Source organism: Macrosteles quadrilineatus, unplaced genomic scaffold (assembly GCF_028750875.1).
Source record: "Macrosteles quadrilineatus isolate MER2022 unplaced genomic scaffold, UCM_ALF_1.0 Scaffold_2__2_contigs__length_208266976, whole genome shotgun sequence".
Lineage (NCBI taxonomy): Eukaryota > Metazoa > Arthropoda > Insecta > Hemiptera > Cicadellidae > Macrosteles > Macrosteles quadrilineatus.
In genome coordinates this window covers 91,013,142-91,085,230 of record NW_026542595.1, presented here as the reverse complement: position 1 = coordinate 91,085,230, position 72,089 = coordinate 91,013,142, and the positions used below count along the sequence as shown (strand labels likewise).

Below are 72,089 nucleotides of genomic sequence, written 5' to 3'. Positions count from 1 at the left end.
ACACTACTCCAAGACTACTAGACAAGACTAATACTCCCTCATTCAGTTTGTTAAATGCTTGTTATGGTTCTTTATTGTTTTCATTGTTCGTATTATTCTTGGCTTTTTTGGTCCCTCGGTCAATAAGGATTTGTTCTTGTCTTAGTGTATTTGTAATTACACTCCATAAAATTAATAACACGTATTATGCTGATTAAGAAGTTATTTTATTTGGAACAGGAGTATTTTTTCCTCTATAAAAGCCATATTTTATAATTTAATTGTTTCATAACCTAATTCTGTTTCTAAAACTTACCATTATCAAACCGTCTTTAGCCTTAATGACAAAATGGTTTCGTATGCATCTTTTATAGATTGTAAGAAATTTTTACCTATGGTAAAATAGCGGTGATAGGTAAATTTGAAAGTGGTCTGCTCCCATTAAAATTACTTACACAGTTTTAATGAACAGTTTTATCATAGAGAACCCACATGAATTTAGGAGGAAAGGACTGGAGTTGAAAAACCCCTCTTCAGAGGCTGGATCCTTAGAAAAGGATTTTTCCAAGCCTGGACCTTCAGATAAGATTGAATCGCGTACGTTTTCCTTAAGAAAGATATTTATCTCTACTGCATGGTTCCAAAACCCAGTATAACCAAAATACATGAAACCAATCCCAGAGGATGGGAGCCAGCAAACAGAACCACATCAAATAGAAGAATCTAGTATCGTAAAAAATAGAAGTGATTTTTCAAAGGGTTGAAAACAGTTCAGAAGTGTATAACAGGTATTTCCAATGCCCGGGTAGTTGTTAAATGACCTTTAGTCTTGTTTTGTTGTGATTTCCAGTCAAACACTTTTAAAATATGTAACACCTTAAAAAATTTGATACGAATACAAAGATTGAAAATGAATCCCCAAATAAGCTAAGAAACAAATTTATTTCGAAAATAGAAACTCTGTTGAGCTCCTTGAAACATTTTCTTCACAGCCGGAATTTCTTCCAAATGGTGTCTGTGGGGTAGAACTTTCCTTCTAACAACTGCAAGGTTAAGAGATACTCTTGGCAATGAGCAATCAGAAGAGCGAATCACCTCTCATACAAACATTTTCCCCTTTTTCTCTCATAAATTAAACCTCTTTTATACCAAACCTCTCTTCTGTTATCATAATTACACCACACAGAGGGAAAGACTTAAGTTATAAAATAAGCATCTAAGTGAGATAAAATCCTCTTCTTGGATTCTTCGAAAATTATTTGGCCAAGCCTGGACCTTCGAATTACGGTTTCCATTTGTTTCAAGTTTTATTAGAGGTGTTTGTATTTACTCTCTGTAAAATTAATAACACGTGCTTATTAAGAAGTTATTTGATTTAGAACAGGAGTACTTTTTTCTCCATAAACGCAATATTTGATAATTTTATTGTTTCATAACCCAATTCTGTTTTTCAAACTTACCATAATCAGGAAAGCATTACTAGTTTACCGTCCTTTGCCTGGACGGGATAATTGTCTAGTATGTACACTAAACATATTTTAGTACAAAACAGATTAAAAGTTTTTATTTAGCGTAACTGAATATGAAAAGTCCATTAAGGCCATTGAAGACAAGGAGCACGACGCCTGAGGGGATAGATGGAGCCAGCCACTTTACATATTTCTGAATAAGCGCTGAATCTGACACTTTGATATCAGCTTATTATACTCAAGTGCTTTTTTTCTTTTATAAGTAACTTAACTTTTTAAAGTGTGTTATGAACCCAAAATTTCTTTAATTGCTTTTCAAAAGTACAATCTAATTAAATTGTAAAAAATATAAATAGTATAGTGTCTTAACCTTTGAATTATATTACGCCCATGTAATGAAATAGTGGTTATTTGTCTATTTTAATTCTGTAATATTTTAGGTACAATTTGATATAAGTGTTACTGTCATTGCCTTAGGTGCCGTTCAGAAAAGCTTATAAGAAAAAAATAGTCCTTTCTGCCTAAAAAAAGTTACTACAAACCCAACGTTAAATACCACCCTAAACCGATTGAAGTAACAATTACTCATCGTAGAGTAAAAAATCTCTGAAATAACTACTAAAAGGAAAAAAGAACATTCTAGCTGTTAACTTACTCTACACGTTTATACGTTTATTCCTGTGAACACAATGTAGGTTTTTTAAGCCTAATATTTTTTTGTTTTGTAATCCTACGTGTGGGACTAAACATAAAAAAATAAATCTAAAAATATTCAAGTTACCTAACAGTTGATGCTTAACAAGTCACGGTAAAGGTAACAGCATAACCTGTAATATTTAAGTTTTTTTTTTTATAAAAGAGGGGTTCAGTTAGCTTGCCAATGTACTTAATGGAAGTATTCCGTGATAATATTATAGGTTAAAAATTTAACAGGAAGGCAATTCGTATTCTAAGGAAGGCAATTCATTGAGTCTGAAAATGTTGCATTGAAGAGTGGAGATCAAAGTCCGCAGAGTAGAGAAATTGAGAGAAAAGTGGCTCTCAGAGAAGAAGAAAAATAAAGAGCGATGGCTTAACCAAAAATTGTACCAAGAGCGTAAGGAACACGAGCTCTTAACGGGTCACATTCATTAGTCAGCACTTGAATGTGCTAAGGAAACATGCACATCCTGTGAAGACGTCAAAGGGACACGGTTTATGGAATGTTGGGCCTGCGAGAACGAACGGTTTCATCTTTTGGAGAGCTTCCATGGTGAATTCCACTGTGGGTAAATCTACAGTACTTCTTTGCTAAATATGGAAACAATGTTTTTGGACAACTAAGTGACCAGAGAGGACTCAACATCGACACTACGTGAGCCAGTCTGTCTAGCAGCTCGGAATACAAAGGAATTGCCAGGCTCAACTGTACGTTGCAGCTCAGGGTTCTCCCCCGACCATCGTAGGCCAGCAGATGTATGGAGCCCCGGCAGCCGCACTCTCTATGCATACACTCAAGGCTATTCTCAATATCTGGGCTATCCTACAGCTGCACCTTACAGCCAAATGCAGTACTATCCATAGGTCGCTGATTTAATTACGGCTCGAACGACCAAATGAAGGAATGGCCAGGCTCAACTGTACGTTGCAGCTCAGGGTTCTCCCCCGACATATGACCAGGCTTTGTCTCACCCGACCATCGTACGCCAACAGACGTACGGAGCCCCAGCAGCCGCACTCTCTATGTATACATCTCAAGGCTATTCTCAATATCTGGCTTATCCTACAGCTGCAACTTACAGTCATATGCAGTACTATCCATAGGTCGCTGGATTAGTTACGGCTTGAACGACCAAATGAAGGAATGGCCAGGCTCAACTGTACGTTGCAGCTCAGGGTTCTCCCCCGACATATGACCAGGCTTTGTCTCACCCGACCGTCGTAGGCCAACAGACGTTTGGAGCCCCTGCAGCCGCACTCTCTATGTATACATCTCAAGGCTATTCTCAATATCTGGGATATCCTACAGCTGCATCTAGCCCTGTGCAGTACTATCCATAGGTCGCTGGTTCAATTCCAGCTCGAAGGATCAAATGTTTAATGTTATGTACACAAATTATAAACAAACCAACTATGAAAAAGTCGAAGGACCCAAATAATACCTTGGAAAACTAAAATCTTAACTAAACATTAAGCAAATCGATCAATTAAAATTATTGTGAAAGGAGGACACAGAGGGGTTATGCAAATGGTTCAAACTATGTGGTGCCACCATCCTGTCTGAGGCAATTATTGTTTCAAACATATTATTTGTTAAAACATTGTTAATTCATTTATTTGTTTATTCTTTTAGTATCCCCTAGCAACCAATGTTCGAGTTATGTTTTAAAAATATAGGGGCGACACTCATTTTCCTTTCTTTGTTATAAAATTGATCTTTGAATGTTGAAAATTGAAATAGACCACTAATTTGTTAGTGTTACTACGACTCTTAAATACAGAATGTAATCTGTCCAATGTAAGCTAGAAAGCGAATCTGTGTTGTGTAGGATGGGTCGATCATGCGGGTGACGTCATACACATAAACCTCCCTCACTATCTCTCATAAAACTGACCCGATAGCGCCTCACACCGCTCCCGCCGTCAATGTAATTTGTAACACGAACACTTAATTTAATTACTGATTGTTAAATTATTTAATTGAGGGGTATGGATACTACTCCCCATTTATTTCAAACAATTAAGATTAATAGTATTTGCTCATTATTAATAGACTATACTAAACAATTAAAGCCGAAAAAAAGTTGGTTTTGGGGTTTCTAAGATAAACGATTAAAATTAGCTGTTGTCATACTGTTGGACAGCGAGACCAGAGACTTTGAGCTAGACAGTCAGAGAGATCCAGACTGCCGCTAGTGTAAACACAGATGATTCTCGTCCATCAGTGGCAAACAATATACATTCGGGACAAAGTTAACCTTCAACTGGGACTGTCTCTAGCTCAGAGTCACTGGTCTCGCGGTCCAATAGTATGACAAGAGCTAAATTAATTTATCTATTTAAAAATAACTAGCGCTACCTAAGGGTGAAGGAGCAGATATATGAAAAAGGTTTTCTTTATAAAGATGTAGATCGTCAAAGATGAGCGACTGCTGGTCCTTTCCGTTTTTATGATACGACAAACTGTCCACTATGTCCCGTAAGAAAAGACGTGTTTGGTCTTTTTCAGATGCACGCCATTTTTGACTTTTTTATGGGGTTAGATTAGAAAGTGCGTAGTTTGGAAATTTAAGAGTAATAACGTGTTATGTAATACATTACTGTTCAAGTTCAAGTCTCCTTTTTTTAAATGGTTCAGATCCCAATTTCATAGTCCGAAACTTTCAATGTTATTCCCGTAAGATTAACATGGGGGAGTTCTATATTTAGGGGAAATTTTGAAGGGGGGAGGTTGAGATGGCATTTGTCAATATCTTACTTTTTTAATTGATTTATGCCAATGCCCAACTTACTATAATCATAACCGCATTTATGCTATTTCTCCATAAGAGTTGACGTTTTGGGCCAACAAGCGTTACGAAACAATTTTTTTTTTAGATCCACAAAAAAAATTGTTTGAGGAGGTGCAAGTTTGTTAATGTTACTTTTAGGTATTTTACCTCAAAAGTACAAGTTTATGACTGAAAAGTGATTTTAAGAATAAAATATACGTGAAAATTGAAAGAAATTTTACCAATTTTAGAAGTATGTCATTCTTTGGGGTTCAAGGGATACGATTTTTGGAATACGCTGAACGGAGTATTGTAGACAAATTAAATTCCTAACCATGAAAATCCTTTAAAATCTTACGGTTTTTATTAGTTATAGTCGTTTAACAAACATGTTTTGTAATTTTCTAATGTCCAACATTTTGAAATGTTGGAGTAATTATAATTAGGAAATGTGACATTTTGAAACGTTACCGTTAATTAAAGACCGCGTACTTACAATTTTACCAACTATGAAGTCTGAAGTCTCTACCTTGTTTTTAAATGTTAGTTACCTCCATCCCAAGACAAAAACTTTCTATGTTATTTCCCATAAGACTAACATGAGGGAATTCTAAATTTTAGAGGCGGGGGGGTTGAAAATATAACAAGCAAAATTTTAAGATTTTCCTGAGATTTTAGGACCAAGACCTACAATCGTGTCAAATTTAAGATCAGTAGTTATTGTAGAAGTGGGTAAACATTTGTATCCTCAGTGAGTCAGTCAGTTACGAGTACAAATCGGGCTGTGTAGTTAATTAGATTGTATCTAAAAGCTATTTTATTCTAAAGCAAATTTTACTACAACGTGCTAGCAAAATAAACTCATTTAACCAGCTTTGTATACAGCGATAGACTACCTGGTCTACTGTGCTAGCTGTGAGACGGTATAGAGTCCTAAGTATACATCATAAGTTTATGCCTTATGATGCTTGCACCATTATAGCTCCCCTTAATATTACGGCGTTATCAAGACAGGGGTAGTTTATTAACTTCAACATCTGTGCAACCACAATATACTGCAAGGCTGGTGAAGTTTTAAACTGTTATCGTTCACATGCGTAAATAAATTACCATACACTTAGCGTTATGTTGTTAAGAATTCGGTGTAGATCAAACCATAATGACTATCGCTTGCGAACAACTCTTCAGCTTTTAAATTAAAATAGTGTTTGCAGCCCCTAAAAAAAATAACACCAGCTTTGTTTTATAATTTTGCATTATACTGAAGATGTACAATGAACAATACTTTGAATGAGTACATCCTCTAGTAATTCCTTACCCATGTACTAAGTAGTATGAATTGACTCAGTAATTAAGTAGACATATATAACAGCTGTAGCCGGACTATTACTGAAATAGAACGTTGTTTAGTGACACACTTAGAGGGTCATAGAGCTACATTTATCTTTTGATTGTTCATAGTATGATGGTTGATTGGGACCTTTTAAAAATCTATCATATTAAAAAATCTTACGCAAATAAAATAAAGAGTATTTTACAATAGCACACTCTGTCGGTGGAACAGCCAAGTAAATTAAAGTTTAAATTTAAATATAATTTCCAATATTTTCGGTTCTCCATTTCCACATAGAATATTTTTTTTACATAGTAACTTAACTTTTATGACGTATTTTGTCAACTTACACATTTGATTGGCTTCATTCACAATTGCGCTCTTCTACGCATGACGATTCTATACACAGTATACACCATGAGTATACAGTACACAAAGCATATGCTTGTGATACACTCCTATTCCTACATCTCACCTGAATGCACCGCAATATCCTGGGCTTTGCTTAGCCGCAGAACACCAATCGCCCTGAGACGTTTCTGAGGGTAAATTGTAGGACAAAGGTGGTTTTACAACTGAGATTAGGCCATCACCGTTTAATAAATACATTATTACATGATTCTTATGTTTAATTGTATGATTTTGCATTAATAGTAGTGTATCCCTGTGACTATGACACAAAAACGATTCCAGATTAACTGTCATTCATTAGTGTGGCACAAGTGAAAGTCAAAGACAATACATTGTTTTTGATATCATTACTAAAGGATTTGCTCAGTCCGGTTCACCCGACGTAGTTTCCTGCCCGGACCATCAAGAGAACACAGAACACACGTTCTTCTCCTGTCCACATTGTAATTGCTGCGCCTAAAAGCAAATCAACATCTTCCGGTGCTGTAGGTTGAAATATTCTAGGAAACCTTTTTGGAGGGTGAGAACTACTGGAACTGCTGATGGCACTTTGTCCGGATCATCTTTCAAGCTAAAAAAACTACTCGCATAGATTGTAGATAATATTAAAATGAACGACCAGAAAACTAAAGTATCATGTAAGGTGAGCACCGAGCAATCTCGGCTTAGTTCTGACGTAGTGAACTACCACAAGTGTTCCCGACGTTAAGTTGGACGAGTAGAGTTTTTTATGGTATTTTAAGCTTGTAATTTTCCTGCACTACAAACTGGTCAACAACGTGGGTAAATGTGTTTATGTATCTTCCCACCTCATAAAAGAAAATAAATATAAATAAAACAATAATAATAATAATCAGGGATTGCTGAAGTCCTAAGTTCCGGAGTAAATGTTGATTGGTCCCCGAAGTAAGTATTCGTTGATAAACAACTACAATGAAATGAGAAATATGTTTTTCCTTGGTACTTTTAATCATACTTTATCGAGACCACCAATTATTATGAAAACAATAATGTATGCTATCAAGTTGAGAGGACAGGATTCAATTTTTTGCTTATTATTCGAACAATAGTTAATTTTTAAAGTGTGTTTGGCATTAAGGGCAATGCATTTGGACCATAATAAAATATGCATGTTATTAACTTTAATATTACACAAAATCACGTATTATCATTCCGAAGAAAATGTCCACGCCTAGAAGCTAACGCACTCCTCCATAAAATGAAGGAATATAACTGGTTGGATAATATCCTGAGTCGTTCCTGTTGAGATTTTGTGCATAATGGTTTTCACTAATTGCCATGATTAAAACAGATATCACTACGGAGATGAAATAGCTTGGATCATTTGTGTAATCTTTGCTTATGTTCATCATTAATTCCCATCATTTTATGCCTTATACGCTATATAGTGTAAGATAAAAGATGACAATGTCTTACCACATAATGCACCATAACTGAATGGCAGAATAATAATTACTAAAATGACATACTCAAAGATTATGGAAATTCTGTCCATTACAGTTCGATATAATCAACGTTTCTTGTAAATATCTTATCATTTTTCGTGAGCTAATCTTGTTTTTTAGTGTTTTTTTACAAATGTATCCCATTCATAGCCACATTAGGTTGTCCATAATAATGATTATAAATTCTAAAACAACAATAAATTATTATAAATTATTTTAATTATTAAAAACTATTAATTATTAGGACAGAAATATTTTCATGGTTTAAAGGTGTAAGGTGGGATTAACTTGAATGAGTTCGCGAACCAGCATGATCGGACCATGGGAACAATGTTTAACGGGGGGTTTATGGGGTAAAAATGTTTAGTTTTTTTTTCATTTTTGACCCTCAAAACACAAAACTTCACAATTTCTCACTAGATCTTTTTTTAAAGGGATAAAAAAAGCAATAAATTTAGTATTTCAAAGTATTTTTGTACGGTTATTGGTAACGGAGAAAATTTCAAAAATTCTATTTTTTAAATTCCCATGTTATTCTTATAGAGAATATTGTAAAATGTTGTAGTTAGCTTGTTTATGGATATATTTTGATCGAACTGGACAAATGTATTTATTGTATGCTTAGATAATAATACTTTACAAAAAAACACGGTAAATTAGTTTCCTTGTAGCAGCAAACCTAGGCACTCGTTAAACCTAATGTTATTTTAATAGTGTTTTAATACCGTACAGTATATAGATTAATGAGAATTCATTAGTTTTGATTCAAAGTATATTATTTAATTCAGTTATAAAGCCAGAACCTTCAAAATATTTACAATTCGTCAATAAACCAACAGATGTTAATTATAACATCTGCTTAATATTACAACATCTCTCCTTTTTAGTTGCCCTCGTATCTTTTCACAGGTTTCACGATTCTTCCAAACCTTGTTCTAACTTCTTCATTAGATTGGAGACTTGGTTGTGAATAAGAAGGATTGTTATTGTTTACAAACAGCCTTGTATTGAAAGTTGGTGTACTGGTATTTCTAGAGACTTGTCTTGGTGCTTTCTGATTACTCTGATTAGTGTTGTTGGTTTGAGAGGTAGGGGTTTTGAGTAAGCTCCGTTCATTGTTTAAGTCTATAGGAGTTTTCGGAGACTGATCGTTATTTTTAGAGAAAGGAAGTGGAGTAATACTTGCTGATTGTTCAGGACTGGTTTGGCTTTTGTACGGAATCAAGTGGTATCTGTTTCGGCGTACTGTGTTTCTTTCAGTATTTACCCAATAAGATCTTGGCTCATTGGCTAGGTTTGTTATTGTACCCTGACGTTTTAGATCTTTGATCCACACTTTTTGTCCTCGTTGCAACTGGGGTAAATCCCTGGTACCGTGATGCTTATCATATTGATTTTTGTAGGATTCTCTGTATTTTTCCTCCCTCTTCTTGAAACTGGATAAGTCAGGTCTTTCAGAAAGCTTCTGTGGCAATACAGGTAAATTATCTCGTAACCTCCTGTTGAACAAAAGTTGTGCTGGGCTAAGCCCGTTGGCTGTAAGGGGTGTGTTCCTGTAGGATAGGAGTGCAAGGTATGGGTCTTCTTTGTTCTTTCGTAAGACACTTTTAGCTATTTTTACAGCAGCTTCTGCAGAGCCGTTACTTTGATGATGTCCGGGACTGCTTGTTGTTAGTTTGAAGTTGTACTTTTGTGCAAAAACTTTAAACTCAGAATTTTCTAAGCATGTCCGCTGGGAAGCAAACTGAGTTCCACAGTCTGATCTAAGTTCGACAGGTATTCCGTGGCGACAAAAAATTGATTTGCATTTCTCTATTATCTCACTTGTAGTTAATGTTTTTAATGTTGCTATTTCAAAGTATCGACTGTAACAGTCTGTCATTACTAGAAACCAAGTCCCATCAATTTTGAATAAATCGATGCATGCTTTCTCCCATGGACGAGAAGGAATTTCAGATGTCATTAGTGGTTCATGATGCTGGGATCTAAATTCTGTGCATTTAGGACACTCATTAACCGTTTGTTCTATGTCCGAAGATATACCTGGCCACCACATGCTGTGACTTGCTCTAAGTCGGCATTTACTGATTCCAAAATGTCCGGAATGAATTCTATTTAGCATATCAAGTCTTAGGTCACTAGGAATAATGAGTCTATCTCCTTTCAGCAAAACACCTTCACAGAAGGAAATTTCGTGGCGGACTGGGTAGTAAGGTTTTAATGCATTAGGCAATTTGGATTTGTCCGGCCATTCAGAGGAGCAAAACTGCTGAATTCTTCGGAGAATCGGGCATGATTTTTGTGCATCACATATTTTCTGGATTATAGCATCGGTTGTACCCAAATTTGTAATTACTGAACTAACAGCAAATTCAACTTCTTTTTCTAAGTCGTATGATTCTTTAGAAGGCAGAGGGCTTCTTGAAAGACAGTCGGCTGTCGCAAGATGTTTTCCTGGAGTGTATGTAACTCTATAGGAGTATCTCATAAGTCTTAGACGTAGTCTCTGAATACGGGGTGTTAGGTCATTCAAATCTTTGTTTGTTAGAATACTAACGAGAGGTTTGTGGTCTGTTTCAATGATTATGTCTTTGCCAATTATGTATTGTTTTAGTTTATCACAGCTCCAGGTTACAGCAAGGGCTTCTCTTTCTATATTGGAGTAGTTTTTTTCGCTCTCAGTAAGTGTTCTTGAGATGTATGAAATAGGTTTCCATTTGTTGTCTACTTGTTGCTGAAAGAGTACTCCACCAAGACCTGTTTGAGATGAGTCAGCAGACACCATGGTAGGGCGGCTAGAATCATAGAACGCCAGTTGGGGAGCGGAAGCAAGAAGTGACTTTATCTCTTCAAAGGCTATATTTTGTGTTTTGCCCCAAACAAATTCATTTCTTGTACTTAAAAGGTCTGTAATTGGTTTAAGTATTTGGCTTTTATTTGGAATATATTTTCCTACAAAATTTACCATTCCAATAAATCTTTGCACACCTGCTATGTTAGTAGGAGGAGGCAATTTTGTTATGGCTTCCACCTTTGATTCATCAATTTTGATACCATCCCTTGATAATTGGTGGCCTAAAAATGTGAGAGACTTTTGTGAAAACTGGCACTTGCCTTTATTTAGAGTAAAGCCTGCATTTTGAAGCTTTCCAAGTACTTCTTCAAGAGCATGATCGTGTTCTTCTTTGGTTTTTCCCCAAACAATGATATCATCCATATGAGCAACTGCATTCTTTTGTCCATTGAGGGTCTTGTTCACTAACTGTTGGAAAATCTCTGGTGCTGAACTTATACCAAAGGGCAATTTTAAAAACTTGAAACGACCGAATGGCGTTAAGAAAGTGGTCAAATCTTGTGATGTCTCATCTAAACTGACTTGCCACTCAATGAATGGTATCTTCCAAAACGTTTTCTCCATCTTGGCCATTCACTGGGTTTGAATGTAAAAGGTTCTGGTGGTTTCACATTTAGGGAAATTGCAGCTTCATGAGGTACATTAAGGGAAACATTAGGTTCATTCGACGACTGCGCCATGTTTTAATACCGTACAGTATATAGATTAATGAGAATTCATTAGTTTTGATTCAAAGTATATTATTTAATTCAGATACAGTTATAAAGCCAGAACCTTCAAAATATTTACAATTCGTCAATAAACCAACAGATGTTAATTATAACATCTGCTTAATATTACAACAAATAGATTTAATTGGAAATAAATTCAGACAAATAAAAAAAACGCTTAGTCGGAAGGTTTGCTGCAGTGGGGGTTTAATATTGTATTTAATAAAGTGTATATTTTAAACGTGTTAGTTTTGGTACTGTATTCCGGTAGTGTATGAAATATTTACGTAATATGGTTTTACTCTATAATAATGTGTAAGAGTAGTAATTGGCTGTATATTCTTAAATAGTTCCTTCCATGTGCAACAGGTTATTTTATCTATACAAACAAAATCCAAAACACAAATGTAATTTACTTTTAGAACACATTTTTAATATTTTAGTAATTTTTGCAATAATTTAAGAAAACCCCGTATTGAGATATAAAAAAACCTTTACGAGTGTTATTACTAAAAAAAATCTAGTAGAGAAATACTAATTGTAATACTGTATACATCGTTGTTAAATAACTGCTACAATCCTCCACAAAGAGGTCTAACACGATAATTCCCCAGTGTCAAGGATTAATACCGAACAATGGAGTTTATAACTGTAAAGTCTATATATGCAGGTCTATATTTTACCGAGTATAAGTGGATTCCCTTACAATTTATAGCAGCGGGTCGTTGCCGTCCCTTGGGCACCGTTACAAATCTAACCTTTCCCACACGGGATCTCCTTACACCATAGATCTATTATTTCACTTTTTAGATAAAAGAAAGTAAAAAAATAAATAAAAATACTAAGCTTTTAATATTTTGCTAAAACACACTTTATTGCCCTCCCTGTAGCAGCAAACGTAGGTACTTGTCAAACCTAGTGTTGTTTAAATAAATTTAATTGGCAATCCAATTAGGTATATGGAAATTCCTTTAGTCCGTAGGTTAGCTGCGGCGGGGATATTTCTCTCTTGTGCTATCACGAAACATAAACATTGAAGGAATAAAATTCTAAAAATTTAATTGAATGTGCGTAGACACTTTCTTAATTTCATTAATAATTGTCAAAAACTGCTGGTAATCAGGTTATAACTGAAGAAAGTATGAATCAAATTGGTAAAATAAAAAAAAAACACAAATAAAAAAATTCTACCATTTTTTTTTCTTCAAAAAATACAAGGAAGATGAATTTAGACATTATATTTTTTTCTATACTTTATAAATTTGTTTCAAATGTTCGGTGCATTAAAAGTAAAGTGAAGAAAGTATGAATCAAATTGGTAAAATAAAAAAAAACACAAATAAAAAAATTTTATAATTTTTTTCCAAAAATACTAGGAAGATGAATTTAGACATTATATTTTTTTCTATACTTTATATTTTTTTTCAAAATGTTCGGTGCATAAAAAGTAAAGATAATGTCAAACATTAAAATTCTTCGAGGTTCGATACTCGGTGTTTATACTATCCATCCACAGTGAACGATGAAACATTATTATGTAATAACTAGCTGTTACCCAAGGGCCTCACCCCGTTTGACTTCATAAGTTTTAATAAAACTTCAAACAAATAAGTTCAACTGACGTATTTTTAAAATAAGGTATATGGAAAGTTCCCTTTAGAAAGGAATTACGACCTTAAAGGGCAATTTATGAAATAATGCATAGCTTTGCGCAAGGTTTCTCGTCATGACAAACATTTTAAATATATGGTTTATGACGGTATGAATTTTAGTTTTCCCCAAAGTTCATGGGTACTTTGGGATTTATATATGGAAAATGAACAATCTTTATTATTAATACGCTACATGAGACTTTGTAAACAACAAGGCTTTCTTGTTTTAAGATATAACCTACAAATTATATACCAAACCTTTCGTCTAGGTGTGTAGATTTGCAAACTGACCATTTATATACATTTTTTTTAACATTTTTGAAAACCCCTTGGGCTCTGCCCCATTGGCTTTTAAAGTTCCCATGTTATCCTTAAGGGCCGCTTTCCCCAATTCGGTTAATCTCAATATTAACCCTGTTTACATTTTAATCGTGAGATTAAACCTATTTCACTTTCTCCGTCATATTTTTGACTGAGATAATCCAACTGAAATTTCAAAGTGGTTGGCTACACTGCCAACTAATTTTTTACAGTTCTCGTCATCTGTTAGTTCACTTGTGTTTTTTACATTCTTTGCTTCAAGTAAACATAACGTGCTTGATTAAAAATTGTTTAACTTTGAGATGGAAAAGAAAAAAGTAGAAGGGTGTGAAGGGAGGATAAAACACTTGAAGAGAGGTAAAAAGGAATCTGAAATTGATTTGCTTTTGAATTTAGTATCTGAAATAAAGACATCGTTGATTACACAAATCTGACCACACAACTTTAAAAGAAAAAGAAAACGAAGGCCATAGAAACTATATTCAACGCTGAAGTGGTATTGATTGTACTGCTCTGAGAATAAAATATGATAACATCAAGAAGAACGCCAAAAAAGATGGGCAGAAGAAAAAAAAATTGCGGGACGCGTGGTGGGGCCATTTATGCCACCGTCGGTGACTGAAATATACGTGAAAATTAAAGATATAATTGAGAATCTACCAGTTCTTGGAATGGCATCACAATACGACTTTTATTGTTCATGGCAATGACGCTTCTACGTCAAACATTGCCGATGTCTACACTCCCCTCACATTCAATGTTAACGAATATGACGGAAGACCGGTCGTTGGAATAGAATACATTGGTTATGGGGATAAAGTAGATTGCTCATTTCAAAACTTACCAAAACTTAATACTTAATTAGAGAATTATTGTAAAGTACAAGATTCACCAAGTTCGACGTCTCTTGCAGACGAATCGAAATCTTCAAAAGCTGCCAAGGAAGAATTTGGTCCAACCCTTTCTGCAAAGCTTCTTAAAGAAAATGAATCTCAAGCATTACTTGTCAATAAATCAAGAACCGTCATGAATAGGTCCAAAGTTGGTGCAAAAGTTGAAGAGATATCAAGGGCAAAAGAGGAGGTTCTAAAACTGCAAAAGAAACTCTATGAAGACACAATTTTATTCCAGAGGGAAGAACATGAACTGAAGATGGATTGTTTGCGAGAAAATGAGAATTGTTGAAAAAAAGATTAGAGAGAGAAAGTGTATAATGTTTAGATTTTAAATATTTGTTGAGTACCTAAAGTTCAAGTTAATTCTTCATTCTAAAGTTGATGTATATTATTTCACTTTTATTGTTTCAGATCAACGATAATTTTGTAAATTTGTAAAATATTTAGTTAATTCTTCATTCTAAAGTAGATTTATATTATTTCACTTTTATTGTTTCAACGATCAACGATAATTTTGTAAATTTGTAAAATATTTATAAATAAGTTACAAATATTGAGTTTTCCTTTATATTTTTAATACAAAATAAACAACTTAAGTCTAAAACCTAACAGAATACAACCACTCGTCAGTTATTTTAAATCAACCTTGTAAAGTAAAATGAAACTATAAAATACACTCTAAATAAAGGTGTTTAGTGTAAAACTTTAGAACAACTACCTATAGCATAAAAAGATACCCTATATTTTAAACGAGGTTTCTGAAATAACCATTAATCAGGGTGTCCCGTCTCCAAGATGTTCCTCTCCTACGGACAGGATTCACTTGTAAAGTTGGTTCGTCAAAGTCCTTCAATTGCGGCCAACTCTTCGGCAGATACTGGCGGGATATCTTCTCAATACAAATGTTGTGTAGCACGGCCGTTGCTACAATGACATGTTTGTATAGTACTAATATAATTAAACCACGCACAATTAAGAAACACACAAACTGTGAACCGATGTAATAAAAAACAACCACATAGGTTATGTTGATAGAAAACTATATTAATCCAGATTATAGGGTTAAACTGGACTTGAACAAGTGGTTAAGATAAACGTTAGATTAAACTTGCCATGGACAGTAGGGAAAGCGAAGCGGGTGTGAATCTTAAGTTTAAACTCTTTCCAAGGATTAAACTGACTTGGGGAAAGCGGCCCTTACTCATTATCATAGAGTAAATCCATATTACGTAAATACTAGCTGTTACCCACGGGCTTCTCCCCGTTTGACTTCATAAGTAATAAGAAAACTATTTATTAATTAAGTTAAGCTGGAATAAAAAAAGAATATAGTGATACAAACAAATAATCACACCTGATTTTAATAAGATAATACATTGAAAGAATAACAAACAAATAAGTACAGCTGAGGTATTTTTAACATTAGGTAGCAATTTCTCCTTTAGAAAGGAATTAGGCAATTTATGAAATAATGGGTAGTTTTTGCGCAAGGTTTCTCTTTGTGACGAACATTTTAAGTATATGGTATATGGTGTGACTTAGTTTTCTCAAAAGTTCAGTGGTACTTTGGGATTCATACAGGGTGTTTTTTTTTTTAAGTGTGCCACCGTTGGGATCTCAGTAACTAATGATTTTACAGCAAACTTTAAATGGGGAACATTCCCTTGTTTTTAAAGAGGTTCAAAAATAATAAAATAAAATCTTTGTAAATGGCCGCCATTTTCCAATATGGCGGTCAACTTCATTTTTTCTTATGGAAACCCCTGTATTTTATGGTGATTTCGGATTGTAAATGAAAATTTAAGACTTTTTTATTCCTGAGTAACTTTTGATATACTCAACCGTTTAGGAGCTACAGAGGCTCGATGGTTCAGAAGTACCATAGCATTATGAGAGGACTAAATGCTGCAAGGCCCACAAGAAAGGCTTACCTCCTGAGCAATAAAACAATTGAAACTGCCACCCATCGCCTGGACAGTGGGGACTACACTGTTGGTAATTTTCTAAAAACCACTCCGTACGCCCTCACTGACCTCCACAACGCTGTATTCAACGTGGCGTCTGACGATGAAGAGGAAGAAGAAAAGTTGCTAGTGGGAGTAATACAAAACCACGCCACTCTTGTGGAGGACATCGTCCCACAACCTCCAAGGCGAGTACGAGGCCGTCAAATGATCGTCGAAGAGGAAGAAGAGGATGTAGACAATCCGGCCGAAATGTAAAGGTTTAATTTAGGCAGGCTTAAGGCTTTCATAACAGCTCTTATTACTCTATCGACCATTTCCATTGCCAGCTGTTTACTAGCATTGTTGGAATAGCATTGATTTGGTTGTAACCTGTAAACTTGCAGTCTGAGAATATTTGTCGTTCACCGTGCCATTTATTTATCATTTCTTATGGTTTTTAACTTGACTAGTTTTATTAGTTTAATTTTTTTTATTACGCTTATTGTGATAGCTTTCTTACTATGGAATTTACAAACAATGAAAAACTTGACATGGTCAAAGTGTATTTACTGTGTAACAGAAACTGTAGTGCAGCAAATATCGCATATCAACAGAGGTATCCTGATAGGCGAGTACCGAATCGTAGGTATTTCAAAAAAACTTATTGTAAACTTGGCAGCCAATGGTTCTTTTGTGAAGCCACGTCAGAGAGTAAACACAGTTGTTACTGATGAATTTGAAATTGATGTTTTGGCATACTTTGAGGCTTTTCCTAATGCTTATATTAGAAGTTGCATCCATTTTGCAAACTACAACCTCCTCAGTTTTTAAAGTACTAAAAAAACAAGTACCACGCTTATAAGTATGCGACAGTTCAAGCTTTGCTGCCGGGTGATGAAAATAGGAGGCTACAGTTTAGTGGATGGTTAGCTCAGGAGGCTGTAAATACACCAAGGCATTTATCGAACATTATATGGACTGGTGAAACTAACTTTTCAAATAGGGGAATGTGGAATCGGAAGAACAACCATTACTGGGCTAAAGAAAATCCATTAGTAGTGAGAGAAGGACATGACCAAGTTCGATTCTCGATAAACTGTTGGTGTGCTGTGTTAAAATAATGCAGTAATAGCAGTACACTTTTATGAGGGAAATTTGACAAGGCATATGTATTTGCAGATTTTAGAGAACATTTTATTGGACTCAATTGAGAATGTACCTATCAATGTAAGAAACCAGTTGATGTACCAACAAGACGGTGCCCCACCACATAACAGTCGGGTGGCAGTGGAGTTTTTGAACGCTCACTTTCCTGGAAAGTGGCTTGGTACAAATGACCCATTACAATGGCCAGCGAGGTCCCCAGACCTAACACCTATGGATTTTTTTTCTATGGGATTTTTTAAAAGACAAATTGTACAAATCCTGATACAACAATGTTGCACATATGACAACCAGAGTCAGATAAATCCTTCATGGAGTACACCACAACACACTCAATAAGGCTGTGAATGATGTTTTGAAAAGGGCGACCGCTTGTATTTATACAGATGGTGGCCACTTTGAACACCTGTTGTAAATAGTTTATTGTATCAAAAGTGAAGTTGTTACCATTAAAATAAATCTTTCCTTTGTGTCCAATAGATAACTTTAATTATTTTCTTAATATAAACAGCAAGTAAAATAAGGATAAGCCACTAGCTCACTTGAAACTACATTAATACACCTTATATTAAACCTTTACCTCTCTGTAGCTCCTAAACGGTTAATAATAATAATAATAATAATAATAATAATAATAATAATAATAATAATAATAATAATAATAATAATAATAATAATAATAATAATAATAATAATAATTATAATAATAATAATAATAATAAATCTTTATTGTCATTTGGTAATATAAACATTACAATAGACAAGGTCAACATGTTTTGTAACTCAACGGTTGAGTATATCAACAGTTATTCATGAATAAAAAAGTCTTAAATTTTCATTTACTATCCGAAATCACCATAAAATACAGGGTGTTTCATAAGAAAAAATGAAGTTGACCACCATATTGGAAAATGGCGGCCATTTACAAAAATGTTATTTAATTATTTTTGAACCTCTTTAAAAACAAGGGAATGTTTCCCATTTAAAGTTTCCTGTAAAATCATTAGTTACTGAGATCCCAATGGTGGCACACTTAAAAAAAAACACCCTGTATATGGATTTCAGACACGACTGGAATACAGTACTAAAAAATAACACGTGTAAAATTTAAATTTTAATAAATGTAAAACAAAATTTTGTAGACATAATACTATAAAAGATGATCAGAATCGTTGAGTATACGGTTTAACCCTAAGTAAACGTGAATGCGTATATAAAGCTTCTCGGTAAAAGCCTCAAAATAAGGAAAACAGCGGCCAAGCTTTCCTCATTAACTGAGCGATCGTAAGTTAAGCTTGACTCTTGGAAATATACTGTAACTTATAATGATCTAGAACGTCTGCCATGTATATTTGTGACAGTTCCCGATGCAGTTAAAATATAGGTACATGTAACATATAAAATTATGCTACGTTATATAATGCAAAAAATCAATACAAGTTTTAAAAATAAATTGAAGTCAGAATGAAACTTTTAGCTTATGTTTGAGAAAAAAATATTATTACAAAGCCGCAAACAAAAGAGTATAGTGATTTTACCGTCCCCTTGTAAACTACTATTTGCACTTTAATTTATTTTGAAGTACGATTAGATTTGTCATTTTAAATTTTCATCAGCCTGAGAGAAACTTTTAATGAGGTTAAATTGTACGATGAATTTTCAAATGACCGCCATGTCGTACTGGGTTGAGATAGAGACCTCTAGTTTTCGCTGATATTCTTCTTTAAAAAGGCCTTTAAAATGAGGTGTCACTCGATAAGGCTTTACTTTTAAAATTTTGGAGCTACCCCCAAAATACCCCATTTTGGGGTCCCGGGAAAAATTGGGATACCGTCCAAAAAGTGCAGTTTTATTTTTTATGAAGGTATGTGGAGTTTAGTTTTCCTGGTGTCACCCATTAAAAAGTTAACTAGGGGTATCCACAGATTTGCCCAACCCTGTATATTCTACCTATATATACATGGTGGCTGAAAAGTAACTTGCACCCCCTCTTAACTTTTTAACCATTTGAGATATTTGAAAACGGTTTGCGGCAACCTTAGATTTTAAGGGCTAGGATAATAATGGTTAATTTTGAAAATTTTGGCCTTAGGGGTAGCGAGGGTAGGGGGTAGCTCAAAATGTTCAAATGACAAGTCTAGTCGAGTTTGGTATCATTTTACAGGTCTTGACAAAACATTAACATTGACATAAAGAAAACCAAAATCATCTCACTAATAATAAAAAGGCGCCATAAAACGTTTCAAATCCAAATAACCATGAGGTTGACAAAACAATTTACTTCCATCCTCTCTAACTTTTTAACCATTTGAGATATTTGAAATCGGTTTGCGGCAACTTGTTTGGATACGAAGGGTTACAATAATTATGGTCAGTTTTGAATTTTGCCCTTAGGGGTAATGGGGGTACGGGAAGCTAACAATTTTCAAATTGCAAGTATAGTCGAGTTTGGTATCATTTTGTAGGTTTTGACGAAACATAACAATTAACATAAATAAAATAGAAATCGGACCATTAATAACAAAATGGAAGTTCAAAATTACTTTAAATAATTTTTTATTTGTTATTATTTTGTTATTAGTGAGCCGATTTTGGTTTTCTTTATTTATGTCAATGTTTATGTTTCGTCAAGACCCGTAAAATGATACCAAACTCGACTATACTTGTCATTTGAAAATTTTGAGCTAGCCCTACCCCCGCTATCCCTAAGGGCAAAATTTTAAAAATTGACCATAATTATTGTAGCTTCTAAAATCTAAGAAGGTTGCCGCAAACCGATTTCAAATATCTCAAATGGTTGAAAAGTTAAGAGGGGGTGCAAGTTAATCTTCTGCCACCCTGTATCGATAGGCAAGCATGTTTCTTTAAAACCTTTTTTATCAGCTCGTGTGCATCATAGGGAAAATTACGCATACTGTATAAATTAACATAGGCTCAAAAATAAGCACAAAAAATTAATTCGAAATTTAAAAAAATTAACGTGGGTCTTATGGGTTGCCGTGCTGATTACGATATACCAACGAAACAAACATAAAATCAAAACAAATGGAAGAAATTCCAATTATCACATGTTTTATTTACAGTTTGGAGTGAAAATAGAGAAGCCTGTACCTTTGAAAAACATCTAGACATGCCATCCCTATGTTAAAGCTGTCACCGGTTTTAAATTAAATTTGTCGTAGTTACAAGTACAATGTTGTATAATAAAACACTCCCATCCGCAGCAATCCTGCGGACTTAGCAAATTAAATTTGTCTGATTGGATTTACACTAAAATGTCTCCTTAAAAATATCACATTTCTTCCCTAATTAAATAGAATTAGTTTAGCAAGTAATTAGGTTTGCTGCAACAGGGAGGGTATAAAAGTGCTTTTTGTTGTAAAATGTTAATACAAAACGAAAAAGGAAATCGGTCCCGGGTCCAGGTCTTACCATGAGTACTGCGGTAATAGCTTATTCCCTATATGGGAAATTCGCTAAAAATGACGACAGCTGGTCCATGTAGATGGGATGTCTGTTTATTTAGTGTGGCTTTGGATGTCTACTTCAGTAATCAGTATCCAATACAATAGTCAAGCGTGTACATTAGATATTGTTGGTCAAGATTTCGAATACTGGACAACCACTAGATTAATAAATATATATTACTACATGAATGTTCAATTTTAATTGCATTTTAATAGTTTTATGGTCATATACTTGCCTACCTACCATGATTATAATCATGGTAGGTAGGCAAAACTTTTATTCCCTTAATATAAATTTGTATTGCACCTTACTCTTCCACTCGGTCGTTCTCTATTTGTTTTTATTTAAATGTTGTTATGGAGATATTTAATATTCTAAATTCTTGTTAACATCCAGGGAATTGGGAAATTCCAGTTGGAGATTGAGTGATAGTCGGGTTTGAGGTTGGAGGCCACCAGCACATTCCAGATAAACCTACCTGGTTAATCGAAGTCATAGGTGGAGAAAAAAACGGAGGGTGGGGTCTGGTAAAGGGTAAATGTTGAACAATTGATTGAGATGTCTGAATTAGTGGTAGAGCAGGGAACTCAGGCGGTTCGGCGTTTCCGACTTCTAGAAGTATTGGCGTAATAGGATGACCGTAGTTGCGTACTAGTGACCGCAATAAACCAACGTCATAGATGCCGCAATACTGGATGAACAACTCGGCATCGCCCACATCATCTAAATTGTCCTCAACATGTGCTACGGTCCGAATTTTGTCAGTAAAAAAGAACCGTAGAAAGATCTTATATACGGAAACGACTACATTCGATATGGAATTGGAACCGTAGTTTAGTGCTATTATCTTATGACAACGGTTACGTGAATAGTATGCAATATGGATATAAAATATAATTAAATAATAAAATAAAAAGGTAATATGTTATAATATTAATTTCATGTAGGACCACAAATTTTGTATCTTACTTCCATTTTGAATTTGGGCTCAAAAGGAACTTGTACCTTCATATAGCAAAAGGCTCCCTACCAAAATAATTGAACTAAATATTGAGTAAATAACTGTAATTAGCAATGAACTAATATCGTAGAAAAAATGTTACAAATTAATTGAAAAAGTGTTTAAGTAAAATAATATTATTAGTAATATAAGTATTGACAGAAAAAATGTAAGAACAGGAAGGATGGTTGGTCATAGCTCGTATAAATAAAATTTTTACTAGCATATATAAGGCTATGAATTACATGTACAATTGATTAGTTCCATTAATTCCAGTTTTGGTGATGAATCGGCGCATAGACATCGTATCTGAAACACCCAAAACTTGATTAAGAGAAATGTGGAAAAAGCCAGAATTACAAAGTATGAATTATTTTCAAAATATACATTGATTATATAATTTTATATAAAAATCTTGATGGAAATTAAAAATTAAATAATATAGGGAAAAATCAATGTGTAAAATTAAATAGTTGAAAGTGCGTCTATTGAATAAAGAATTAATAGTTTTGAATGAATATTTAAAAGGAAATAAATATTATAAGTAATATAGATTTGGAGAAGCATAATGTTGAGATTTTAATGGGAAATTTTTTATCATAATGTAAAAATATTAAATAACAAAAAAGAATTAATAAGCATACCTATAATACCTTCTTGTGCTGCTGCCTCCTAGTTTTAGCACCACCTTTCCTTAAAAAAAAAAGAAACCAATGTATTTTTTTTACAATTTATACACAACCTCAAAAAATGTCCTTATAGTTCTTAAGAGTCTACTTCAGTGTTGTGTCTACCTGTACAACTTCAGCCAAAGATACAACACATCAATATCATTATACAGGGTTAGTAAAAAGTGTGGAGACCCCCTGTTATGTTTTTAACTGCCCATACTAGAAAAACTAAACTCGGCACACCTTTATGGCATGTTGTGAGGTACTTTTTGGGCATAACCGCCACTTGGAGTACATCCCCAAAATAGGGGATTTTGGGGGAAACTCAAAAATATCAAATAAAAAGACCCATTGTCAACACACACCTATGCCATTTTGAAGGTCCAGGTAAAAGAAAACCAACAACGCAAATTAAAGGTCTCTATCTCAATCCAGTAAAAAATGGCAGCCAATTGAAATTCTCAGAAGTTAAATTTAACTTACAGCTTTCCAAGTCCGGAGACCCCCTGTAAAATTTGTTACGGCTCACACTAGGAAAACTTAACTCTTACACACCTTTTTGGCATGTTATGAAGTTATTTTTAAGCCTAATAGCCACTTGGTTCCCAAATCCAAAATGGGGGATTTTGTGGGAAACTCAAGAATTATAGACGATAAGCCCCATCGAGTAACCCCGAGCAACACCCCGACCCCGAGTGACATCGAGTTAAACTAAATCAAGTTTTAGTGGTTTAGCAACCAGAGGGTCCCAGGATTAATGTGGGGTCTGGCTACGCTCACCAAAGCAGGCAAAGGATTTTTAGGTAGATTCTGAGGCTGGGACCCTCTGACCGTCTCCCTAAATACATAACGCTTGACAATCGATGAGTATGTACTACAAACAGAATAACTAATTACATACATAATGAATAAGTTATATAATTAAATTACTTATTCCCTTGTCTTTAGGGGAGCGGACTCGTCAAAATAGTAGAGCGTGGGACTTCTGTCTCTGAGGTCCCGGGTTCTAATCCCGCCAAAGGTATTGCAACCAAGTGATAATGCCGAACCCCCCTAGGTCTTAAGTAATTAAAAAAAAAAGATCCCAGGCTAGGTCCTGAAATCCTAGAGGGGAATGTTCCCTTGCCTGTTTTATGTACGCATTCATTTATATACTCGCGACACTATCCGAATTTGTTCGACGAACTTTAATCGAACACCCGAAGTTGATGTGTCTTTGTTCAGCGTAACTCGGAAGAACAATGAAAGTCAACCACACGTCATTTAATCCACACTGTTTCTAACTTAATTATTGGTTCTGGGAACAAAAGCATTCCTGAGATTCAGATCAGTATACGAGTTGTTTATATGAAGATAAGCGATTAATTAGCAGCTGCGCATTTCACAGTTTCATATCTTATCGGAGATCAACGGACGAGCTGTCATACTTGGAACAACATGAGGCCTTATTTGTCGCTAGTATTTCTGGGTAAGATGTGTTCATTTGTAAAATACTTTCATTCATAGTTAACAATAGTGGTATAGTATAGTTATGCGTGGTAAAATGTATTGGAATGCAATGTCATTTTATCTAGAAGTCTACATTTCATTTAGATTATTTGAACAGTTGTTGTTTTGATATTGACTGATGAAAAAAAAACTTAGATGCTGCAATAATATGTTACGATTTGTTGAACTTAAGTGTTTTTAGTGTATAAACAGTTCTGGGATACATTTATTAAATATACTGAACAAAAAAATTATCTAAACTGACAAACGTTCATTTCAAATTTAATTATGTAGTAACTATATTAGACTAGGATTGGATTAAAAGGACTGTATACCTGTTGTGTTAATAATTTAAAGTTGAAAACTGCGAGTTTTTATTATTATTGTGATACATAATCTAAAATGGCTTCTTCAAAGTACAAATAATTGGATCGTACCATGACCTTTGGTACTGCTGGTAATGGATATATGATTAAACATACACTAACATCACTACGTAGGAGGCAAAACTAATTGCGATTTGCTCTTATTATACTTAAAGGGGCGTTTAAGATGAAAGATCAAAGTAAAATATATAGGGTGTCCCTGAACTCTCTACCGGCTTTATCACATTAAACATTTCCAAAGCTCAAGACTCATCCCTAAGCTGGTATTTTGTTATCCAACGAAACATTTTTATTTTAATACGGATTTTCGTAGAGAATTACAATTTGGTACACACTGTAGTAGCGCAAAAACATATTTTGAGAAAAAATATAATTTTTATAACATTTGGTTTAGTCAAATTTAAAATGCCATTTAAAATGTTTTAACTTAAATAACATAAAAACTACATAAGTAAAGAAAGGGTAACAACGCAATTATTTATTTACAGCTTTTTATTTGGGATCGTTATAATTGTAATGGGATTGTCCAAATAAAACATAGCTACAATAATTTTGTTTACGTATCTATTTTTATATTATTTAAGTTTTAAAATTAAAATGACTGCTATTTTGAAACTTAACATATATTTTTAAATATGAATATTATAAAATTATATATTTAAATTTTTAATATTAAATAAAAAAAAAAATATTTTTCTCAAAATATGTCTTTATGTTATGAATCTATGTACCAAATTTCAATTGACTACAAAAAGTTTTTATTAAATAAAATTAGGTTTTTTTTTTTTAATAAGAAACACAATGGCCTATGGACGGGTTACTCATAGTTTTTAGAAATGTTTAACATAACATTTTATTTTGCCTTTGATCTTGTCATAATACCGTAAAAGGTCATCAGAGTTCGGGCACTCTTTGTGTTGTACATAGCTATTTATAAAATAAACGTATAATGCAATGTTTAGATAGCAAGAGAACGAAAGCCTTAGGGTCTGATGACAGAATGTTTACATTATACTACCCACTATTTTGTTCTATAATATTATTACTAAATATCATAGAGAGATATTTTCATAAAACATTTAAAAATATGAATTAAATTGTGTTCTTTATTTATGATAAAACTAATAACTCGCGTAAATTCCATATTTTATTTTTAGACGGCAAGTCACGCAGAAATTATTTTTTTATTACGCATTTTAAACAATTATTTATGGTTATAATTGAATATTGTTTTCATACAATATGTGTTGAGATATGAGGGGAAAAAGACATGCAAGTTTATTTTATAATTTTATTCTGGACATTAAGCGGAAATAGTGCATAGATGAGGGTGTACGACGGTGAAATTCGGGGAAGACGATATAATCCCAAGTCATATTTCAAGATTACATCACCCAGGCGAGGGTAAAGGAGCCACTCCTTCTCCACCACGATTTAATATGCAAATATCAGAACCACTCGTCCTTTATTAAATCCAGCCCCTAAACGACCCACAGCTTTCACTATATTGATAAATGATATGAACGGCGAGGAAGCGTTTTTATTGTGACTTGTTGAACAAATCACAGTAATAACTTAAGGCCTATTCTGTTTAGTTTACGTATAAGTCGTTGTAGAAGTACTTTTTCGTCATAAAACTCATATAATTTTGGTTGCATTGATATATTTACCTCAAAACTTGTTCTATTAAATGTAAAGACTCTGCTGAACCTTCTGCAAGAAATCTAATGTGCAGTATATTACAAAGAAATCGGTTTGAATTTGAGAAAGATTTAAACTCTTTTTAGAGATTAAGTTCACACAGCTTTCACACATCATCGAGGTTTTGGCAATTTAATCTAAACCAGATAGTCAGTGGAATAAATTATTTTCACCTTCAACTATGGGCCTTATAATTTCTGTTACATTAAAATATATGACAGTAAACCAACGGGTACGAAGGATAAGCTCCTAATTCAACTGTCAAAATATGATGAATTCAGACAATGCTCGCTGATCCGAGATTTACACTTAATTAGTTGATGTAAGGTGAGTGAACCGTGTTAGGATTAGCCTACAATCAAGTTCATCTGCAGACACAAAGAACCAAACATTACTGGTAAGCTTGGCATTTACCACAGGTAGGACTAATACAGCTATTAGCAGTTCATCATTATAATGGTCGACGGTTGAGCATTACTGATGCTATCGCCTCAGATAGTAGAGATTACTTTAATGTTCTTTCAGTAATCTTATTGCACGATGAAGTTTCGTTCTCCAAATACAAAGAAAAAAATCAGACATACGGTTCAAGTTCTCTAGAATTTATACAGGGTCAATTAATTATGTAATCAGTGAGATTCATACTTGTTTGTCGTTTGTGTTGAAACAGCTGTGGTGGCAGTGGCCCAATGCAAGAGGCCTCCTTGGTACAAGCCTTGCTGGATATACATGTGTGGTCTAGACCTGACTGATCCTGTATGTACCTGGGACCCTCACCACGGAGCAAGGATCTTCCGTAACGACTGCGAAAGAGCGAGACACAACTTCTGCTACAATAGAAGTGAGTGGATTTTACTGCCAATTACTAAATAATTTTAAATTGAAGCAATTTAAAATACTACCTTTGGAAATATTTAAACTTTATGTTTAGTACAGTTGTTATAAAACTGGGTATTCGAAAAAAGAATCATTATCACTAACAATAATTGTTTATGCCGAAGAAATGTTCGAGTTAATAGCGTATCCAACTCTTAGCAAGAACCTAATTTAAAATGTTGAACTAAACTATGTTTAAAATAGTTAGACATCTAATACGAGTAATTGGTAACATTAACGTGGCCAGTTATTTCATTTTATATATTTCTTTCAACATCATTGGAATGGTTTTACGTGTTTTTCTAAGGGAACGGTCCCAGTTCTAGTCATGACACCATCTAAAGCCAACCTTTTGTTAGATGGCATCATTAATTTATAGCCCAAATCATGTACACATATACCAAAACATACACAAATAAATAAAAAGTAATTAACATATTCAACTTTGATATGTTATATACCAGATTTGGTGGTTCATTACTTTCATTATCAAATCAGAGTTTAGTTTATAGAACAGTGTCCTGATTCTGAGGTTTTGATAGGACAATGAGTATTACAATATTATACTACCGGCCCAAAATTCTTTTGCAGACTACTCAGCAGTAGAGCCTCCTGCGGGCGATAGTTCCCTTCAGAAATTCTGCTTGAAGTTGTACTCAAAGAGTAAAAGATTTCATTACAAAGAAAAACACCGTCTAAGGAATATTAATAAAGGAGCAGTATTGTTTTTACGATAAGTCAGCTAGTTTCAATTTTAAAATACCGACTCTGTAAAAAAATAACCAATAAACTGATTAAAATTAATGAGTTATGTTTTCTATGAGCCCTTGGGTACAAGATCAAGTTGAGTTTCGAGTAACTTCGTATGAGTAGTCTCTCCTTTAAATTCTCGCGAGTCTCCAGTGTTAAACAAATCTTTGTTTACATCTACCTCGGTTAATCTGTGCTTAAAATTGTATGTACAATCAATAATTTAGGAATTACAATCCAGAATAATTGAGTGAGACTTTGAATTATGAATTTTAACAATATTAATCATATTTGTCAAAGTTTGCCTTACGATATTAAACCACATCTGACCAATACGTAGTAAGTTTGTGCATCAACTAATTGGGTTAAAATTGTTTGCTTACAAATTTATACATTAGCTGTTTTTACAGAAAAACTAAATAATGAAGAGGTTAATTATTATTATTTCATTAATTTTAATCTGAAAATATACTCACGTAAGTAAGCCAGAAGGTGCCAAACGCAATAATTTTCCGAGTCGTTAAAGTTCATATTCAGCATAATTTATACATTATCAATTGGTCATAAATAATTGTAAATTTTGGACAAACACCGTCTGATGGGAGGTATTGTAAATACTGTATTAATGCTGTTATAGGTGAGCTGTGACCGCTCGAATCATGTACAGCATGAAAAATGACTACTTTTGACACATTGTATCTGTATTCTACCATAGATAAAAAGACCTACGTCGGTAGATTTTCATCTATAATCGAATATTAAAGGTTTCAATGCTGTTCAATTTAAAATTGCAAGTTCATTGTGAAATTTCGAATTTAAAATTTATATTTATAAGTTTATAACTTCAATTTTAAATTATAATTTGTTTTAATTTGAGAAAGGATTTAACTCTTTTTAGAATTTTAAAATTGGTTCCAGTATGACTACATCATTGGAGCTTTGACAATTTAACCTGATTCTGGGATCAGATAAAGAGTCAAAGGAATAAATACTCTTCGCCTGCAGTTACGTAGGCAAGCTTAAAATAAGTCCAATTAAGCATATCTGAGTATTTATCCATCATTCTAACACATTTCTACGTAAATGTCTTTAAATATCGTATTGATTACAGATTATGGTGTCGTTGATACTGAAAACACAATTGACGAGGACATTAAACTGTGTAAAAAATTGAAAAATATCGTCTCCAACGCAGACGACGAGACCTCCGTCATACAGGATGAGAATGTAAGAGTTCACTTTCTAGAGGATCCTAACTTTAAGAGAAAATATCAAGAAAAGAAATACGAGAGACTAGAACAAGAAAGGCGAGCTAGATACGACAAGATGTTTGACCGGAGCTCTTCAGACATTAGCTCCTTGGAATATAGACGTCACTAGAAACTGTTGTACCTTCATTTACTGTTTTACCAACATCTTTTAACCTCAGTACTCAGTGTTTAAAAAGGATACACATAGAATTCATGTAAGAGCTCACAATTGTATGTACTACATCATGGAACAAACGATTATTTAGTTTGGTCACTGTTACACAAGCAATAATTTATATGATATGCAGATGATATACATTTATGATAAACCCTCTAGACATAAACATGACCCTGTGCTTTCAGGACACCAGGGTATTTAATTACAAGTTGTTATAAATTATTACTAGTAAAGGTAATTCAAGTAACTTTAATTTACCATCCTTTGGTATTATAAATTATAAACGATGGATATAAATACCAGAGTTTCAATCAGTGAGAGGAGTATTGTACTTAACACGACCAAAAATATTTTGTTAAGTAGAATAACTGGTCCATGTACTATAAATAAAACCTTAAAGTCCTGTTTTCATGAAAGCTTTTATTGATCTTCAACTTAAGATGAGAAAAAAAACCATTCAACTAATTAATAACCACTTTACTTAACATGTAGTATTTAGCGCAGTCTAATTATAGTAAACATCTTACATTGTTGAAAGTTTCACACTGCCCTTGAAGGCATTAAGCTAGTAATTTAACCGAACGTAAATATGAATATTTGACCTTCTTAATACTTTTCTTTCTTAATACTAGCTGATTTCTTGGTAGGCCTATATTTATTTAAAACTTAAAAAAAACATCATTACAAAACATAATATTTAACATTTAAAAACTGTTTTCCAATTTCTAAAATGGTCACAGCAATGTTAATATTTCTTGACTCAGATGGTGATAGGGTTGTTTTTGTGTGAAATTCTCTTGGTGTACAAAGTTTGGCCTGCTTCATCAGAAAATGAAATGATTCGGTAGAGCTATTTATATAAAACATATTCTTTCTTGGATTGTTACAGTTTTTTTTTTTTTCAACTAGCCGTTTCAGTTTAGTTCTTAAAATTGAAAAGGTTAACAGCATTGTTAACTTACTTGACGGCATTTTTTATTTATTTAACATCATGGGTAATGAACCAATGAGGTTCAAAGGATCAATAGTAATGAAGTAAAATTGTAATCCTTCGAACTTCAATTAATCTCGAACTTCAATTAATCAGCTGTTCAGGCCAATTTATTTGTTTATGAGTGGTGCAATTAGTGTTTGGTACAATGATTCGTTGCAACACTGTAATGATAGGTTATAAACGAAAACATAATCCCTCGTGGAAGTTATGAGCAGTCATTTTTAGTAATTAAAACACTGTCGTTCGTAAAGTAGTGTACGCAACTCGCGTAAATAATCTTACGGAAAATAATAAAAACAAAAAAAAGTTGTATAACACTTAAAATTGTTAGTGTTATAAGACGTTTCTTTTATTTACTTTCCGTAAATTTAGTAACACTTACAATGCTGATCAAGAAGTTATTAAATAATCTTATCGCCACTAGTAGAAGTTTTTCAAGCTATTGCCAAGCTCGTACCTTAAATTTCTACTAGTGTCGTTAACACTATCTTTACGCTATCGTTGCGTAAACTACAATTTATTTATATGTTACCATATTACATATGCTTGAAATAAACGGAAGAAAGCCTTATTATTTATATTACTTAGTTTGTAATGGTAAATCATCAAGTCACTTTTTGTATGACGAAACTTTATGTGTTACAGACTTTGGTCTTAAGTCTTTAGACGAGTTTATCTCTAATTACTCAGCAAAGCCTCTCGCCCAACAAAGTTGTGTCGGACCAACAACAGTTAGGAACTAGTTAGGGTCATCACTGCAGTTGCAGGTGTGTTGTGACGGCACATTAATGATTCATTGGACCATCAACTTCCGTCATTATCCAGGAGAATGCGATAATCCTTAAGTGATCTTACGATGGCTCTGTAAACATTATTATCTTACTTTTACCCTAAAAGGTCTGGTTTAATTTTTAATTCATAGATAATATTTTACAGATTTTAAAGAGTCTAGTCTTTATTTAAATTAACCTAGATGATTAAAAGCGCAGCCGTTTGACTTAGACTCACTATTGGGACAAAACTATCAACGGTTCTTATAGGACACATCCAACTTTTAACATAAAATTTTTCTCTATTCATTCAATTTGGAGTTTGTTTGGAGGTTGCGCAATATGTAAATATATGATTATGCTGGAAAATATTATGATGTAATAGTTTAATATTTCCACATACAAAAATCTGTTGACCATTTATGGTCTTTCTTTATATGCCATCTTGAAATTCGGGGACGGGAAACCGATCAGCAAAGTTTTCAACTTCTCGTTTAAGACTTCTCACCTCAGGAACGAACTCTTTGGCAAAGATAACTTTTTTAAACTCGAACATTTTAGTTCCAGATACTTTCAATACCCGCACTGCTAGCTTGATTCCCCGGTCTATGAAGTCCGCTACAACCTCCATATCTGTTTCGTTCATGCCCCGCGTAGTTAGTGCTGGCGTGCCAAGTCTCAATCCACTGGGGTTCAAGGCGCTCCGATCTCCCGGCAGGGTGTTTTTGTTGCAAGCAATGTTTATCTGTTCTAAGATGTGTTCCGCCTTTCCACCATTAAGACCTGTAGGACGAATGTCAACCACCACCATATGGACGTCCGTGCCGTTGGTTACGATTCTGTACCCTTTCCTTTGCAGTGCAGAGCTAAGAGCTTTGGCGTTGAGAACTATTTGTTGAGCGTACCTTTTAAACTCTGGAGTCTTCGCCTGCAGAAGTGCCGTAGCCACTGCGGCGATCTGGTGATTATGAGGACCACCTTGCAAACCCGGAAACACAGCTGCGTTAATCTTATCTTCTATGTCATACATGATTGGTTGGCCGTTCTTATCTGCTTTACGGAATCCTCTACGGTAGAATATTAGTCCCGCTCGCGGACCACGCAGCGTCTTGTGTGTCGTGGTGGTGACGACGTCACTGAACGGGAATGGTGAAGGAATCACGCCGGCGGCGACCAAACCCGAGACGTGGGCCATGTCTGACAAGAGGAAAGCATCGTTTTCGTCAGCAATCTCGTGGAATCTCGAGTAGTTGAGACAGCGAGAGTAGCAGCTAATACCTGCAATTATCATCTTAGGCTTGAAGAGTCTGGCTGACTCGGCCAACTTGTCGTAATCTATCAGTTCGGTCTTGAGGTCCACCTTGTACGGCATTGATTCAAAGAAAATGGATGTAGCGGAGATACGCTTTGATGACGTCATAAAACCGTGGCTCAGATGTCCTCCGTCGGGCAAGTCCAAGCCCATGATCCTATCGTGGGGCCGCAGCAGTGCCGTGTACACAGCCAAGTTGGCCGGCGAACCCGAGTACGGCTGGACGTTCACTCCCCACTCGTAAGAATTGAGGTTGAACGCTTTCAACGCTCTGTCTTGGCACAGCCGCTCGATTTTGTCTATGAACTCGTTGCCTCCGTAGTACCGCTGGCCCGGCAGCCCCTCGGAGTACTTGTTTGTCAAACAGGAGCCGAGACATTGTAGCATGGCTACGGCGATGTAGTTCTCTGACGCAATCATCTGCAGGCCCCTTCGCTGACGGCGTTTCTCCCGCGAGATCAAATCAAACAATTCTGGATCGGACTGGTTCAGCGGTGAAGTCATCAGTGATGTTCCGCGCAGAGCCATGATCTTGGGTTTCTACGTAATAAGTAGTAACACTTACAAAATAGGACTTTTCCTACTTAATAGAAACGTGCACTGGACACAATTTAATTGACACATATAGGAGATGTGGTTGCATTGAGAATTACATAATGCACACAGTTCTTGCGAGTGATAGTAGGATTGTAATTGGTTAAAACAATGACAATGTATCACACACTCCACAATTGGAGAATACCGCCACTACAGATTCGTTTCAAAGCCACAATGTGCTCCACCAAGCATTATTTATGATTTACTGATACCTCTTCCTTCATTACCTACTGATATTGGTAATTAAAAAGGTGATCTTTTACAACAAATATAAGCTACAAAAGCAAATAGGTAGTTATAATACTTTTCATACTAGTTCTAAAACCTTTTGCTAATATTTTTTTACATTGAATGAGGCGCGCGCAAGTAATCCACAAGACACCCGATTTTTAATAAATCTTTTACAGTAACAGCATTTCACTTTTGGAAATCTTTACCCTACATTATCAGGTGCCTTTAATTCCGTTCTAGACTAACGGCGCGGCGCGGCGGTGCGGAAAGCGTACTACCTCGATAAGATGGGTGTAGCTTGGCAGAATGGCATGAGCTAGGCCTAGGAGTGGCAGAAGGGCATGAGCTAGGCCTAGGAGTGGCAGAAGGGCATGAGCTAGGCCTAGGAGTGGCAGAAGGGCATGAGCTAGGCCTAGGAGTGGCAGAAGGGCATGAGCTAGGCCTAGGAGTGGCAGAAGGGCATGAGCTAGGCCTAGGAGTGGCAGAAGGGCATGAGCTAGGCCTAGGATTGGCAGAAGGGCATGAGCTAGGCCTAGGATTGGCAGAAGGGCATGAGCTAGGCCTAGGAGTGGCAGAAGGGCATGAGCTAGGCCTAAGAGTGGCAGAGAGTGAATATCTGTGCGTGAATGTTGAAGGATTATGATTAAGTCCCTTAAGTTTATATCTACCATTTAGTGGAGAATCTAAAAGCTTTTTTATAAAAAAAAAACATTGTTTAGTTAATGATCATATTGACGAGGTTAACTGTAAGAAAAAGCGACGTGGTCCTAATGTTCGCATCAATTAATAAGTATATTCGTTCATTCATTCTCTTATTAAATCCACTTGATGTTTTTATAGTAGGTTAAATTGAATAAAAAGCATGACACTAAAGTATAAATTCTCATCATCCTAACTCTTAACTAATACGAAACTGGTTTCAACTCTTAACATCATTGAGTTGTAGGCTATTCAGAAGTAATAATTTAAGAATAGTTGTACACTGTAATGAGATTGATTCTCAGGAATGTTGTATTTCATTGCCAACTTGTTTTCCCCACTTTGGCACGTTGTGTTTGGCAAGTAATACTGACGACGCTGCTGTTGAGAGGCACACAGATGATCATACCAGTAGCTAATGGCCAACTAAAGGTGCATCAATCGATATAGCGTGGTGAATATGTTTCTATGCAATGTCTCTTACCGAACAAAAACATCAGGTCTACTCGCATGTGTTGGAGATCACAGTATTTATGTTAAAGAGCGATGTTCTGTTCAACTACAATCTCGATCGAAGGGATGGTGAAAAATATGAAAACACTTTTAGTGGAAGAATATTAGGAAAATTGACCTAACAAATTCGAACTACCTAGAAATTTTGCACAGCTGTTAAGTAAGCCATGTTCTTGAAAATGTCAAAAGTCCCCGGAAATCCCTGCTGTGCTTCAGCCGCCATCTTGGAAAATGGCGGCCAATTTTCACTTTTTTGACAATATTTCCCAAACTATTGGTATTAGAGAATTTTTGTAAATACAAGAGTTAAAGAACACCTAAAAATACACATTTTTTATATTACAAGGTTTGCTCTATCTCTAACGGCTATTGAGATAAATAATAAAAATAGTTTTAAATTTAAAATTCCCATGTTATTCTTATGAAGGAAAAGAAAATTTTTGCAGTTTGCTTATTTATGGATATATTTTTATCAAACTTGGCAAACTTATTTATTTTATACTAAGCTAATGATATTTAACATAATTACACCCTTTATAACCCTTCCAATAGCAGTAAACGTAGTACTTGTTAAATTTAAAGTTATTTAAATAGGGATTCTATCTTTCATTTTTAGGAAATATTTTAGTAAAAATCCAGGCAGGCAAATGGAAATTCATTTTTAGACTCGATTGTTAATTTTTCCTTATTAGTATTAAAGAGAAATGGAAAATGATGGCCGATTTTTTTTTAATGACTCCTTAATTGTCAACATAATCAAAAATTACCAAGAGCTAAATAATATTCGCTACTAAAAACTGAAAAAAATGTTTGTATTTTGTTTATTGATATTGGCAGCACTTTTTAACAGGAATATTTGACTTGTTCATTGTTAGTCAGCTGACAGTATAATAAAGTATGATAGCTGAGAATGTTTGTTTGTTTTACAGATTCTGAAGTTATTTAATAAGAATGAAAGGCTGTTTTTAAGTGTGTTCGTGTTTATTTGAAGTTGTTTTATTATTTTTCTGTGTACATTGTTAACGTTGTGTGATATATATAACCATTCCAGTGTCATTTAATTAAACATGAAATGTGCAATATGTGAAGTAGAAATTGAAGAAGATCAGGTAATCGTGGAACGAGGAATAGAAAATCTAATTCAATCAAGCATAGATAGAGGGGATGAGAAACATATAATATTTGAAGCACTGGGAAAAGTAACATTACACAAAACTTGTCGTAAAAGCTACACAAGAAAGAGTACTTAAGTTTCAGAAAACAAAGAAAATACACGACCATCATCTCCTAAGGTAAGTGCAGTGCTCAGATCAGGTAATTTTTGATAATGTTGACAATTAAGGATTCATTAAAAAAAATCGGCCGCCATTTTCCATTTATCTTTAATACTAATAAGGAAAAATTAACAATCGTGTCTAAAAACGAATTTCCATTTGCCTGCCTGGATTTTTTCTCAAATATTTCCTAAAAATGAAAGATAGAATCCCTATTTAAATAACTTTAAATTTAACAAGTACTACGTTTACTGCTATTGGAAGGGTTATAAAGTGTGTAATTATGTTAAATATCATTAGCTTAGTATAAAATAAATAAGTTTGCCAAGTTTGATAAAAATATATCCATAAATAAGCAAACTGCAAAAATTTTCTTTTCCTTCATAAGAATAACATGGGAATTTTAAATTTAAAACTATTTTTATTATTTATCTCAATAGCCGTTAAAGATAGAGCAAACCTTATAATATAAAAAATGTGTATTTTAAGGTGTTCTTTAACTTTTGTATTTACAAAAATTCTCTAATACCAATAGTTTGGGAAATATTGTCACAAAAGTGAAAATTGGCCGCCATTTTCCAAGATGGCGGCTGAAGCACAGCAGGGATTTCCGGGGACTTTTGACATTTTCAAGAACATGGCTTACTTAACAGCTGTGCAAAATGTCTAGGTAGTTCGAATTTGTTAGGTCGAATGGCATTTGAATTCCTAAAATTCCTGGACTATTTTGGAAATTCGATGAGCAGGAAAAAGAGTGCAAGATGAAGGAGTGTGACGGAGCTAGCCATATAGATATTTGGTGGTAAAAATATTTTAAAAAAGTATTACAATCAACCAGAAACCTTGGCCAAAGCCATACAGCATTCGTCGAGGTTTGAGAAGAAACATGTCAGAGTGCCGAAGAACAAGTTGGCAATGAAATACAACGTTCCTGAGATAAAATCTCCTTACAGTGTACGACTATTCTTGAAAAATTACTTTAAATCCGTTTTGAATATAGCCTACAACACACTGATGTTTAGAGTTAAAGACAGTTTCGTGTTAATCAAGAATTAGGATGATGGGAACCTCTATTTTTGGGCCATACTTTTATATACAATTTAACAGTATAAGAACATCAAGTGGATTTAATAAGTGAATGAATGAACGAACATACTTTTTTATTGATGTGAACATTAGGACCACACAGCTTTTTCTCACAGTCAACCTCCTAAATGTGATTATAAACTAAACAATGATTCTTTTTACCATGCTTCTCAATTTTCAACTACTCTTACAAGTTAAAAGTGTTGAATATTTTTAAGCTCAGGTGAACACTAGGAAAACATTCCAGTCCAGTACAAAAACTTTCAAAACTAAACAAGTGTTAAACAAAACTCAAATAAACTGTAAAATACCTATTAACCTAACCTAACCTCCCTACTGTTCCTTCTCACACATTGTCAATACCACGATCACCAGCGGCTGACAAGCAGCCTAGTGTGACCCGGGCAAAAGCCGCTGCTGGTTGGCGCTGGTGTCAGCCGCTGTCTACAGAATACCCACCCCCACATGTCTAAAAGTTGGACTATGTTAATAAAAGTTCATTTTAATGGTTTCTAATTGTCACCATGGATTTATTAAATTTTAAATCTTTTAAATATTTTCATTGCTTGGTTTATTATATAGGGTTTTAAGCAACAGTGTAGAGACAATTAATTAGAGAAATTTGTCAATCAAATGAGATATAACAAACGCAAAACCACATTTAAGAGTATTCCAATTAGAAGTTAGCTTACATTTTATGGGTTTTTCAAACTACAAACTCTTTGTGTTAACAAATTCGTACTCTAAACATTTTCATAATTATGTGTCTACCATTAATCAGTGTAATGCTAATATTGGACATTCAACCACTAGTTTATGTGTGATTTGATTTTAAAATAATTGAAAGCACCATACTGACGTATGCGTTTTGTTCCAGATACCAAGGCCTGAAAAACTTTGGTAAACACCACACTAAGAGAGAATGAAAAAACATAACAAAACTACTACTTCCTTCGACCTTACTTCCTTACTTTGTTTTTTTATGTTCCTTACTTACTTTCTTAGGTACTTCCTTCGAATCGTTACTTTATCTTTTTATGTATGTTGTTTCTTTTGTTTGATCATCGTCCAAATGGAGTCATTATTTTGATGTATTGTTTTTTTCTGTAACATCCTTCCATTTCGAGTTTTTAATAATTAAAACAATTATTGGACATGTTTTTAATTTTTTTTCTTTTCTTTAATTGCATTTGTTGTGTACATATAACAGGTTCATGTTGTTACACTAATTTAGACTATTCTATAATTCTTTTGTAAAGAAAAAATAAAGAAAAAATAATCTTTACTTAGTTGGTCGACTGACTCTCGATATATATATGTATATATATCTTCGCAAAAATGAATTTATATCACGCCTATATGGAATATAAGTATTCCATAAAAGTGTGAAAACACAAAAAGTTGCCCCCTGATGGGGTATGAATGAATTAAATTAAATTTAATAGAACTTATGAGGACATTAATTACACAGAGCCTGCGCAGTGGAATATATGATCTTGTGAGTGTAGGCCAGTATAATTAAATTACCTCAGAAGGCCGTATAGGGATCGTGAGAGATCTGATAATGGTCCGCCTCCAAACACCTTCTTGATCTTAATATTAACACTTCTTAATGATTAATACCTTTATTTTTTTGCAAATATCCCATATAGGAAATAAGATATTACCGTAGTAGCCCACTCATGGTAAGACCTAGACGCAGGACCGATTTTTTTCTTAGTTTTGAGGTTCCTAGAGGCCAGAAACACCATCCGTTCAAATTCATATATATATAAAGGGTGTTCAAAAAAGGTGGGGACATATTTTACCTAGTGATTCCTTAGGTCAAAATAAAGAGAAAATCAAGAATAACATTTTCCCATAATTGTAACCAGATACCCGCCATTTTGTATTTTTTACATAAACATTTTTATCTTTTAATATTTTTAACCGATTTTTATGCAACTTGGTATGTATGTTAAGGTAGAAGAGACCCGTGTTAGAAAAAAAAGTTCATCTTGATTTCAAAATGACAGCTATTTAAAATTGTTATTGTTAAATTACTGGAAAATGGCTGGTTTATGAAAAAATGTCAAGAACACTTTTATATATCATTCTAAACAAAATAATAATAGTAAACTAAAGGGACAAAATCGTAATCCCTAAGCATACATATTCACGCACACAAGTTCACTCTCTGCCACACCTAGGCCGAGCCCACGCCATCCCTCGAAGCTACGGTCATTCGAACTTTCAATGCCACCATCAGTCTTAAGCTGATTTATAAGCACCTGATGGCGACGGGTAGGGATTTCCAAAGCGAACATGTTACTGTAAAATATTTATTTTAAATAGTTGTCTTATGGGAAGGATTGCACACTCTGTACACGCTCTTCTTTGGTATTGTCAATGTATGGCGAGGGTGCACACACAAATGTTGTGTATTGCACTAATTTCCTTCGAGGCACTTAGAGAAATTTCGTCGATCAATTAGTATCTTTAAACTAAAGCGAATCACCTTTGTTGTTTGGGAGGTAGAAATATACACATTGAAGGAATTTACACTTCTAATTTTGATGAGCATGTAAAACAGCAAGCAGCACCCTTCTGATTTTTCTACTTGACGAATATACAGTAAATTTCATGACAATAACATCAGTAAAACAACAAGACTTTGCACCGTTGTAGAAGCAAATTACCCCCAGGTTTTTTATCACTGATGGATTGTTAAATGCATGCTTGAAGAGAGCCAAACTGATATGTTCTTTTTTATGTACAAACGAAAAAAGTGTAAACTCATCCCTGAAACCACACGGGGTACATATGACAGGACAATCATTATTTGGAAGTAGCTCTAGGGATATGAATGGTTTTTATTTATTTTTGCAATAATACAACGTACGTCAACTTTAATTTGGAAAAACCTCTACGTAATTTCTGCCATAATTTTCCCAGGACATTGTTTTAACTAATTTCCTAAATCATACCCCCCAGCACGAGTAGTTCCAATCTCTAGAGCCGGGGTAAAGACATACAAAAGATGGAGGGATATAGACATGACATACTATGACTATTCAACCAAAATTATCATTGATGATAAACTTCCATTATTAAAAACTGTGACTATCCAGTTTACTCATATTTTCTTATTAAAACATTAGCTTATTCACATCAATTAAATATCATCACCTCTTTTGTGTCAAATCGATATCTTAAAAGTTTGAGTAAGGTTTGCTTTGTTGTAAATTTTCTCTAAAACACAGCGTTTACGATATCATTGCACGTTACATTTTCCGCTAAAACTGCCATAGAATAAACATAGTGTTTATTTATTCTGTTGCAATAATCTATCTATATATTAATAGGCAAGCATGTTTCTTTAAAACCTTTTTTCTCAGCTCGTGTGCATCGTAGGGAAAATCTACGCATACTGTTAGAAAGCTATTTTCCTGTAGGTGTGCAGAATCCCTTTTTAAATTAAAATAGGCTCAAAAATAAGCACAAAAAATGAATTTAAAATTTTGAAAAATTTAACACGGATATTATGAGTTGCCATGCTGGTGACGAAATAACAACGAAATGTAAACAGAAAATCAAAACAAATGGAAGAAACTCCAATCACATGTTCTATTCAAAGTGTGGAATGAAAATAAAGAAGTCTGTACATTAAATATTTTTGGTCGAGTTTCGACCACTGGACGACCTCTAGTATTCATTAAGAGATACCTACTCGAACAGCGCATTGATTAGCAAAACATTGTTTCAGCGTTTAAAATTGTTTAATAATTATTACTATTTGAACAGGTGTTTAAATATGCATGCAAATAATAGACAGGCGTTATTTAGAGCTTATTTAGAAGCTCTTCCCAAAGTAAACAAAACGTATGTAAACATTTGGAAAAATAATCTAAGCTATCTTAGTTTTACCATAGACAAAAATAACTTTTTTCTATATTTTTTTTTGTCTATGATTTTACGGTTTAATTGAAAAATTCTGTCAGCAAACGAATTGCATGAAAAATCTATTACAAACCGGGTTAATTTGGTCTCATAATGAGTAAATAAAAAATCAAATAAACAGTTCTAAGTTAATAGTTCGAAGAGTAAACGTATTGTATTTGAGCCAGGACGGAAAATACAAAATTAATGATCCTAACACTTTAAGATAGTACTAGAGGACAAAATTATATAACTTTGACACTTCATCCATGGTAACCAATTTGTTTGGTATTGCTTTTAGGTAAACGATTGGAATAAACTATGAAATATATTTTTAGGTCATGTATAAACCATATTTCGTTACTAGATTTCTACAAAATATTTATAGTATTGAGTAATTTCTGATGTTTTTAATTCAACATGGTACGAGGAAATGCCAAGTTTTGTAGCAAAAAGGAATAAATAATGAACGTTTGTATTATATTTGATTGAGTTTTTCTTATGTTTTAATATATTTTTATTATGCTCATAAAAAGTGGTAAATTACGGGAATATTTATATAATAACGTCTCTTTCAAATTAAAGCTTAAGTTAAATATTTTCGTCTAAATAAAATTGTTGAAAAAGCCTACATTTCAATTTCGGTCCACACGCGGATAGCTTTACCTGACAAGGGATCGTTCTGGTTTACGTTTTGCATGCAGCCAATCGGATTAAGATGGAACTAATCTGCAGCGTCGCAACCTCTCCCACGGGCTCCATTACAAACCAAGCCATTTCCTTACCTGGAACACGTTAAATGGCCCGTTAACGAGCGTTAGTATAAACTTCGAGAACTCTAAATATATATTAATTGAGATTAAAAACAATCTCTTACTCACTCACTCTATTTTAGGTCACATTTAATTGTGTGCTAAATCATGTAATATGTATGTATAGCCATGTTCGTCTTTTAAAATATAATCTTTTGCATAAAAAATTCGAGTTTAACTATATGTATTTCTGAACTAAATCTTAAATTTACTAAAACTGTTTTAATTACTCTGTTTATGAAAAATTAATTTCCATACAGATGCTTCCATACAGATAATTTCCTATCTGAAAATTTGTGATTACCAATCTAAGAAAACAAATGATTTTTCCTGTCTTGTCTCATCACTATATCTTACCCAAATAAACTAAGGTTCCGTTTAGCTTAACAGGAGCACTAATGTTTGTATTATTTTATTACGATAAACAACTTCAATATATCAATGCTGTAGCCATTTAAAGAGGATATGAAGACTGCAAGACTATGAAATAGTATTCTATTATTTAGTACTAAGAAGCTTTGTATAATTTTTTTGCATCGCGATTAAAAGTATCATTCACTACTCGTCACGAAAGATCCATTCCGGAACTTGATAGTTGTTTCCAATCGAGGAGAAATATGGTTTTATTTATACAGAGTGTCCCGTAACTCTCTGGACTAATGTATAATATATGCGTTATTGCCTAGGTCAAGACAAACACATTTTTCACCATAGGAACGTGGTGCTTGGTTTTCCGTCCGTCTGTATTTATGAGATGTTTACAAAAAACATTAAATAACTCCTAAAAGGAGATTTGGCAAAAAAAGTTGATCTTATTTATACTACCTATTTGTGTTTATAACTATACAAAAAATCATGAACCGTTTCAAAATGGAGGCATTTTAAAATATTTGATGCTGAATTTCGCTAAAACCGCAAGAGACAAAAAAGTTAGTAAATTTTATTTAGCTATCAATGATACATTATTTATTAAGATTGGATAAATAATAACAGAGGAATGTGTTCTTTTCGTAATTCATGACCACTTCTCTCCATTTAAACAATTCTAATACTCCTTTTACATTGTCTAAATATCTTTACAATCATCTGTTATACGTCAATCAGGAGTTTTAAAACATAACAGCTGAATGAATCATTTGTTTTTGTTATTTATAAAAGTATTGTTGTCTGAGCATTACTTCAAGTCTTTACTAGTTGCTTGCGATTCTTACAACCTAGTTAAAGTAATTATATATTGTTTTTTTCACGTTATTAGGTTAGATGCTTAGTACTGAATGTGACCAAAATGAATACTTACACATCAGAGGAGTACTGTGACATGGTCTACCTTTTTGGAACGGCTCGTGGCGTGGCAGTGCAATAGGAGCGGCGAGATTGTATGCAGAACACTATCCGAAAAGGCAATGTCCTAACATAAGATATTCTGTGCTGTATACAACAGATTGAAGGAAACGGGGACCTTTAAGGTAAATATGAGTGACACTGGGCGTAATACATCAGTTCGTGATGTTGAGTTCAAGGAACTCATTCTTGATCGGTTTGGGACGGATCCGTCAGTAAGTATTAGAGCAGTAGGGCAAGAACTTGGTTGTAGAAAGAACACTGTGTGGAGAGTTTTATAAGGAGATAAACTTTACCCATACAGTCTCCAAAAAGTACAAGCCTTGAATCCAGAAGATTTTCCCAGAAGGTTTGAACTGCATTCGCTGGTACTTGAAAAAAGACTTAAATAACCCTATATTTCTTGAAAAACTTTTGTTTACAGAAGAAGCTAGTTTTACCAGGGATGGGATGTTTGACAACCGAACAACGCATGTCTGGGCAGAACATAACCCACATTTTTTACACCAAAGTAATAAAAATGGTTATGCAGGTTTGAGGTCAATACTACATAATAAAATCATTAACTTCCAATCCTCCATTAAATTTGTAATCAATATACTAAGTAACGGCAGTGGTAAAAATTATTTATTTACCTAATATATGGTTGAAAATTTTAGTAAGTGTCTAAAATAATTAAACTTAAATTACATTTAACATAATTAAGCCAGAAGTATTGTAAAGTAATTGAAAGCCAATTTCCGTCGTCAATAATGTTCTAAACCCAGCTTAAAACATTTGTAGAAAAGGAAGCTGGTCGAACCATAGTTCGATAGGTGCAGTTAGGCAAATTATTAGTAGTAGTTAGGTGAGTCCTTGGCTCAGTCAATAGAGTGACGGACTATAATCACTAAGTGATGTTGCTGGTTCGCATCCTAGTCGTGGTTTATCACTAAAGTTTACTCCAACTGTACCGGTGTTCGCCTCTTACTTTGCTGAATTGCAAAAGGTCTATTTGGACGTGCAAATATAATATTAAGAGATATTGCAAGCCTAAAATATCAAATGATTATAAAAGGTACATATAAAATAGATGGTCATTTAGTACAATTATTGATCAATAGTAAACCGGTTAGTAGTTAATTGAGTTCTATTGGGATTGTCGGAACAAACAAGAACCAATCTTGATATAATCCTCATTAGCATATCAATCATACTTTGTACGTCAAGGGACCAATCGACGCTTAATTTCAATACTTATCATTATACTCATCAAAATACATTGTACGCTTTATGTACAAGTACAAAGAGAGAGTAATACAAAGGGCGAAACCACTTCCACTGTGGCTACAGGGCTGGGAAAATAAGGTGACACACTTATTATGTATAAAAGCGAGTTTAGAATGAGTTTTCCAGCTGTATTCACAACAACTTGTAAGTAAAAAATATACGAAGGTTACTTTTAACAAGATTAATTTTTAAAACCTAAAACATGTGAATAGAGGTTTATTTAAGACACATTGGTTCCTAACGCTTGGTTTAGTTTACAAAAGATATATTTGCACCAATAATTTAATGGATGTATTTATTTTCATGCAGTACACGGGTTCGTCATTATAACTTCAATGACATCGTACTTTTTTTGAAAGAATATTTTGTTGGTAGGCAAAGGGAACTCTTCTCTGGCGCAACAAGTAGGCAGGATCCAATATTCAGCTTTGGTATTCAAATGAGAAGAGCAATTGAATCGCCTAATCCAAACATGCCTCGTCTTAGCTCTGGGGTGTTAGGTGATTGATTCAGTGTAAAACTGCATGTGATGGTTTCAACTCCAGAGACACGTCTCTCTCGAACAATTTATAGGTAATGTTATAATTTATTGCCTGCCATGGTCTTTCTGAATAATTAATTGATACCTACAACATATGTTTTATTCTTTATTTAAAATATTGTAAATATTGTCATTGTTCCCTTTGTTAAATACAGATCAGTTTATTAATTGTCTTTTAAGTCTTGTCTTTGATATTTTTAATATTGTGAAGACTGCTTTAAGGACAGTTATGCAATAACATTACCCTCGTGATGAAGAGTTAGTGACTCTGCTAGTCAGGATAAAATCATAAACAGTCGACCTCTTACGTTTCCATGGATCCTGGAGACCCCGAGCCGTTAACGCCCAACCACTTCCTCAGGGAAGCATTTGAGTTCCCTATTATTGAAGACAACCTTTGTAAGAAACAATTAAACCGCATAAGATCACTTTTGGACAGTTTTTGGAAGCGTTGGATCCACGAATACCTGCCCTGTTTAACAAGACGTTGCAAGTGGCACAAAAGAATAGAACCACCTCAAGTAGGCGACTTGGCTATATTAGTAGATGAAGATAACCAAAGAAATTCATGGCCTCTTGGAAAAATATCAGCCATTTACCTAAGTAAAGATGGTGTTATAAGAATTGTGGACGTTAAAACAACCAAAGGCATTATCTATTTCATTAGAAAACATTGTTATAAATTGACATGCTCGTTATACAAAAGAATACTTATGTGAGCAAATGATGCAATTGATACTTCAATATCCTGATGGCATGATTGGAGCCAATTTAAACTATTGACAAGGATATTTTGTTTTGTTGATAGAATGTGTATTGGTGTGTCATAGAAATTGCGTGGCTAGCATTTGGTCACGCTCGCCTGATTTTTTATGCTCCACATCTATTATAATTGTACATTATTGACTTAATGTGTATCACGTATGGTGCATTGAACCTTGTATTCATTCCTTCAACAGAAAAACTTTGAAAAAAGTAATTATTTTTGTGTTTGATAAATAAAACTATAATTGTTTATAAACATAAGGTATCTATATTGAAAATAGGTGTCATTTAAGCAGCTACTAGACTGGAAATTTACAAAAAAAAGGTCATTAAGTTAAATGCCTGAGACATGACTCAAAACTTATTTAAAGGTTAACTATAATTTCATCCAAAAATCAGTATCACGGATACAAATATTACTAATTTGTTTACAGAAAAATTACAAAAAATAAAAACGTGTTATTCTCTAATTCGATCACTTTGTTTAAAAACGGAACCTACTAAAACCAATTTCGAAATTTAAAATTAAAACTGGATTCTTGTATTCACTCAGGTTTGGTATTAAGACGGGCTTTTGTGGGTTGCGTGTGGGAATGATGGATGTAACATGGTGTAATGAGGTGAAGAGATATTGTAGGCATAATGACGCCGCATCCAACGAGCGATGGAGCGATGTAGCGACTCGACACAATGTGTACGGAGATCAATAGATTCTTGCGAGTATCATTCTAAATATTACTACACATTCGGCTTCTAAATAACCCTCTTTAAATCAAACCTGTTTATCGGATACTGAAAAACATAACTTTATTATTGATTTATTTTTAAGTGATAATTTAATAATTTGTGAGAATGTACTACAGCTGTCCTAATGCATTTTTTCTTCTTGAATCAGTTTGAAAAACAGCCAATTTTACGTTTCCTATGTTTTCTTACTCCGAGGGAGAACTGAACGAAGAAATATGCCAAGTTTGTTTTAATTGAAGTATATTAATGGAAAACGGCCCGTTTGTATAATTTGCAAAACAAATAAATCTAATATCTAAACTGAGGTTATTTTCGTTTGTTGATTTTTAAAGTTAACCTTGTTTGTGCCATCGACACAACAATGCAACTCTGTTTCAGCTTTAAAACAAGCAAACCTCAATTTTTTGGATACGGTTTTCTGCTATCGTATTTTTTGTTGTTCCACTTTCCAAATCCTGTAGACTAAATAAAATGAACGCACTTTTTCAGTTAAAAGTGCGCATGTTTATAGGTTCTTCTAATGCACCACAATTTAATCAATTGACAACAGTTCAGAAGTTATTAACAACCTTGTATTGGCCTACCAGTGTATGGACAAGAGTTTGAAGCTTCATCAATGCTTCATCGATGGTTCTTTTGCGAAAGCAGTAATAACTTGGAAAGACTTGGGGGACTTGGTGCATCATAATTTTTCTCTATTAAAAGTGTCACCTAGCTCACTAGTTGAATATATAAGGATCTCCTTAAGTTATGTCAACATTCCAGATTCTCGACACAGCATATCAACATAGTTTTTCAATACAAAATGAACACAATCCCCTCAGAGTGAGATGTGGAAACCGATAAGAGAAGTCAGAGTCGAGTTGCCATTCCGTATTTGACAATCATCCGTTACCACTCATCGATCAAAGCTATCACTAGTTTATAAGATGAATTGAGCGATCGTGATTGATAGTCTGTGATAAGCGGTATCAAGACCGATTGACGCTTTTGGTTGACACAGTGAAGACATCACATAAAGGCGACGACTAAGATTGAATATAATCGTTGAAGCCTTCATGCATATTGCTAAAGTCGATAAACGTATTTCTATAAGGTATTATCTACTAGAAGTGATTTATTTCATTTGGTCTTTGTATTCCTACCTTTGTTTACCAAATGTCACTTTCACTGTTTAATTTCTATAACTTTATATTACGAGTACATGGTTTCTTATTTAGCTGCGAATTCCAAGAATAAGAAAGTTATTCTAATTTACATTGGGTTCGTTGGTTTTTGCAACAAAATATGAGATATTAGTTTAGATGACACAGATACTACTAACTAAAGTTGAAAAATCGTAATGCTATAAGGTGTCGAAAATAAAGAATCGTGCACCGTGGTGTAAGGAATGTGATTGTTGTATTAGGTTTTAATAATGAACTAGAGGTTGTCCAGTGGTCGAAAATTCGACCTTAAATATGTAATGTACAGACTTTTCTATTTTCACCTCACGCTGTAAATAAAACATGTGATTGGAATTTCTTCCATTTGTTTTGATTCTATGTTTATATTTTGTTGTTATTCCGTCACCAGCATAAAAACCCATAAGGCCCATGTGCATTTTTTAAAATTTTAAATTAATTTTTTGAAATCACAAAAAGTACTTCAAATAACACTTGTAATAATATATTTACACTTATAATGTTTACTGACAATACGGTAAATACATATAAAAATTGGTAAGTGATGATCGATTTCTATTGGACAATCCAATCATCATCAGACCCATCAGGCGAATGATTCACATATTGGGTTTGATGATTATTGAAGTGTCCAAACGAAATCGATCACCACTTACCATATTTTATATGTATTTACCGTCTTGTCAGTAAACAGTATAAGTGTAAATATATTATTACTGGTGTTATTTGACATATTTTTTGTGCTTGCGGATAATTTAATAACACGAACGATGCTGATCAAGAAGTTACTTATTAATGTTTTGTTCTTATTTTTGAGCCTATTTTAATTTATAAAGGGGTTCTGCGCACCTACAGGAAAATATATTTCTAACAGTATGCGTAGATTCTCACTACGATGCACCCGAGCTGAGTAAAAAGGTTTTAAAGAAACTTGTTTAATAATATATCGATTATGTCGTAGTATTTCACTCTCTCTTTTTTCAATAACGGTACATATTATGTTTGCCAGATACCCATATAACTTAAAAATATTCAATATCACAATGATTTTAAGTGCAAACGATAATGCATTTTTGAATAAACGAATCAAAAAACTTGAATATGAATGCATCCGGTCCCATTAAGTGTTTTCTCATTTATTCACATCGAAAAAATTAGATGTGGATTGGAAAATTTTTTGGACAATATCAATAGATTTATAATTTTTCCACAAACAAGTCTCATCACCTTCATGTTGTGTTCTACATCTATATACTACGTTAACTCCACTAAGAGCGATAGAACTGTTGGATGCGTTTTTTCATAACAAAATGTCCATATCTGTGTGGCGGGGAATAAAGGTTAAACACCTGCGGAATTTAATATGTGCGGTAAAGTGACGAGCGTCATAGAGGACTGTGATTTATTGATGCAGCTTTTTAAACAGAGCTTCATAATATATTACAAATTCTCACGAGGAAACGGGAAACGAAGTAATGATAAAACTAGTTCATATTTCAATACATAGGTATTAATTTAGTTGTTACGTTTTCTCTTCTTAATCGGACCATAGAGTTTTTTTTTTATGTAACCAGGAATCTTATAAATAAAATCCAACATTTATTTGACATTTTCAGCTATTACTGTAATATAAAACAACTTCCTCTAAAACAACAAAAAATATCTTGCGAGGAGCAAATACTAAAGCGAAACACAGTGGATGGCTGTCATGTATTCCTCTGAAAAAACTTAACTTAGATCTTTCTCCACTGGAGTTCAGAGATGCTCTTGCATTAAGATATGGGAAAACTCCTATACACCTCCCCTCTTCGTGTGATGGTTGTGGCAAAAAATATGGAACATGCCCTTGACTGTCGCACAGGTGGTTTGATAATAAGAAGATATAATGAGGTAAGGAAGCCATGGGGAAACTGTGTTCGAGAACCAATGATCTCTGAGCATGGGTCATTTGATACTGCAGCACTAAAAGCAGACTTGGCTTGTAGAGGTGTATAGGAGGTTCAGACGGAAGCATTATTCGATGTACGTGTCGTTGACACTGATGCTCCGTCGTACTTGAACCTCCTATACGAAAAAGTGTTGGAGAATGCAGAAAGAGAGAAGAAGAGGAAATATTTAACAATAACAGAAACCAGAAATGCATCTTTTACCCCACTAGTCACGTCTGTGGACGGAATGCTGGGCAAAGAGTTTCAGACCTTGCTCAGAGCAATGGCAGAACGCCTAACAGAAAAATGGAATAAACCTTACAGTTTAGTGATGATCTGGATAAGGGTAAAAACCATCTGTGCGACGTTAAGGGCCAGCAGCATGTGTCTAAGGAGGACAAGGAAGAAGTGGAGGACCTTTAGAGAGTTTGAAGATGGGGCTGGAGTACCAGTTATTTATTAATTTAAATAACAAATGTTTTACTATTTTTCCATGTCAAAATTGATTATATTAAAGTGTTTTGCTTTGTTCAAAAATTACTGTACCATTTTTCAGTTGTTATTTTACATCAAAATTCACGGTATTTCCCATAGAAAATTGCATTATTTGGCATTAAGGACAGTTTATGTAATGGAAAATATCATATCCTTGCTTTATTTTCTGTATATGTGGTTGCTTGTAAATCTTCATAATTTCAAATATCTTCCTAGTCGCTGTTAGCAGATAAGAAAATACCTCACATATTTATCAGTGATTTAGTGTCTGGATTATACATAATAAAGAGGTTGAATTAAAAATTGAATTGTATCTTGTATAACAAACGGAAACATTGTAATACCATTAAACACCTTATGTTGCTGGCCACAATGGACTAATTAAGTATTCATGGATTTGACTTGAGGTTAGGCTACTCTAATTAGTCTTCAATATCTCGTGTCAATGATATCCCCATAGAGAGGTTCTCAGTTATGCTAATTATCAAGGGAATTGTCAACATTTGTGATCCATAATACATACATAATACATAATACTATGTTCGTAGTGACATTTCAAGAAATATACATATATTACAATTACTTTACATTGATCAATCATCATATGAAAGGTTTTAGAAAAACAAGGGTGCAAAACAATGTCGACAAGGTAGGGGGGGGAAGTATAGACAATTCCCATCGTTGTACATAATAGCGATAGTAGGTTCAAAGTAGTGATAGTATTAATAAAACATATGTGTGGGAAATTATCCAAAAATTTAAAATATAGATGAATTAAATATACACAAATTAATAAAACCACAATAAATGAAATCCATTTAAAAGCTTTTGTCATTTAGATATGACCATGGATTGGTAAGTGACTAACTGAAAATGACAATACGTAATGAACGAACTTAGGAAATGTTTAGGAATTTGGACTTAAAATTGTTAATAAGTATTATATAACTTCTTGATCAGCATTTTACACGGAACGTAAATTAAAGATACGTCTAATAACACTTAAAATATATATTACAGTTATAATAAGTATTGTGTATCAATCAAGCAAATGTGAAAACATGATGAACGTTTGTCCCAAAATTACACATTACCCAGGTTTTTAACTTTACGTAATTATATTTCTTAGTACCTAGACATGAACCGTGGACGGATTATAAGTCGTTAAAGTTAGCCATAACACCAAGTGGTCGTAAGAAAGGCGCTAGAGTTTAAACTACCAAACGAGGTCTTAATCTTCATTGTGTTGTGTTCAGGACACTTATAGAGTCATTGGCGACGTCGTATCGTTGGCACATTAGAAACGAAACATTTACAGCCAATAAAGCCAATAAAGATAAGAGTCCAGCAATAAAACAGCCATCAGTAATGTCTACGTCATGTCTTCTTCATGTTTAGCTTTCATATTGAATAGAGTATTGGCCATAAGTCAATACTTCAAACGGTAATTTAAGTAATTTCTCACATAAATCAGTATTGCGTTGAAGTAAAGAGTATTTCAATTTACAGCATTTTGTAATTTTTTTATTTCATGAACAGTCAAAATGGAAAAGAATTAGTCTTCTCATACACTGTATATTTTACTAGCTCACCACAATCACTGTGTCAAAGGTACAATTAAATCCAAATAAATACAAAACCAGGCTTCGGAATCATTAAAGTAACTTTTGAAAATCCTATCAATGGTTATCATTTTTCAGTTATGTTGTTTTTATTTTGAAACAAGTAAATTTTAGTACTTTGTTAGCGGGCTACTGAAATCTTCTTTAACTAAAAAAATAAAATCTGTGTAGTAAATCATTTTTTTATTTTTTTTTATAAAAAAATGTTTAGAAAAAAGAGCCGATTGGTCATAAATTTGGATCTAAAAAAAATGGTACCTTCATCAACCCCATAGCCATTTTATGTGCGCAATGAGTTGTTTTTGAGAAGCTGAAAACTATATTTAATCAAACTGGTTAAAAAGATTTGGAAACTCACAAAAATCAAATGGGTTTCATGGAGTAACTCAATACAAAGCTATGGACTACACACGAGTATTTTACTCCCATACACATATCCTTATCATATTAATTCTCTTCAATGTAATCATATCCATGTTATGTTCAGACTAGGCTACAAACTTAACACGCAGTTTCATTGAAAGAATATATTTTTTCATTAGAGCAGCAGCTGGCAGTACGGCGACTGGGGAAAGGTGGAAGATGACACATCGTCCCCGCGAGACTGTCCATTTGTCACAATATACCTGACGGTGTAATTTACTTTTAAGTAGCAGTTTATGTTTTAATAAGCGGAGTCGCTATTCAAAAGTAGTGAAAAATTTTTAAAAATTAAAAACTTTGTTTGTTTGTAAATTATTATAAATGCCACTTTTAAATTATAAAAACCACACAGAACCATTTTTAAACATTAAAATAGGAAAAGAATATATTGCTTACTAGTCCTCGACTCCAAATATTTCCCTATTACCTTCTAAAACATAATACAATACGGCAATATGGTATTTTCCAATATTACTTTGCCATAATTCAAGAATAATCATGTATTCAGTATTAATATACAGGGTGGCTGAAAAGTAACTTGCACCCACCCCTTAGCTTTTCACCCATTTGAGATATTTGAAATCTGTTTGCGGCAACCTTCTTAGATATGAGGGGCTACAATAATTATGGTCAATTTTGAAAATTTTGCCCTTAGGGGTAGCGGGGGTAGGGGGTAGCTCAAAATTTTCAAATGACAAGTATAGTCGAGTTTGGTATCATTTTACAGGCCTTGACAAAACATAAACATTGACATAAAGAAACCCAAAATCGGCTCACTAATAACAAAATGGCGCCCTAAAACGTTTCAAATCGAAATAACCATGAGGGTGGCAAAAGCATTAACTCGCGCCTTGCTCTTTAACCTTTTGACTATTTGAGATATTTGAAATCGGTTTGCAGCAACTTGTTTGGATATAAAGGGCTACAATAATTATGGTCGGTTTTGAAAATTTTGCCCTTAGGGGTAGCGGGGGTAGGGGGTAGCTCAAAGTTTTCAAATAGCAAGTATAGTCGAGTTTGGTATCATTTTGTAGGTCTTGACGAAACATAACAATTAACATAAAGAAAATAGAAATCGGACCATTGATAACAAAATGGCTGTTCAAAATTACTTTAAATAACCATTGTCTCAATCATTTTTAACTGCCATTTTGTTATTAATGCTCCGATTTCTATTTTCTTTATGTTAATTGTTATGTTTCGTCAAGACCTACAAAATGATACCAAACTCGACTATACTTGCTATTTGAACATTTTGAGCTAACCCTTACCACTACCCCTAAGGGCAAAATTTTCGAAATTGACCATAATTATTGTAGCCTCTCATATCTATGAAGGTTTCCGCAAACCGATTTCAAATATCTCAAATTGTTGAAAAGTTAAGGGGGGTGCAAGTTACTTTTCAGCCACCCTGTATAGATAACACAATTACGTGATCTAAAAACAGCTAAAGAAGATAAAGAAGGAAATGGTCTGTATTGTTTGTTTTCAAAGTGACGGCTGTCTGCTGTTTTGATGTAATTTTTCCGAAAGTTGTCTTTTTACATTTTTCAGTGTACAAAATTTCATATTCCTAAAAAATAAACTGTGACCAGTAAAAGGAATTTCATGCTGAATAAACTATTATCATTTAATTTTTTTAAGCATTATAGTTTTCTTTAAGTATAAACTTTTAAAATGTACCATAATTCTAAGAAAACTGATTGCTTGGTTTTTTGTCTGCATTGCCTGTTATTATTGTCTGTTAGTTTTTCCTTGAATAGCATACTTACTCAAAGTTTTTTTCAAGTTCAGTTTTGTTTTATTATTAATTGCATTAGTAATGTAGTGTCGTTGAAAATTGTGCCATCTTGTAATTGCTTATGCTAACTACTATTGTATAAATGGTGTTTCCGTGTATAAATAAATAAAATGAAATAACAACTATTAGACTATTATTATTTATTTTATTAGAGCATATGGTAATTTTTCATATGAAATGTTTTATTTTGGGTTTAGATCTTTCGTAAGTATAATATCCTGTTACAAAGTAAAAATAAGTTATAATAAAAGAGTTTGCTATTTCAGTAGCGATCCCCTCAAATTGTTAAGACCTTACTCACTGAGTAGAGAAGGTACATTAGCAGATTTCTTAATGTGTTTTGTCATGGAAGAAGTTTTGTAAAGAACAGTTTGTAACATTATTCTAAAAATAAAAGTTGTCTAAACATTAGATAACTTAATTTACTTCAATCATTTGTAATAAATCGGCTCACAGTTAAATATGCATAGCAAATATTATGGTCCAACCAGCAAATGCTTTATTCATAAAATTAAATAATTCAATTACAACCCCCCAAAAAATGTTTGGTATTTAATGGTATTTAATGCCTTCTTAACATTGCTCCATTAACGAAAACACAGATGATCAAATTAGTAGTGTCTTGGATAAAACAACATCTTTTTTAGGACATACAGTGTACAGGGTGATTGATATAAGTGTGCCAGCCGTTTTATTCGAAAACCATAAGAGATATCAAAAAAAGTTAAATGGTAAGTGCCTTGGATTTCTTATTTTAAAAATTGTAGTCCAGTCAAAAAAAAAATATTTTAGCCGCCATTTTTCCAATATGGCCGCCAACTTTGATTTTTCTTATGGAACACCCTGTATTTTATGATGTATTCTGGTAGAAAATGTGATTTTAAGACGATTTTATTCTTGTGATTTTTTTTCATATACCTAACCGTTTCAAAGATAATAATGGTTTAAGTTGTGAAATTTTCAATGGATTTCTAATAAAACAGGCCTTTATCGAAATTCTTTCTCATGCAGAAATTTCAAAACTTTAACCAGTATTATCTATGAAACGGTTAGGTTTATGAAAAAAATCACAAGAATAAAATCGTCTTAAAATCACATTTTCTACCAGAATACATCATAAAATACAGGGTGTTCCGTAAGAAAAATCAAAGTTGGCGGCCATATTGGAAAAATGGCGTCTAAAATAATTTTTTTGACTCGACTACAATTTTTTAAATAAAAAATCTAAGGCACTTACCATTAAACTTGTTTTGATATCTATTATAGTTTTCGAATAAAACGGCTGGCACACTTATATCAATCACCCTGTATAATTAAGTTATTTTTGTAAAATCAGTTTTTAAAATATATCTCAACATTTCTCTTGAAACCAGTTACTGGTTAATTCATTGATATTAAGCAAGTTCTCCGCAGTTTTATCCGGCTAAAATATATTTGAGGATTTTATTAAGATTTGATAATATTTTTTATATGCTATGAAAAATTCACCATACTCTACAATCGTGTCCCAGTTCTGGACTCCCAGCGCCTTGCCCAATGTCACCCAGCGGAGACATACACTACAATCCAACGTCCCTCGCCTGCTACTGCACTGCGAGGTTTATTCCGTTTGTAGACAATCATAACATGTTTAGAGAGAATTCCTCAAGCTTCATCTGTATTGATATTGAGTAGGGAGAACATCTTAAATTTAGCTGCTTTGAAAAGAATTCACTTTTTCACTAGAGCAACAGCTTGTAGGACTTGTAAATAAAGTCATTTAGATTTGAGAAAATATGATAAACGTTTGAGATTGTAGCTCCAAGAGCTAAAAAAATATTACTTTACATCGATTATAACAACAATGGTTTATAATGTTGGATTGGACTCCAAAAACATCAAGACATATGAAAACTTAGACTTATAAAACTTTGCAGTTGAAAACTAAAGGGTAATATAAATATTTTCACCGAGAAGATTAATGACACAGTCAATATATGCAAGCAAAAAAAAACGTTATTTGTTAGTTTGACTGTCGTGTGTTTTTATCGCTTGTTGCTTACATGTTCATTTATTATTTATGAGTAATATAATTATTTTCAGCGAGAACATTAATGACACAGTCATTATATGCAAGGAAAAACGTTATTTGTTAGTTTGACAGTCGTGTGCTTTTTCTCGCTTGTTGTTTACATGTTTATTTATTATTTAATGAGTAATATAATTATTTTCGGCGAGAAGATTAATGACGCAGTCAATATATGCAAGGAAAAACGTTATTTGTAAGTTTGACTGTCGTGTGCTTTTCTCGCTTGTTGCTTACATGTTCATTTATTATTTAATTATATTCTTTGACTGAAAAAACATATTTAATTAACGAAAATTTGTGCTAGCTCTAGTTTCATTGTCCATAGTTCTCTTTAAATACTAAAGAAAAAAGTTCATGTTCATCACTCGAGCCAAAATGTCTTAAACCAGGCTCGTTTTCCAAAGCTCGTATCAAAAAGGGCAATTGTAGGCCCCACTTCAAATGTACGTTTACACGCCTTTTCAATTAAACACAATTTGTTATGGTTAGTTGTTTTGTTTTTAATATTTCCGACCTTACATTACACAACTGAAGAAGAAGAAGGAGAATATACATAAACCAACCATTAGGAAGGCCCGAATTTGCTTAGTTTAAGTATCACTTAGTAACCAGAGATATCAATATCGTAAAGAGAATAATATTACAGCATCCAAGTACTAACTCAGGCAGCATAAATCTTTAGTTGCAGTTTGGAAAAGGAATGAAGACGGCCATAGAACGGAGTAATGGGCTATACAGAAAACGTTCCGTCATCAAATCTCTGGTAGAGGTAATTTACTTATTCTCAAACAATATTTAATCTTAGGATACGTAGAAGCTAGTGTGTCTAAATGTGCTATTGTGATTGTAACCAACATAAAGTGATAAGGAAACATATGGTCCTCGGTTTTAATTACGAAAATTCCTTTCATTACAATTGCATTTAGCACTTTAAGCCCTAAGCGAATTTTTTGTTCGTCTTTTAATAACTTTTAGTATATTTTACCTATATTTATATCAACTTTGTATGGCCATTTACCGAAATAAAAGCCAAAAACGAAAATCGATGCCCTCAACCTGTATTATAATGTTAAAAGAAGAAACAGGTGGTGAGCAATCCCTATCAAACTTAATAACGCCCTCAACTTTCACCCAAGTTAAGTATATTTCTTACATCGTTATTTTAATATACATTTCCGTTTATTATATATTACATACACATCAAGAATTCATATATATAATTAAGAATTTAAAAAGCTAGAGTATAAAGAAAAAAAACACTAATTGATTGTACGTCAAATACGATATGTATTTTTACTGACCAACTAATTTACTCAACACCGTAAACATAAAAAAATAAAATCAAGGAGGTAACATCCACTCTTATGTTATAAACCTACACAAAGTTCTTGAATTGGTACCCTCCTTTCATGAAATGAAACATTACTATATTCATTTGCCTTGATTCCGTATTAATAGTTTAACATAATAAGTTTATACTCATGTACATAATAAGTTTGTCTGTGAAATACATCGGATACAGTATGCTCTCGAATCACCCATATTTTATACAACTCTAGTTTTGTATAGTAATTTATTTAATTGGTTAAAATGAATCATCCATGGGGTCCTTGGAGGCAAGCGGCCATCTTGGATTTTCCCACCATAAGAGCAAAAATAATGTTGTTAATTTCAAACAGCCGGTGTAGAGCTATTTACCACCTCAAAATATTTTTTTCAAATACCAAATCGATTGCAATTCCAATATCTATATTATTAATTTGAAACTGTTTTTCTTTGTCATAGCTATTTTGAGAGAACGGCTGGGCGTAGAAACTCGGTAGAGGTGTCTAAAGAAAGGTCTGTAGATGAGCCATCAAAAGAGAAACATGGTGAATTCCCTTGGGGCTCTGTCCCAGTGGCCTTTAAATTCCCATCCCATGTTATTCTTATGGAGGAAAACGGGGTTTTTGTCACAGCTAATTTGAGAGAACGGCTGGGCGTAGAAACTTGGTAGGGGTCTCTAAAGAAAGGTCTTGGTCTGTAGATGAGCCATCAAAAGAGGAACGAGGTAAATTCCCTTGGGGCTCTGCCCCAGAAGCCTTTAAAGTTGCCTCTTCAGATTTGTTTACATTACGACCATATGCATAATTCTACACTACTTTTTAATGAAACAGCTGTTAATATTTAAATTGTGATTTATTGAATTTGTCAAAATGAAGTACAGTATTTGCAATGGGTTTTTCTGATTTTAAATTGGATTTTCTTCTGCATCGTGTCATGTTTTGCAATATAATGTTCTATTACCAAATCAGTGGAAAATCCTAATATCACAGTAACTCTTAAAATTATTTCTTTTGGAGTTAACTTATATCTATTGTATTGGTTGGTTTCTGCCTTTTTTACCACTTCTTGGAGATTTTACGTAGGTGATATTTGTTGGCATATTGCATCTGAAAGACGAAACTTCGGTTGGTGTAATTATTACAATGGAAAAGAGCGAGAAATCCTGGACAATTTTTATAGGCTAAAAATAAAACTGAATTAACACTGTTCTACATTTCTTGAGCAATCATTGAAATAATCGATTTGCAAACAATGGAATCATAGAAAAAGTCATAATAGAACACAACCAAGTAGAAGAAAGAGAAATAATTTTTTTTCATTTATAATCGTTGTCATAGGCAGCCTAATGCGGCTATGAGTGGGAAAGATTTGTAGAAAACACTAAAAAAATCAAGATAAGCTTTTTGAAAAAAGATAAGATATTTACAAAAGATTTTGATTATATCTAACTGTTGTGTAGATCGTGAGTATTTCCATAATCTTTGAGTTGCCTGTAATGCTTCGCAATTGCTCGAATTCGAGCAACAGGTACACTAGTCTAATATAATGTGAGATTATAAATTTGCTTTGTAGTTTTTAAGTTGTTTTATGAGTTAGAACGTCTATGCTCCAAGGACTCTTAATGCACTATTGTGTCAGCAAAAACACAAATCATAATGCGCATATACTATAAAGCATGGACATTGGCCTTAAAGACTCCTTGACATAATAAAGTAAAGTTTCATATTGCCCATTCTTGTTCAATTGGCCATGACGCCGGAATATACGGTGGCTCCATATACTCTTGGGTACATGTGTTTCCAATATTAGAACTGCTTCCCCATAAATATGGAGATGACCACGTGCCTTACTTGGCCTCATATTTATGAAAACTAAACATCGCTTTATATGTGCACTGTGTTTGAAAAGAAAGGGGTAAGCATAAAGAAACATGGGTAATATGTTTAACTTCATAAAATATTATGTGTTAAGGATTTCAAATAATAAATCAAATATGCGTCCAATAGTACATGGACTTGATTAATAATAAGTAATTTTATAATACACTTTGCTAGAGTATTATTAGGTAGATTTGTGGGTACATAATCACATGTACGTGGAACCAGTAAATTTTATGTAGTGTTAAGTGAATAGTGATAGGAAATTAAATATGTTTTATTTTAGGTGCTTCTGATCATGGAATCTCTTACGGAATTAACGATAAAATTTACAAACAATGATTACGATACTTTGGCTAGTTATTACAGTTTGTTTGGTAATAAATCCTCGATTCAAAAGGTAAAGTAGTAAATCTTTAAGATATGTCTCAATAAATTTGCGTATTTGTATTATACTCACCCGATAAATATAATAGTTACGTACTTGTGAGTAGTTGTATCAAAGATTCACGATGGTAAAAAAAAAACCAGCATGTTCTGTTTTGCTTTAATAATAAATCACAATCTGATAGTTGTAATACTACCTAGATTACAACTAAAAATATAACCTTATATGTGTTAACTGTGTGTTGATCTATTTTATTTATGACATGATAAAAGCTTCAACGTTTTGATGAGCAAACGGCGCTGGCCTGAAATCATTTTACACCATTCATCAGATTAGGGTCGAAAACGATGATGGTATGATTGCTAAAAGCCATTGGTGATGTGCTTGGTTCGAACTCGAGACCCACACTTTAACACAACCCCCATAACCATATACGATCTTAAAATGTTCTGACTCACATGACGATCTCATAACTCTCAGTTGACCGATATTACACAGTGATTTATCAAAACACATTCTCACATGGTTTTGACGACACAATTTTATTTAACACAAACTGACAGATTGAGTGGTATTGAATGATGAAAGATGGCTCTCAAGAGGGGGCAGACGCCGCAATCCATTTGTCTGCTACATTCTGGTATTGGTACTACATCTTTATAGCGTTAACAGGTCTTTTATATGATCGATGAAGCAATTTACTTTATCAAACGCTATAACACGTGAAAAGCAATTGTATATTGTAAACACTACGAAATCGAGAACTTATGGCCTAATTGATTATCGAGGATAACACAAGGTTGGAAAATAAGAAGAAATATAAAATTTTTCAGACATCATTAAATTAAGTATTTGTCTACCGAGTAGAGAATGCAGGGTTTAAGACATGGAGACGAGGGTCAAATCCCACTGCCATTGTATATTTGGAGAAACAGCAATGTCGACTCCTGGCGGTTCGAATCTCTGAAAAACTCAAGTTGTATCTAACGATAAAAATACGAGTCTTTTTTACAAGATGTCTGTCTCTGTATGGTACAGGTATCTCTCTCAAAGAAAATACTAACTATGACATTAAGAATATCTTTAATAGTTTTTTTAAAATCAAAATCTGGCTGTATTTTAGGTTAGGAAATGTCAGCAGTCCTACTTCAAAGCGTTGCTTGATCGTATTAAGGTTTTGGTTTAATGTAGTTTAGTCTAACAGGGTTTAGTCGGTGAGCTTGCCTTTGTTTGTTGGACCCATAAATAGAACGGCATCCTGAGCGTTGACATAAATAATTATGAACCAACTATCTTACTAATATTATAAATCAGAAAGTTTGTGAGTTTGTGGGTTTTTGTGTTGCTCAATCACGCATAAACTACTGGACGGACTGGGCTGAAATTTGGCATGATGATAGCTCACATTCCCGATTAACATTTATGCATATTCTTACCTCAAAAATCCTATCGGGCTCCGCCCCAGTGGCTCTGTAGTTCACAGTGTCAACCTTATGAGTATTCACATTTAAGGGGAATTAACGAATTCAGTCAGCTGTTCCAACTAATGAAAGTCTTAAAAATATGTAACACTAGCTGTAACCCGCGGGCTTTGCCCCGTTTAACTTCTTAATTTTCAAGATTATCTCGTTCGCATGGCTCAATCACGTCCTGGTTGAAGTTTGTTCGCTACGCTAACTCGCCTCCAGGTTGAAGTTCGTTCGCTACGCTCACTCACCTTTTGGTTGCAAATTAGCTGTTGTCATAAATGTAAAAGAAATAATAGTGTTGCACCCTGTTGGTAATCCTTGTAACTTTAATGCTATTGAACATCATAGAACAGAACCAACTTGTTTAATTGAAACAGCTGTTAAGATTCAATAATTCCATTTCTCATAAGGTTAACATGGGAAACTTCAGAGCCACTGGGGCGGAGCCCGAAAGGATTTTTGAAATAAGAATATGCCTATATGTTAATCGGGAATGTGAGCTATCATCATGCCAAATTTCAGCCCAATCCGACCAGTATTTTTCGCGTTCACTTGTCACAAACATACATCCATACATCCATACATCCATACATCCAAACTTTCTCATTTATAATATTAGTAGGATTATCAGATATTCCAAATAGTTCATAAGGTTAACTTCAGAATGCAGCACTTTCAGGTAACTTTTATGTGATTTAAATATCCTATCCTTTATTCTATTAACTGCTGTTTTGAAGAAATACAGCATTTATCAGGGATGAAAATGGCAGACTTCGGTTTGCCCACTTCAGAGCGAAGGGGAGAATTGTCAAGCGATGTTGTAAGAGAACTGAATTACGATACCGTGGCCTTAGATATGTGTGTTAATGATATGGAGCCACTTACCGAACAAAGGCACATCTATGATGTAATTAAACAGCGTGTAAATAGTAGTAAAGGGGGACTCTTCTTTCTGGACGCACCAGGGGGTACTGGTAAAACATTTGTGTTAAACCTACTGCTCACCCGACTTCACAAGGACCGAAACATAGCCCTGGCTGTGGCTTCCTCGGGAATCGCTGCAACGTTGTTGAACGGTGGACGGACAGCACATTCTACTTTCAAATTGCCATTCAATCTAGCAAACCAAGAGACCCTTACGTGCAACATAAGTAAAAATAGCAACTGCGGCGCTCTCCTGCAACAGTGCAAGTAAATTGTGTGGGATGAATGCACTATGTCGCACAAGCATGCCTTAGAGGCCTTGAACTACAGCCTGCAAGATATACGCAGCAACCAATCTCTAATGGGAAGTGTCGTAGTTCTGCTCGCTGGTGACTTCAGACAGACACTGCCCGTTTTTGAGAGGGGGGACACCGCCGGATGAGATCAATGCATGTCTAAAGGCGTCTCAACTGTGGTCCAAGGTAATAAAGCTTCAGCTTACATGTAACATGCGTGTCCAGCTTTTCAAAGATTTGGAGTCAGGTGCCTATGCGTCTAAGCTTCTGAAAATAGGAGAGGGTCTCCTAAAAACAGACACAGATCGAATTTACCAATGATTTTTGTCATCCAGTGACAACAGAGGATGAACATATTTCTCACGTTTATTCAAACATACAAAAGAATATAAGCAACGAAGAATGGTTATGCAAAGGGCAGCCCTATCTTCAACAAATGAGTCTGCAACAACATCAACAAACATGCATGGTGGCTGCAAAGTAACTTACACCCCCCCCCCTTATTTTTTCAACCATTTGATATATTTCAAATCTGTTTGCGGCAAACTTCTTAGATATAAAGGGCTACAATAATTATGGGCAAATTTGAAAATTTTGCACTTAAGGGTAGCTCAAAATCTTCAAATAGCAAGTATAGTCGAGTTTGGTATCATTTTGCAGGTTTTGACAAAATATAACAATTAACATAAAGAAAACAGAAAATGGACCATAACAAAATGGCAGCTAAATATTATTGAGACAATAGTCATTAAAAGTAATTTTTAACTACCATTTTCTTATTCATTTCGTTCTCTATGCGAACTCAGGACTGCATTAAGTGTTTTTAAGTTAGGTTGGATTACGAAGGTAAGGTTTAGGTTATAATGAACCGAGTTGTTAGTGTATGTTTTCTTCAGACTGTTTTGCCCAATTAAAACACTGGGTTAGGCAACGCAAAATACTTTTTCAAAAGTGCAAGCATAACAAAATGCATAATAAAATTTGCCTAACATTCACTTCTTTAAGGCCTTCCAGCTACAATAACAAAATGTTTATTAAACATAAAACGTTTGAAGGCGTCTCAATCTCCTTAGGTATTTTCAGCGCTTAAATCCGTTAGTGTAATTTTAGCTATTACATGATAGTATTTTTCAATAACGCAATGACCCCGCGGCTAAAACATATTAGAGAGAACGAGATGCGTCTGACAACTCAATTACTGGTTGCGGCAAAACTGTAGAGCAATGGCCTTTGACAACCGGGAACAAACTGTGTTATTGAAAACAACTGCGAACTGCTGCTTTGAGGTGAACAATGCCACAACCAGGAGTAACTAAGTTGGAGGCGGAGGTGGTATAATACCGTGTAGGATTACCACCCTCTTGACATAGACATGTGACAGCTTGGATTTATTGTGGAATATAAACCTATGTATCTACTTCTGGGGACATTTCACGAGAATTTCATTTTAGACTTTACTTTAAACATCTAATAAGAAAATTTCTGGTCTTGATAACAGTATTTGTAGTCATTCATTAACACAAAGTCTTGAACTTATTGTGAAACATGAACTTACATCTGAAGGAATTTCCCGAGAGTTTAATTTTAGAACATACTTTATTGTTTTAAACATCTATTTACATAGCAATTCTTTGTAGTGATAACAGTATTTTTAGTGATCATTTTTTCATATGTGGTAAGACAACAAATTAAAATCCTTTTAACTCTTGACTTCCACGGTAAAAATGTGATCTATAAAAATTTGCCACCATCTATAATTATACTGGGTGTCCCGTAACTCTATGGACATATGTATATAGCGTTATTCCTTAGGTCAAGACAAAAACATTTCACCATAGGAACATGGATCTGTAGTGCCTAGTTTTCCGTCGGTAGGTACTTATGTGTTTTTTTACAAAAAAACTAATAACTCCTAAACGGTTTGAGATACAGCGTTGATTGATTACAAAAATGTTTATCTTATTAAGACCTATTGTTGTTAGAAATTATACTAAAAAACCAATAATAGTTTCAAAATGGCGGCCATTTAAAATATTTGATGCCAAATTTCACGAAAACCGTTAACTTAAAAAAAATTGCAAGAGACAAAAAAGTTAGTATATTTTATGTAGTTTTCAATGATACCTTATTGTTTAAATGGAGAAAAGTGGTCATACATTACGAAAATAACACGTACCTCTGTTATTATTTATCCATTCTTATAACACATTCCTACTTGAAAGGTTTAATAATTTATACCCCATATGTTCAGATATATGTACAAATAATTCATATAAATAAAATATTAAATTTAATTAATACTAGTTCAACTTGTTTCAGTTTTCATTTGGCCGTACATATGATCCGTTGTGCTGACAACTTTTGTTAATAAACTTGTTATTATGCGTTTCAGTGAATAAAAACTGGATCCTTTGTATGAATGACAGTTATAAAAATAATTTCATTTCACACATGATCGAATACACAATTATTGCCTTACCGATATGCGTTACTATAGTGTGATTTAATATTTAAAATTATTTACTGGAAAATAAGTTATAACATGATAATATAATAATTTTTTTATTAAACCTCTTGGTCAATAACAGTATACACTGTATGCACTTAATTTAATAATAATAAATATAAATATTTATTAATTGCTTAAGTCCCAGGAGGAAGCAGTTAATCATTAATTACCTGTTGACTGCAGCGAGAGACCTCTTAACTCCTGTATAAAGAATCCACGTTTGTAGTCTCAGGAATAATTAATTGTTAAGTTTTAAAAGATAATTTTTAAAGAATCACTAGTTTGTCCAATTTTGATAACTGTACCCTAACAGATAATTTGAACAATATTCTCATATCTTTTGTTCTTGGTTTAGCTTTAATTTTTTGTGGGTTTTCTTTAGTATTTCTAAAGACGAATCTAATAACTAACTGTTTTAAATTTTGGATGAAATTAATTTGCAATAGTTCATAAAATAAACTAGACCTGTATGCTGTTTCAAAATAATTAATATGGAAATTAAGTAAAAAAGTAAAATTTTATCAAGTTGTACTTGAAAAGTATTCGTGAATCAGTTTGTGTTAAAACATACAATGTTTCAAAAACGAAAATGGATTCCAAAAATTGAAGGGTTGAATCAACATGGTCAATTTGTAATTTAAAACAAAAATATTCTTCCCATAGACATTAAGTAGCATAAACAATATCTATATACGCATTAGGATCGATACCGGAATGTAGTTAGTTAGCGTGTTTGCCGCTAGCATGCAGCAGCGACTGTATTCAGCTATGAATGCCAGGGAATAGTGAAATCCTATCAATTTACAAACATAAAAAAATATAAGTTACTCATCATACAAAATATTTTTGTGTAATGCCTCTGCTGTTTTAATATAATTTTTAGGGGTTGAAAAACTAATTATAGAAACTAAATAAAAGCAAATTTTTATAATAAATTGAATTCTGGTCTCTAAATTGTTTGTGTCTATTAAATAATGCTTTTGCAATTTAAGGAATTCAGTGTTGTGCAATTTTCATCTTTTAACTGATTCTAAGAGGTCGACAACAATTATGAAATGGTTACGGCATTGCAAAAAGATTTGATTATCGAGAAAAAATTGGTAAATTAATAAACAAAACACTCGTATGATGTAGGAAACAATCTCCAGTCCTGACAACTTTATATACAGGGTGGCTGAAAAGTAACTTGCACCCCCCCCCTTAACTTTTCAACCATTTGAGATATTTGAAATCTATTTGTGGCAATCAGGTATGAAGGGCTACAATAATTATGGTCAATTTTGAAAGTTTTACTCTTAGGGGTAGTGGGGTAGGGGGTAACTCAAAATGTTCAAATAGCAAATATAGTTCGTTTGGTATCATTTTACAGGCCTTGACGAAAGATAACAATTAACATAAAGAAAAAAGAAATCGGACTATTAGTAACAAAATGACATCTAAAAATGATTAAGACAATGATTATCAATAGTAATTTTGAACTGCCATTCTGTTATTCCGATTTATATTTTCTTTATGTTTATTGTTATGTTTTGTCAAGACCTGCAAAATAATTCCAAACTCTATTTGACAATTTTGAGCTACCCGCTACCCCTAAGGGCAAAATTTTCAAAACCAACTATAAATATTGTAGCCCCTCATATCTAAGAAGGTTGCTGCAAACAGATTTCAAATATCTCAAATGGTTGAAAAGTTAAAGGGGGGTGCAAATTACTTTTCAGCCACCCTGTATTTGCTGTCAACCAAGTCCAGTCTTAACAGTCCGCCAGACAATGTGATTGTTCCATATATTATATTTGAATAATTAATGAATTATTGTCATCCAAGTATATAGTTTTATCCAACCTAACAGATTACAGTAATAATGCAAATTGTTTCATTTCATTATAAAACTCGTTAAATAACTATACACCTTCATTGAAAGTTTGGTATCAGGAAAGTAGAACGTATTTCATTATCTGAGAAATCAAGTTATTACTGACCTTTTTTAAGTTTTTTTATGGATCTGAAAAATGAAACAATGAGGTAGTGAGCTAGCCATTGAAATGGATTTTACCTGGCATGTGTAGGGGTATTTATAGATCTTCTTTTATACGCCGTGTCATCTTTCGCATGGGGCGAAACGAAAAACCAAAGTCGCTGCATTTTTATGTATAAAATGAGACCTGTTTTATTATTACAATTTCTGACGGAAAATATATCTTAATTAAACCGATACCTAAATTTATACCGGGTATGGTTCACACACATTTGTTTTAGAGAAATTTCATATAATAAAAGATAACGCTATCGCCTAAAAAACATTACAGCTTGAATTGAAGTGAACAAGAAGCTAATGTTTTTCCATTCAATTTCAAAGTAGCACGTTTCAAAGCCTAGTTCAATATTCTTGTAGACTTTTAAGATAACAAACACTTTACTTTGTTATAGGCTTCTTGTTGGTGTAAAAACTTTCAAATTTGTATACGTTGTTTCAGCTACGTTTAAACAGTTTAAAAGTTTACGTTTAAACAGCTAATTGATTTACTTAATGTATTATTTATTTTGGACTGCCAAACATATATACTTCCTGTAAAGAATTATATTTGGATAGTAATAACTTGAAATAATGTAGTGCATGCTAAACACATGTGCTCAAGTTGGCTGTTGAAGCCACCTGGGACAACAAGAAGACCAGAATTATCCCGAGTTTCCTTCAGTTGACACCTTGCAACGACTGGCTGCACAGGGGTCTTATAGCTGCACCCAGGATATAGCCATGCCTGACATTAAGGCCGTGCTAATGCGAAAAGACCGAGAATAAAATTTAAATGAAAGTCATCTGCCCGTCATTTGGTTTCAGTCAGTCTTCCGACACTTCACGTACAGTGATGTTACAGTCAAGAATTTTTAACCAAATTTGTAGGATTAAATTACCTCAATGGCTGATTTTCCTGTGGAAGAGTTAGCTGTAATAGCGATAGCCTTAGATGACGAAGACAGTGAAAGTAATAGCTATTTACCTTACAAGTGTAGTAAGAGCGTTTTTACATCACGCAGGTGAATGTTGTGCAACGAGCGGAAGCGAGTTGCATAATTTACCTAAGTGATGTAAACACGCTCTTGCGTAACGTGTAACGTACAAGATTTTACCTGACCCGACAATATACAGGAGGTTACGAACAATATATTTCACTATCCATTTCACTCATCTTCTAACAGTAACGTTCATGTACAAACAAAAGCTAGGTTAGGAAAATTCTTCAAAACATAACAAAAAAAATCAAAAGCACAGCTGATTTATAGCGTTGAACGTCGTTGGCTCCTTAGAGGTATATTTTTTAAGTTAAGCACTTAATGTTAATTAAATGGGTTTCATTACATCACCGAGTGAGTTTTTTACAACTTTACATCACTCGAGAAGTAAGGAAGTTGTATACATCACGCTTGGGATAGGGAAGTTTAACATGGCGGGTTAGGTAATAGCTATTTACCTTACAAGTGTAGTAAGAGCGTTTTTACATCACGCAGGTGAATGTTGAGTTGCATAATTTACCGAAGTGATGTAAACACGCTCTTGCGTAACGTGTAACGTACAAGATTTTACCTGACCCGACAATATACAGGAGGTTACGAACAATATTTTTCATTGTCCATTTCACTCATCTTCTAACAGTAACGTTCATTTACAAACAAAAGCTAGGTTAGGAAAATTCTTCAAAACATAACAATAAAATTCAAGCGCACAGCTGATTTCTAGCGTTGAACGTCGTTGGCTCCATAGAGGTATATTTTTTAAGTTAAGCACTCAATGGTATTTAAATGGGTTTCATTACATCACCGAGTGAGTTTTTTTCAACTTTACATCACTCGAGAAGTAAGGAAGTTGTATACATCACGCTTGGGATAGGGAAGTTTAACATGGCGGGTTAGGTAAAAGAAATAAATTGAGATTAAGGGTTCATGATTTATGGAAGAATGTGGAAAGTGAGGGAGAAACCATCACGTTAATTAAAGAAATAATGGACGATGAAACGAAGTTGTCTCAATATTTTGGAATCACACAATATAGAATAGAATAGAATATTGTAAACATTTTTGTGTTTACTGTCTTTATTTAGAACTTTTATTCTTTTTTTACTACGATAGATATCTCTGGGTGGTTTACCTTTGATTTGCTAGTTTGGCAAAGTTCGTATTGTTTATGTATGTTTTCTTCTCTTGATAATCCAATGGGGTCGGATTCCACATACCAAAATGGCATAGTATTTTTTATTGTCATGGGAGGCATTTAAAATGATCAAAATAACAACAATCACAAAAAAACTAACATAAACAGATTCAGTAGGTCTTATTAAGTAGTGACAAATGCTCAAAAATCAGGTAATTTCAACTGGTTGGTATACAAGTACGTGTATCTCAACATTATACCTTACTGCGGTTGACGCGTCATCCAGGGTTATGTTCACATGATAATCATCTGTTTATGCATGCACAAGCATGGTTCACATGTTACAACCCTGTTATTGTCACTACCTGCTGTTTTGTGACGCTAAATGTTCGCAGGTGTGCAATTGTTAAAACTATTCTGGTGCTTTACAATGTGACATTGTATTTGCTAAACTATCAAACATTAATAGGATCTCATTGTTATTTTAATGATAATGCTCTTTATGGCCAGTTGGGTGAAAACTGTTATGGATCCTTAATGATGTATATAATGTTTGTTCGCAGTTAGATATATTAAATTATTACATTAGTTGTGTGTGAGTGTCAACCTATCGCCATGTAAAATTACACCGGGTTAACTCTTTGCCCCCAAATAATATGTATAGTCCCTACTAAACTTAATGTAACAGCACACCAACATTGATTAATTCATAAATAAATTTTACGCAGAATGGATAGCTCTCAGATTTGTAATAAAACTGGGATGTACACATATTCTGGACGATTTTTAGGAAATCTTTGGTAGTAGAAATTCAAAAATAGGACGAAGCGGCGGTGCAGTGTCGCGGCTGTTATTACGATGTCTTTGTAACAAAGATTCTCAAAGACTCGTCCACTGATTGCTTCGAGATAGGCGCCTGGAATTACTTCTTTGTGTAGAGTGTCACTTGTTTGTGCAAAAGTACTATTCAATCCTTCTCTTTGCCATGTTTCTTATGTTACTTTGTATTGCCCGAATGGTATGAGTATAAAAGACCTACTCTTTGTAATTTTACAAAATTAACTGTAATTTTGTATATCATAACCTAAATTATTTGACTGCATGACCTACTTCATGATTCACTTTGTTACTTGCAATCTCATTGTTGAGAAGGTCAAAAGTCAGCCTTTATGTAGCTCAAATGGAGCAATATTTTCATGAGTAAAATATTTAACTTATGATGCTGAAAATAAACTCAGGAATGAAATGCAAATAGGTATCTACAATAATAAGTTACCCTATTATAATAATAAACATCCTTGTATGATGACCTGAGTATAATTTATGTTCAATACTCTGTAGACAATTAACTGCAATAAATAAAACACTTAAATGACTAATATTTATTCAATTTCTTTGATGTTGATAATACGTCTTCTCTTTCTGTAAAGTTTCCGTAAATTGGAAATTTACCAAACCAATAACATAAACTTTGATGATAAGCCAACGAGTGTTGCGATTTCCGAAATTGTATTTTTTAAATTGGAAGTAGATTGTTCACTTAATATCAGTTTAATAAATGGAGATGCAATTCGGCATCAGCTGGTCGAACATTAGAGGGGAAATTATTAATTGAAACTTGGATTCAATCAACTTTCAATAACTTGCGCCAATTCCGGATGGAAATTTATTGTTTTTACTTTGTTTCAAAAATAAATCCGATGTGGTGGAAGTAATCTATAGTTGAAATCAATTGTTTATCATCATTATGACGCAATATAAGTTCATGTATAAAAGTAAGTAAGTGGTCTCTGAAATCTATCATGGTTGTATAAACACTTAAATTTAAACAAATTAGTACTTTTAGATTTTGTGTAAGCTAGTCTTAATCTAGTCCAAACAATTTTGATAAGTTCTAATCTATTCTTTTTTATGTTTATGAAACAGGGGACCCCAGGTTAATTCGAAGTTAAATATTTTACATAGACCAAAAATAATAATTTTCAAAGGTCATCCGTTCTTCTCTATTCCGTTATATGTACTCTCTTGGGCTCTAATTGACGATTAGAGCTAATAAGTTGTATCTAAATATAACAACTTAAATCCTTCAAGTTGTTTAATAAGTCTGGATTTGTATTCTATATAAGTTCCGCCGAATAGGTTGATAACATTTTATTTATACTATATTTGTCCAACATGTCTGAAGTAGTGAATTACATTTTAACTTAACAACATTTTTTTTTTTATACGAGTTAGGGAAAAAAGTTGGAAGGTAAAATATTAACGAAGGAGTATGTATTTCATCATTATAAATGTATTAGAATGATGTATTTGCTTGTGGGCCGTGATACCTCAGTATCGCTAAAGACTTACCTGGGAAACACAAGTCTCTAACCTAATCAGGTATTACATTTAATCAGTGATAATGCTTGTATTAAGCCTACGTAATGTGTTTTACTGTTTCTGAGGGCAAACAAAAGAACCAAGCACAATAGTTATTAATCGGACTATGTAACGTCCGCACTTTTAGAGAATGCGAGTTTAATTTATATCATACAAGCAGAGTACCCATCCTTGGTACAAGGAGGAGGACACGGTTTGAGAAAAAATAGTTCTTTGAATTACGGGAATGCTATTATATAAAACATCTACCATAGCCATAATGTTCTAGCACTGCACCTAAACAATAGAAAAAAGTAAACTATCAAACATTGGCACAATATCACAGATAATTTATTGTATCAAAAACACAACATTACTGTCAACAATGCTACTTTTCCAGTTCTCATTGTTTATCACAGTTTCTTGTTGCTGTTTGCTGCTTAGTTTAAATGGTTTAATTAGCTTTTGTCATAAATGCAAAAGAATTATAGTGCTGCACGCTGTAGGTAAACCTTGAAACTTTCATAGAATCAACTTGTTAAGTTAAAACAGCTGGTATAATTCTTCAATTCCTTTGAAATATGATTACTCATTAGAATAAGATGGAAACTTTAAACCACCGTGGGGAATGCCCCATAGGATTTTCACAACTTTAATATGCCTATGTGTTCCTCAAGACTACAAGTACCTCTCTGCAAAATGTCTGCTGAATCGGTCCAGTAGTCTTCACGTGATGTAACTTCAGAGTTGCACACAAACATCCATACTTCCACATTTATTATATTAGTAGGGTTAATAAAACATGTTCTTAAAAATAACTTAAAATCTGTAACAATAATCTATTTCACAATATCAATCAAAGCTTATCACCTAATGATCGGGAAACCGTTACGGTCGTCAAGCATTATTTAGCATGATTAATTATAACAGCTTGCTTTACATCAACACATGATAGTTGTAAAT

The 72,089-nt window shown here is 33.7% G+C and overlaps 3 protein-coding genes across 3 annotated transcripts; 1 reads left to right on the top strand and 2 right to left on the bottom strand.

Annotated features, from left to right (window-relative positions):
* Positions 1–9,011: 9,011 nt before the first annotated feature.
* LOC128984583 (uncharacterized protein K02A2.6-like) lies at positions 9,012–11,546 on the bottom strand. Its single transcript, XM_054403922.1, has one exon. The coding sequence runs from the start codon at positions 11,544–11,546 to the stop codon at positions 9,012–9,014; it is 2,535 nt and encodes an 844-aa protein (XP_054259897.1).
* Positions 11,547–24,163: 12,617 nt separating this feature from the next.
* Positions 24,164–29,855, top strand: LOC128987475 (uncharacterized). Its single transcript, XM_054408336.1, has 3 exons — positions 24,164–24,278; positions 27,056–27,226; positions 29,123–29,855. Exons 1-3 carry the CDS (start codon positions 24,248–24,250, stop codon positions 29,389–29,391), a joined length of 471 nt encoding a protein of 156 aa, XP_054264311.1. The 5' UTR covers positions 24,164–24,247; the 3' UTR covers positions 29,392–29,855.
* A 1,781-nt stretch (positions 29,856–31,636) lies between these two features.
* On the bottom strand, positions 31,637–33,038 carry LOC128984582 (serine hydroxymethyltransferase-like). The gene has a single exon (XM_054403921.1). It carries the CDS (start codon positions 33,017–33,019, stop codon positions 31,637–31,639), a length of 1,383 nt encoding a protein of 460 aa, XP_054259896.1. The 5' UTR covers positions 33,020–33,038.
* Between the last annotated feature and the right edge of the window lie 39,051 nt (positions 33,039–72,089).

Excerpts from the sequence above, each read along its gene's own strand:
- LOC128987475 (XM_054408336.1), top strand. The coding sequence starts at position 24,248 with ATGAGGCCTTATTTGTCGCTAGTATTTCTGG. Across the intron at positions 24,279-27,055 it reads TTTGTCGCTAGTATTTCTGG|CTGTGGTGGCAGTGGCCCAA; the intron begins GTAAGATGTGTT and ends GTGTTGAAACAG. Across the intron at positions 27,227-29,122 it reads CAACTTCTGCTACAATAGAA|ATTATGGTGTCGTTGATACT; the intron begins GTGAGTGGATTT and ends TATTGATTACAG.
- LOC128984582 (XM_054403921.1), bottom strand. The coding sequence starts at position 33,019 with ATGACTTCACCGCTGAACCAGTCCGATCCAGAATTGTTTGATTTGATC.
- LOC128984583 (XM_054403922.1), bottom strand. The coding sequence starts at position 11,546 with ATGGAGAAAACGTTTTGGAAGATACCATTCATTGAGTGGCAAGTCAGT.